Genomic DNA, 72,089 nt, shown 5'->3' with positions numbered 1-72,089 from the left:
TCCAGCTATTGGTAACAAGAATCCATGCAGATTTCATTTGGATGCATCAGGTAAAGGCAAACTCACTATTTCTCAAAGTGATCTGTTCAATTTTTAAATATTTCTAGTTACTAGGAAGGTTTTTTCTTACACAAAATTTGACTCTCTGAAATTTCCACCCTGGTTGTTCTATCTAAGGATAAGAAGTCAAATGCTTCTTGTACATAAGTAGTCTTCAGATACTTGAAGAAAATGATCATATCTCACCTTCTCTTCACTAGGCCACACAATTCTAGGTCTTTCAACTCATTCTCTTAAGGCCTTTCTCCAGAGTCCTCAACATTTTGGTCTCTCTGTTGTGGCTATGCTTTAGCTTGTTAATGTTTTTTCTAAAATCTGTTTTCCAGAAATTAACATGATACTACAGATGTGTTCTGCCTCAAAATGCAGTAGAATACTCACCTTTCATGTTCTTAACATTAGGCTTCTTAATGTAGCCTAATTTCCCAATCATTATGTTATTCCAAAAATCAGAACTAGAACCAAGGGTGAAAAAAGATACTGGTTCACTGATATTGAGAAATAGTAACTAGGGTTGCCAAAAATAGAATATATTCTGCTTCATTTAGTCTCCATTAGTTAGAATGTTTAAGTAAAAATTGGATGGTCATGAATCTACAATGTTATGGAACAAATTATTGCTTTGAGTAGCATTAGACTAGACACTTCTGAGGTCTCTCTCATCTTGAAACATCAATAATTCTATACAAACCTTTATTATTTCATCTTATCCAGTAAGATGGAAAGAAAGGTTTAATAGATAAGTTCTGTGCTGGAAAACACAAAACAAAGACTAAAAATGATCATTGTTCTTAGGTAATGTTATAATATTTTTTATTACCATCCTTTCTACTTTGCTGCTCTGATAATTAAGCTAGAGAATTCACAACACATCACAATTTCATCTCAAAAAATCTATTGATTAATGGGTAATTCTGGCTGGAGTGTAGGGAATGGGACTAGGTGAAGGTATGTGTTAAGATTAGGGACATTAGAGAATATATGGAGTCTAGGGCTAATCATACAGTGTGATTCCCCTTTAATTGTTTTTAAATACCTAAAGTTAGATTAATATGAACATCAGGAATGGAATTATTAGTGAGAATAAGTCACAAAAGGGGAACCTGAGTGTTACATTGGAAAGAATAATTTTATAATATTCTTTTGTCTTGGTATTGGTGAGGGAAATTCATGGGACATGAATGTATGTGGGTGGATATACATACATATATAAATACACAGGTATATGTATATGTGTGTATGTGCATGCTCTTTTAGTATCAGCTCCCTCGTTCCACTTACTTCTCTTTTATCTTGAGATTCCTTTTGATCCCTTCTTGATTCCTTATTTCTCACACTACAACAATGAAGAACTCTCTAGGATCCAAGATGCAGGACAACCATCCCATTTTGAAAACTAATGGTGTGAATTGCGCCTGAAAAGAACCTCTGAAATTGTTCATGAAATGTAAAAAAGAAAAAAAAGAGAGAGAAAGAGAGGTTGTTATATCTAAATCCAGGGCACAATTTAGTTGCCAATGAAATCAGATATTACTTGGATTTTGCTGGCTATTATAGCATATTGCAAACAAATATTATTGCTGGCCATTAAAGCTCAAATGATTTTTATTTATCATTCTTCCATCTTTCTCACTTCCTCTAAATAATGGTGATTCAATTAATTTTCATATTTATTTTCCTTGTTTCTAGAGTGAATATCACAGTCATCTCTTGGATGTAGTATGTATTTCCAACTTCCTTTGTTCCCATCTTGTGATTAAATTGGCATGCACTTCTTTCCATTCTATTATCACCAGCATAGTTAATTTAGCTGTTGTTTACTTGCTTCACCATATCATTAATAATAATGACAAATTAAAACCAACCTAACTCCTACCCCTAAAGCATCTCACAGAGTAATCTAACAGTTCAATGGATTGCTATTTATTATTTGACTTTTAATTCTATCCCATTGGTCATTCATCAATCCATGAAAAAACACTAAAAAAATTCTAAGCCAGTGTGAATTCATTGCATCCAATTATTTAGTATCAATCTATGTATGTTAGACCTTTTGTCCATTGTTAAGGAAACTGCAACAACTGAACAATGAGAGAATTTCAGCTGGAGCCATTTGCATTTTATTCATCAAAAATGCATCATTCTCTTGGAGTTAAACAAATTTCCCTCTTACGCTTTTCAAATTACTTTTCCTAGCAGTTGACATTAAATATTCCAAATCTGATTGTCAGGATGAGTCTCTATTTCTTCAACTTGAAGGTCAGTGCCCCATTAGTCTTCTCTTTTCCCTCTTTTCAATCTTCTCTTACTTGAAGGTATTTCAGACAGGACGATGAGTGGCCTGATGAATGCATTAATCATAGATTCTGAAGGCACTCAATCACCCATCTGCAGAGTATGCCGGAGAACCATTACCTGTAATTTATCAATATCTTTATTCACAAAGTCTTAATTATTTATCAACTGTCTATTGCTTGGGTGGAGAGGAAGGCTGGTTTTCAAAAGATAATATTTTTTTAAAACTACCCAATGGATTACCTGCTTTAACATTATCATTCACTTTTTCCTCTCTATAAATCAAATTGCTTGTCTGCCTCCAAGAATATTTTCCTCTCCATTGAAGTAAATTCATCCTCTTTCTATCAATTTGTTTGGCTTAATTATCATTCCATTTGACATTTAGTCATCTCTTAGTTTTATGAAAACATAATTAACTCTTGAGTTGTCTCCTTTAATTCCAGTCCTCTGCTTACCATATCCAATTTAAGAAGGCCGTAACTCACAGTCCAATTGCAAAAGATTGTACTCCTTGTCAGAGAGAGATGGCCAGAAATGAAAATTGTGTATCCTTGAGGGATAATCTGTCTGCTCTGTAGTTACACTAAAATGGAAAGAATTGTGAATACAGCATATCTATTGATTATTAAACAGTGTTACAAATTATCATGAGAGATTGCGAAATTGCCATTCTTTGAAATTTGTATTAAAAAAAAAGCCAAAATCATCTAAAGTAGTTAGGAGAAACTAGTGCCAGAAAGGACCAGGAAGTCAATCAGGTAATGTTCAGTTAAAAAGCTCTCTTTTTCTTTCTCCTTTGCAAATTTTCCCTGGTTCTATGGTTCTACAGTTAGTAAGAGAAACTGTAATTAGTTTACATCTTTCTTGTTGACTGAAATGTAGCTTTGCATATTGCTATTGCAAATAATATTTCACAGAATGATAGAATATCAGCACTGTGAGGGAACCAAGGGACTATCTAGTCCAACTCATGCCTGAAACAGAATTCCCTATGATTCTGACTTTGCTGAGAACCTCCAACTGAGGGGAATCCACCACTTCCCAAAGCAGCCCCCTTCCAATTTTGGACAGATTTGATGCGTAGGAAGTTTTTCTTTGCATTAAATTTAACTTTGTTTCTTTGCAATTCCAACCCATTGCTATTCCATCCTCTGAGGCCACACAACAGGTACAATTCCTTTGTCAAATGATATTTCTTCCAGCACTTGAAGAAAGCTAGTATTTTCCCTAAGCTAAAATATTCCAAGGTCCTTCGATCCATCTCCATACATACACAAGGAGGGGAAAACTTTGTAGAAGGAAAATCAACCTGCTAAATATGAGAGGTAAAATTAAATATCAGTTAGGCATATCCCTCATGGAATAAATGAATGAATGAATGAATGAATAAAAGTAGATAATATTACATATGTATATGTATGTATGTATGTGTGCATATATGTGTGTATGTATATAAGTATGTATATGTGTGTATGTATGTATAAATAGCCAGATTTCCCAGATCATTTGAGGTTTATTACTTCAAGTATAAAAATATTTTATAATCCAATCAATCGATATTAATTAACCACCTATCATGTTCCAGGCACTGTACTACATTCTGGGGATACAAAAAGAGGCAAAAGACAGTATCTACCCTCAAGGACTTTATAACCAAATGGGGAGGGTCAAACATACATACTTGCATACCTGCATGCATGCATACATATACTTATATACATGTGCATACATAGATGCATATATATATATATATATATATATATATATATATATATACATAGATATATAGATACATACACATACATAGATAAATACATATATAGGCACTTGCATAGATACTTAGACACACAGATATACATATGTTCTACATATATACATATACATACATAGATACACACATAAATAAATACATATATCTGTGTGTATCTATGTATGTATATAGATAGATTTATATCTATCTCTATATCCACATCTATTTCTCTTTCTCTCTCTCTCTTTCTCTCCAGGTGGTTAGTTGTTGTCCTTCTGTCTCAAAGTAGACCAAAATGATGTCATCACTATGTTACAGTCAAGCTACAATGAATCTGACTGTAGCTGATCAGGCCAATACAAGCTCTGAATGCTCTACTACAGGTCAGGCACAAATAGGCCATGTGAACGTTTGGAGTGGGTTCTCCAAACTGATGCATCTCACGTTTCTTTTGAACTATTTCAATTCTTCTTTGTTCATTAAGTATAGCCCCTATTCTTATGAGAGCACTCTATGCTGGGTGGTCCTGTGCCAGTGTCTCCCATATCACACAATCTATTCCAAAGTTCTTAAAAGAGACCTTGAGAATGTCCTTGTATCACTTCTTCTGACCACCATGTAAGTACTTGCCTTATGTGAGTTCTCCATAAAATAGTCTTTCAGTGAAGTGTATACTTGGTATCTAAACAATATGGCCACCCCATGGTAGTTGCACTCTCCCCCACATAAATTTATTTTTAGTTTTCAACATTCACTTCCACAAGCTTTTGAGTTCCAAATTTTAACCCCATCTCACCCCTCCCCCCACCCCAAGATGGCATGCATTCTGAATATCCCTCCCCCTAGTCTGTCCTCTCTTCTATCTCTTCCCCCCCCTTCTCTTATCCCCTTCCCCTTCTATTTTCCTGTAGGGCAGGATAGACTTCTGTACCCCATTTCCTGTATTTCTTACTTCCCAGTAGCATATAAAAACATTTTTAAAAAACATATGTTTTTAAAACTTTAGGTTTCAGATTTTCTTTCTTCCTCTCTCCCCACCCACCCTCATTGAAAAGGCAAGCAACTCAGTATGGGTTGTATATGTGCAGTTATGCAAAACACTTCCATAGTAGACATGTTGTGAAAAGCTAACTCTATTTCCCTTAATCCTATCCTGCCCTCCCATTTATTCTATTCTTTCTTTTGACCCTGTCCCTCCTCAGAAGTATTTACTTCTGATTACCCCCTTTCCCAATCTGCCGTCCTCTCTATGATACCCCTGCTCTCTTGTCCCCTTCTCCCCCTATTTTCCTGTAGGGAAGACAGATTTCCTTACCCAACAGAATGTGTATATTATTCCCTCCTTAAAGCAAATCCTCTGAGAATAAGATTCACTCATTCCTTTTTACCTTCCCTCATTTCCCCTCCACTGTAAGAGCCTTTTATTTCTGTTTTTTTTTTGTGAGAGATTTTACTCCATTCCACCTCTCCCTTTCTTCTTCTCCGAATATAATCCTCCTTTGTTGCTTAATTTTATTCTCCAGATAAGACCCCTTAATCTTCAACTCACCCTGTGCCCTCTATCTATCTATCTATCTATCTATCTATCTATCTATCTATCTATCTATACATACATATAAATTTTTTCCTCCAAATACCCTAATACTGACAAAGGTCTCATGAATTATAAATATCATCTTTCCATGCAGGAATGTAAACAGTTCAATCTTAATAAGTCTCTTATGATTTCTCTTTCCTGTTTACCTCTTCGTGTTCCACTTGAGTTCTGTATTTGAAAGGCAAATATTTTATTCAGCTCTGGTCTTTTCATCAGGAATGCTTGAAAGTCCTCTGTTTCACTGAATGACCATTTTTTCCCCTGAAGGATTATACTCAGTTTTGCTGGGTATGTAAATTCTTGGTTGTAATCCTATCTCCTTTGCCCTCTGGAATATTATATTCCATGCCTTGCGGTCCTTTAATGTAGAAGCTGCTAAATCTTGTGCTATCTTGATTTTGTTTCTACAGTACTTGAATTGTTTCTTTCTGGCAGCTTGTAATATTTTCTCCTTGACCTGGGAACTCTGGAATTTGGCTACAATATTCTTAGGAGTTTTCCTTTGGGGATCTCTTTCAGGAGGAGATCGGTGGATTCTTTTAATTTCTATTTTGTTCTCTGGTTCTAATATATCAGGGCAGTTTTCTTTGATAATTTCTTGAAAGAGGATGTCTAGGCTCTTTTTTTGATCATGGCTTTCAGATAGTCCAATAATTTTTAAATTCTCTCTCCTGGATCTATTTTCCAGGTCAGTTGTTTTTCCAATGAGATATTTCACATTGTTTTATAATTTTTCATTCTTTTGGATTTGTTTTACAGTGTTTTGATTTCTCATAAAGTCACTATCTTCCAATTGCTCTATTCTAATTTTTAAGGAAGTATTTTCTTCAGTAGTCTTTTGGACTTCCTTTTCCATTTGGCCAATTTTTCTTTTTAGGGCATTCTTCTCCTCATTGGCTTTTTGGACCCTCTTTTGCCATTTGGGTTAGGCTATTTTTTAAGGTGTTATTTTCTTCAGTATTTTTGGGGGTCTCCTTTAGCAAACTGTTGACTTGTTTTACATGATTTTCTTGCATCACTCTCATTTCTCTTCCCAGTTTTTCCTCTACTTCCCTTACTTGCTTCTCAAAATCCCTTTTGAGCTCTTCCACGGTAGAGTTTGGCACTTTAGTTCAATAAAGGACGTCAGTGTCTAGTATCTTATCATGCCAGATGAACTTCAGGATCTTCCTAAGACAATTCAAATGGAAGTGATTCAGTTTCCTGGCATGGTAGTGGTATACTGTCCAGGTTTCATAAATATAAAACAATGAGGTCAGCACAATGGCTCTATAGACCTTCAGTTAGGTAGTCAGTCTAATACTTCTCTCCCACACTTCCCTTTGGAGAGACCCAAACACAGAACTAGCTCTGGCAGTGTTTGTATCAACCTTATTATCAATGTGTACATTTCTAGAAAGTATACTGCCAAGGTAAATTAACCTATCCACATCATTCAAAACTTCTCCATATGCTGTAATCAATGGTTGACACACAAAAATGTATATACAGGATATATACTAAATAATTAACAGAGGGGAGGCACTAGAATTAAGAGGGGTTGGGAAAGATTTCCTGTAAAAGATGGGATTTTAGTTGAGACCTAAAGGAAGACAGGGAAGTCAGAAGATAGAATTGAGAAAAGTAAGAATTCCTAGCATGGAGGACAGCCAGAGAAAATGCCTAGAGCTGAGAGATGTAGTGTTTTTATCTTGGAATAGCTAGAAGGCCTGTGTGAGTAGATCAGAGACTACATAATAGGGAATAAGGTATGTGAAGATTGGGAAGACAAGAGTTGTCTTGGTTATGAAGGGCTTTGAAATTTGAACAAAGAATTTTGCATTTGATACTGGAGTTGATAGTGAGTCCCTGAAGTTTATTGAGTAAAGGTGTGATGTGGTCAGACCTAGGTTTTAAGAAAATCACATTGGTGGCTGGCTGGAAGATGGATTAGTGTGGAGAGACTTGAGGCAAGCAGACCCACCAACAATCTATTGCAATAATCTAGGTGTCATGTAATGAGGACCTGCACCAGAGTGATGACAGTCAGAGGAGAGGGAATACCTATGAGATATTGCAGAAGGGAAATTGACAGATCTTGGCAAATGATTGGGTATGGTGAGGGAGAATGAGTAAGGAGTTGAGGATAACTTCTGTGTCATGAGCCTATGAGACTGGGAGGATGGTGTTGCCTTCTGTACCAATAAGGAATGTAGAAACTGGTGAGGTTAAAAGGGAAAGATAAAATGTTCTGTTTTAAATATGTTTTGTTTAAAATATGTATTGGGCACTTTGATATGTCTGAAAGGCAGTTGGAGATGGAAGATTGGAAGTTAGCAGAGAGTTAGGGGGTAAGATGGGTAGATTGGATTACAGTAATTGTTAATGTTTGTTTTTTTTTTCCAAAAAAAATTTATATAATTACTTTTTCTTGAGAGTTCAAGTCATTAGGAGGAATGGTGGGGTTGCAAAAATACTTCCATTTTAAATATATAGCTCATATGGCCATCATAAAATGTACTAGTGCTAAGACAGCCCAGATTCTGCTTTGCCATTTGCCTTAATTTTCTCACTGTTTTCCTGACTCCTCTGCCTTATCATCCCCATTCTGCCCTATCTTCTTCCCACATGATGCACAAATCCATAGCTTCTTTGACACTTCTGTCAAATTTTCCTTGTGTTACTTTCCCCCAAAACTAAACTGCATTGAGTCATTGATCCCAACTTGCCTTGGGCCTTTGTACTACCCCCAAAATGTCTCTCTGCTTGGAATTCCACACAGCCTACATATTGGAATCAAAACAGATGCTACCTAAATCATTGGTCCAAAGCTACATTCTTATCCTAATTACTGAAGACTCTACCAGATACCTTGCTTGACTCTACAATCCATTTCAAAGTCAGGGGTAGAACCAAAATTCATAAACAGTACACACTGAATATGGATAATTATGATTTTGATTATGATGCTGTACTTGGGTCTTCTGGGGATGATAAGAGTGCATTGCTATTACTGGCCAAGTGGTTTCCCATCAGCGAAAGGACTTTTCATTTGGTATGTTGTAGATAATACAACGTGTACCCTCATTTGATCAAGACGAAAAGATGCTGTGCAAGTTAAAAAGAGAAAGACACAGCTTTTTTCTAGTTCTAATTTCCTTGGAATTTTCAGATGGAATCATGTAACTCAGAGACTTCTAGTGAGGAATGAGGGATGGCATGGCTCTACTTCATCTTGGCATTATATGGATATATAATATGGATAGTTTAACTTTCCCTTGATGAATTATATAAAATATTACAGATGACAATTACTATATTTTGTGGTAATAAAAGGGCACCCTGCCTACTAAGAACTATAGGTCTCTTTGTCCCAAAACCAAATTTCCCCAAACGACTGTACTTGTTGACATCGTAGATCATTTTTAATAGATATTTTCTCTTCTCTTGCTCTCAGACTTTTAGATAGCACTTCTGGTGCCGACAATGTACTTGATTTTTTTAATACCTGCTTCCACATTTAATTTGTTACTATTAACCTGCTGTGAGTATGGGAAATGGATAGTTCAAAGAGTTAGAATAAGAACAAAAATAATAATTCTTAGAACTAAGATGTTTGTCCTTGTTAGAATTGATAGAAACTTCTAAGTAAGAAATGAAGTAGTTCTCTGAATAAGTTGTACAAGTTTGTGTGTATTTTGGTGGGATTAATTTGAATGTTCAGAGATCTTTTGTGTTTATTTCTGAAGTGGAGGTTGAATTGACCTATGGGGTCATCCAAGGGGACATATTCCCTAAGCCTCCCAGGAAAATTCCAGGGATTCCAGGGACATTATGATTCTGTAGTCGGGTCTTCTGGGGATAAAAGTGCATTGCTATTACTGCCCATGTGGTTTCTTAGCAGTGAAAAGACTTTTTATTTTGATATGTTGCGAATAACACAGTATGGGCATTTAGTTGATCAAAAGAAAAGGATGTTGTAACAATTAAAAAGAGAAAGACATGGCTTTTCTAATTCTAATTTCCTTGGAATTTTCAGGTGGGAGCATGTAACTCAGAGACTTCTAGTGGGGAATAAGGGATGGCCTGGCTCTACTTCATCCTGGTGTTGTATGGATTGCTCTCATGTTACAGGTATAGTATAGAGATTCTATAAGGTGAGATGTGCTGGGGACCATCATTGCTGGTCCTGCTTTTTTGTTTCCTTTCATCAAAAGGTGACTGAGTATCGATCTCAAGATGGATGTGACCAGGCTTGAAACAATTCTGAATTCGAGAGAACTGAGCTCATTAAAGATAGATAATTGTTAACTGAGGCAGCTATTTTTGTTCATGCATCTGTTCTTTCATTGGAGAAGGCAAAAACTGACGAAATAACATAAAGCCCTTAACTTGGCTTTCTAGAAAATAACTGAGGGAGACAGTATAGAACTTATGTGAAATATAAAATATCTTATCATCAGGCCTGTAAACTACTTTGTGTTCTGATGAGGTTCAAATTTCACCCTTCCAGGAGCTTTTAATAATAGTTACAGGATACTGAATCTTATTTTAAGTTGTTCTGTCAATATGTTTTGTAATTCCTTTAGAGGAAGCATCTCTTTTATGGTTATGACTGAAATGCCTGTCCTATATCTGAATTCACATTCTACATTGAGGACATTTCTAATTCCCTCTTTGGGGAGAGCTAGATGTGAACTGAACAGCTAATCCTTAAGCAATATGTCCCTGGAGTATTAGGGTTGGGGCTTTATGAGCTGATGAATATGAGAAAAGGGAGCATTGTCTTCCCGCCCCTATGCATATGATCATGGATCTCTAATCAAAGGCCTGGGCCTCCCAAGACTGAACCCAGTCAAACTGTATGCTGAGGTTAAGAGCAGATGGGCTTTGGAATGAGAGGGAGTACGTGCACTGCACTCACAAACCTGTAGATGCAGGATCATAGATTTAGAGCTGAAAAGGACATTACATATCATCTAGTCAACCTGTTCCCTCCTATTTTTACAGCTGAGAATAGTAAAGCATAGAGATCTATGATCAGAGGGATAGTAAGTAGCAGTACTGGGATTCAAATTAGAGTATTAGAATCCTAGATTCTTTTCACTGTATTTTGCAGCCTCTTTATCAATTAGTCAAACAAAAAGCATTTTTTAGTTGCCAACTATTATGTATCGATCATTTTGTTAGGAGCTAGGAGTAAAAACCAAACAAAAAGAAAGTATTTCCTGTTCTAAAGGAGCTTACATTCTACAGGAAGAAGAGAAGAGAGGAATAACATGTATACATGTAAGTATATACAAATATATACAAAATAAATTCAAGGTTATTTCAGAGAGAGGGAAGACCCTAGCAGCTGGAGGTAAGGAGTGGGAGACCATAAAAGGATTTGTGTAGGGGCAGTGCTTTGATGGAAGTTATTGATTCTAATAAATGAAGGAGAGGAAACCATACTTTATAGGTTTAAGGAACAATGTGAATAAATTCTTTTGTGTGGCTTCAAAATAGTATGTGCTCAAAAACTTTAATTAAACTGAATTTCCTTGAAACATGATAGATGAATTCATATTAACTTGAGTAGTAAGTCAAAAACGAACCAGATCCATTCCACCTAGGTCCAGAGCGGCCAGAAACCAGGAACATGAGTTCATGAAATTCATGAATGTTGATGATTTAACTGATGAATTCATTCAATTTAAGGTGGTGATGATGATCCAGCTAAGAAGAAAGGGCCACGAAGTCTAGGACAAAAACTTCGCCCCCTGCTCATACCTTCATTTAAGCTCCATTTTGCTTATTTGTTCCCCTTTACATTACCCCCTTTTTAGCTTCCTTTTATGTGTCAACTTCTTCCATAAAGAATTCAAGCTCATTGAAGGCGGGAATTCTCTTTTTTATTGGTATCTATATCCCAGCGCTTATAACAGAGGCAGGTATAGAGTTAGTACTTAATATATGCTTGTTATCTGCATGTCTGTCTCAGAAAATGTTTGTGTGAGATTGGTCCTGGACAACATATGATAAAACATAGTTTTCACCTCTTGATAGAGAAAGAATGGATACTGCAGATATGGAAGGGTAAGGAAGACCCATTAATGGGGTCAAAGAAATTTTTCAGACACAAATAGGATCCTCAAAGCCTGATGATTTTTGCAAATGATATGCAGAACTGGTGACAGGGAAGGAAGATATGACTTTTGGGAATAGCCTGTCCCAATTTATAAAAATATAAATTTGCAGATGCCTTTTTCTTCCTCTTTTGTTCTAATGTTAAATATATATATATATATATATATATATATATATATATATATATGTATATATATATACACATATATATATACATATATATATATATATATATATATATATATCTGTAGCCTTAGGTATTCTAAAACTAAAACCAATTACCTAATATAATAATTTACACAGTTAGCTGGGAAAGATTTGAGAGGGAACAAAAACAAGGAATATCCTAATCACTGACAGGGCAGATTCATCAATCAATTTGGATATGAGAGGAACCAGTACCTTCATTATTCCTTCTAGGAAAAAATAAATAAACTAGAAACAAAAACAGGCTCTTGTGAATGCTCTTTAGATGTCATTAGGCATCTTTAGACTTCATTTATGTTTATTTACTTTTCTAGCTATGGAAATCAAATTGATACTTCACCCAGCTAAGGCCTTCTTTCTGCTCTTTTTTACATATAGACAGTAAAATTATTGCCAAGTAAGGGGGGGGGGGGATGGAGCCAAGATGGCGGAGTAAAAGCAGTGACTTGCTTAAGCTCTCCCCCAAACCCCTCCCAATACCTGTAAAAAGTGGCTCTAAACAAATTCTAAAGCAGCAGAACCCACAAAAAGACAGAGTGAAACAAATTTCCAGCCCAAGGCAGCCTGGATGGTTGATCAGAAAGGTATATTGTACCAGGCTGGGAGAGAAGCACAGTTTGGCATGAGCACACAGGTCACAGCAAACCTGGAGCAAACCTCAGAGGGCTGAATCATGGGCATCTGTGGTGGTTTCCAGACTTCTCACCACACAAATGCCAAAGACAAATTAGAAGGTCAGTGGGAAAAGTCTGCGCCTGCAGTGAGAGAGAGAAGTGGAGTGCTCTCAGTTCCAGTTCCCAAGCTTGGCCCCGGGGTGGTGGCAGCCTCCTGAACTTCCAGCCCGCAGACTGAAGGGAAATCCAGTGGCTGATCAGAGTGGGATTGCAGGGATCTCTCTGCTGGTGCAGGATTCTCTAGCTTTGCCTGTGCTTGGATCTGGATCACCGTTCTGGGTGGCAGTCCTGGGGTTAAGACGAGTGCTGGTGTGCTGGAGCTTGTAGTGGCTCTGGAGAGAAAATCCTCACAGTTCCAAGACCGAAAAGAGTGCTTGTGGTCACTCATAGACAAGAGCACAGGCCAGGAAAGGAGTTAACAACTCACCCTTGATCATAGCACCTTGGAAGAACTGAAAATTTACAGGTCCGTACAAGTGTCTCTGAAACCAGCTACACAAAACCCATGAAGCTTGGGACAGTATATTCTCCACACTGGAAGCAGACCCCTACCTTAACAAAGAGTTTATAACTCAAGTAATTGGCCAGGATCATGAGCAAGCAGCACAAAAAGACTCAAACTGTATTATCTTACTTTGGTGACAAAGCAGATCAAAACATATAACCAGAAGGAGACAATGGAGCCAAAGCTCCTACATCCAACACCTCCAAGAAAGATGTGAATTGGTCCCAGGCCGTGGAAGAGTTCCAAAAGGATTTTGATAAGTAAGAGAAGTAGAGGAAAAACTAAGAGAAAAAACTGAAGAAAATAATACCTTAAAAAAACACCCCAACCAAAATGGCAAAAGAGATCCAAAAAGCGAAAGAGGAGAAGAACTCATTAAAAAGCAAAATTGTCCAAATGGAAAAGGAAGTCCAAAAGCTTACTGAAGAAAATACTCCCTTAAAAATCAGAATGGAGAAATTGGAAGCTAGTGACAATTTGAGAAATCAAGGCACTGTAACACTAATCCAAAAGAATGAAAAAATAGAAGAAAGTGTGAAATATCTCATTGGAAACACAACTGACCTGGAAAATAGATCCAGGAGAGCAAACTTAAAAATTAGTGGATTATCTAAAACCAGTGGTCAAAAAAGGAGCCTAGACATTGTCTCTCAAGAAATTATCAAGGAAAACTGCCCTGATATTTTAGAATGAGGGGGCAAAATTGAAATGGAAAGAATCCACCTATCACCTACTGAAAGAGATCCCCAAAGGAAAATTCATAGAAATATTGTAGCCAAATTCCAGAATTCCCAGGTCAAGGAGAAAATATTGCAAGCAGCCAGAAAGAAACAATTCAAGTATTGTGGAAACACAATCATGATAACACAAGATTTAGCAGCTTCTACTTTAAGGGTCTGGAGGGCATGGAATATGATATTCTGGAGGGCAAAGGAGATAGGATTACAACCAAGAATCACCCACCCAGCAAAACTGAGTATAATACTTGAGGGTAAAAAATGGCCATCCAGTGAAATAGAGGACTTTCAAGCATTCCTGAGGAAAAGACCGGAGCTGAATATAAAATTTGACTTTCAAATACAAGACTCAAGTGAAAAATGGAAGCGGTAACCAGGAAAGAGAAATCATAAGAGACTTATTAATGTCGAACTGTTTACATTCCTTCAGGGAAAGATGATATTTGTAACTCATGAGTCCTTTGTCAATATTATGTAGTGCCAAGGAAAGAATTATATGTATATGATAGATAGATAGATAGATAGATAGATAGATAGATAGATAGATAGATAGATGGCACAGGGTAAGTTGGAGATGAAGGAGTGATATCTGGAAAATAAAATTAAGGGGTGAGAGAGGATTATGTTGGGAGAAGGAGAAAGGGAGAATTAGAATGGGACAAATTATCTCACATGAAACAGACAAGGCTTTTACAGTGGAGGGGAAACAGGGGAAGGTGAAAGGGAATGAGTGAATCTTATTCTCATAGGATTTGGCTTAAGGAGGGAATAACATACACGATGGGATATGGAAATTTATCTTACCCTACAGGAAAATAAGGGGGGAAGGGGACAAGAGAGCAGGGTGTTGATAGAGAGGATGGCAGATTGGGGGAGGTGATAATCAAAAGCGAACACTTCTGAGGAGGGACAGGGTCAAAAGAGAGAATAGAATAATGAATGGGAGGTAGGATAGGATGAAGGGAAATATACTTGGTTTTTCACAACATTACTACTGTGGAAGTGTTTTGCATGACTACAAATCTATAATCTGTCTCGAGATGCTTTCCTTTTCAATGAGGGTGGGTGGGGAGAGAGGAAGGGAGAGAATTCGGAACCCAAAGTTTTAAAAACATATGTTAAAAATTAAAAAAAAAATAAAATAAAAAAGAAATAAAAAGAAATATTGCCAAGTAAGGAACTTAGATTCATGCAATAGAGGAAGCCTGTTAGGACTTATAATATGTGAGGGGAAAAAAAAGGATGGTAAATGCTAGTCAATGTTAGAATAAACCATATTTGTAACTGAACATATCAAAAGCCATTAATAATGATTTTTTGGACAAAGCACCACTGAATAAAAATTCATAAATGTTCACATTCATATTACACATTATGATTTTCAAAGCATAGTTATACATAATTTTATTTGTTTCTCACAGCCATCCTGTGAGATGAGGATTTTGTTTTATTTTGTCCATACCAGTTATTTCACTAGTGTTAAAAAAAATGCCAGTGAGGAAATTCCCTCAAACAATTTGGTTCTTCAACTTGTAGGCTGAGAGTGTTAACATTGAGACATTGAACACACAAATGATTTGCCTGGTGTTACAGAGAAAGAAAGCTTAGAGGAAAGACTTTGAAAAAAGGTTTTCTTTCTGAATTAGACCATCTTTGAATACGTAATCTTTAAACTACTACTATCTTCATTTTACTGATGAGGAAACTGATAAGAGCCCTACCCATGATCACCCAGGATCAGAGATATGACACTCTCTGTCTCTCTCTGTCTCTCTCTGTCTCTCTGTCTCTCTCTGTCTCTCTGTCTCTCTCTCTCTCTCTCTCTCTCTCTCTCTCTCTCTCTCTCTCTCTCTCTCTCTTTTCCCCCCTCAGGACTTCTTTCTAATTTCTAGTACATTATTGCTAGTTCCTAAATTTTCCCATAAGCTAGGTAGCAGAGTAGATAAAAGGCTAGACCTGGACTCAAGAACCCCTGAGTTCAAATCTGACAAGTCATTTAACTCCCATCTACCTCAGTTTCCTCAGAGGTTAAAGCAGGATAAATGCTAGCTGTTAGTTCTACGAGCTTCACATATAATTTTATTTGTGGCTCATCCATTGGCCTGAATCAGGTCTATCTCCTCACTCACCCATAAGGTGGTAAAATTCTTTCTTGCTGATAAGATCTTGCTCATGCCTCAGTCTCTCTGTGAAAATTATCTTCACTCTTCTCTTTCTCTGGTCCCACAGTCAATAATGGTCATTTCACTCAAACCTGCCATATTTTGATTTTAATTCAACTCTGTAATATACTTACCACATAAATGTATATAGCCACCATTATAAAGAAAGAAAACATTTGATATATATTTCAGGAGACAAACAATCTAGGCTTACAATCAAGAATAACTTACCCAGAAAAATTGAGTATAAGTTTTCAAGGGGAAAATTACCTTTAATGAAATAAAAGGTTTTCAAGCATTCCTGACGGAAAACAAACAGATGAAATAGAAATAATGTTGACATAAAAACACATGACCACAAGGAAATATGAAAAGGTAAACATGAATAAGAAATCATAAGGTAATAAACACAGTTAAATTGTTTACACTCTCATAAGGGGAGATAATGTAGGTAATCCCTCAGAACTTTATCATAACCAGGGGTCTGAGAGAGTGTCCAATTAGACAGAGAATTTGGTTCTCTTAGGTTTGGATGACATAAACAAAATAATGGAAGTATGGGAAAGAAGAATGCACTAGAAAATAGAGTAAAGGAGAAGAACCAGGCAAATTATCTCATATAAATACTGTATTCTAGGAGTTTATATGATAAGGGGAGTATGATAAGGGTGGGATGTTGGCTTAATGAAAGGATGGAAGATCACAGATACACATACTTATGGGTACAGAAATATATCTTAACCAACAGGGAAAGAGGAGTAAAGAGATTAAATGAAAGGATTGGGGGGGAGGATAAGAGGGTAGGTACATGAAGAGAAACAATAGTCAGAAGCAAAATATAGTATAAAGAAGAAAATGAGAGAAAAAGAGGTGGAAAAGCATATAAGAATAGGATGGAGGGAAATACATGGAAATTATAACTATGAATGGGAGTGGGATGAGCTCACCAACAAAACATAAGAGAATAACAGAATGGTTTCAAACCCAGAATACAATAATATGTTGTTTACAAGAAACACACTTGAAACAGAAAGTTACATGTTTTGTAGGACTAGGACGGAATCTCTTTTGCTTCGCTTAGAGTTAAAAAGATAAAAATAATAAAACAGCAAATGTGGTAATTGTCATCTCAGACCAAGCAAAAGCAAAAATCAACCAATTAAAAGAGACTTTCAGGAAAACTAAATTTTGGTAAAGGGGTACAATAAGAAATGCAGTAGTATCAACATTAAACATATGCACCAAAAGGCTTATGATCTGATTTCTTGAAGGAAAAATTAAATGAGCTACAGGAGTATATAGACTATAAAAATGTCATAGCAGGGGACATCAATTTATGCCTCTTAGGCCTATGTAAATCCAACTATAAAATAAATGAGAATGTTAAGGATATTAATAGAATTTTCATTATTAAATGGAAATGAAACAGAGAATATATACTTTTCAGCTATCCATGATATATTAACAATAAGTGAACCATTTATTAAGGCATTAAAAAAAATCACAAACAAGTGTAGAAAGGCAGTTAGGCATCACAGTGGAAAGAATGCCAGTCCTGAAATCAAAAAGACCCGAATTTAAATCTGGCCTCAGATTTACTTGCTGTATGACTTTGGCCAAGTCACTTAACCTAATTACCTCCAAAAAATGTTGAAAAATAGAAATATTAAATGAAGTTTTTATCAGCAGAACTCACATAAAATTACATTCAATAAAGAAAATTTGAAGCAAGGATTGTAAATTAAATAGAAACTGAGCAGCTTAATCCTAAAGAATAGATAGATCAAAAAAACAGAAATAATAAATAATTCAATTAATGAAGATGATAATGAGACAACATATTAAAATTTGTGGGATGTGGCCAACGTTGTACTTAAGGGAAATTATTTTATCTCTAAATGCTGAAATCAATAATTATTATACATACTAATAAAAAACTAGAAAATAGCAAATTAAAAAAACACTTAAAAATGAAAGAATACATGAAACAAAAGACTATGTATTAAAAATAAAATAGATAAGCAATTAGTTAATTTGATTTTAAAAAGAAAGAAGATAACAAAATTATTAATGTTAAAATGAAAAAAAAAGAATTCAATGAAGAAAAACTTTAAAAATAAACCAATTGTTAGGATCTATTTCAACTAATTATGTACAAATAAAATTAATCATCTAAATGAAATGTATATTTACAAAAAAATCACGCAGCACAAGAAAGAGAATATTTAAATACAAATCTTAGAAAAATAAATTAAACAATCCATAAATTAATTCCCCAATGAGGAAAAATTATAACCACATAATTTTAAAAAAGAATTATTACAGAGAACTAATTCTAATATTACATGAACTATTTGAAAACAAATTGGTAAAGAAAGAATTCTAATAAATTCCTTCTATAATGCAAATGTCCTTGATACCTAAACAAGAGTCAAATGAGAAGAAGAAAATAATAGACTAATTCCTCTAAAAGAATTTGACGTAAAAGTGAGAAATAAAATGTTGGAAAAAACTAGTAAGGAGATCATGGCAATATGTTACAAATATCATTCACTGTTCATCAAGCCTGAATTTATGCCAAGAATTCAGGGTTAGTTCAATATTAGGTAAATCATAAAATTATAATGGATTACAGTAAGAAAAACAACATAAATATATTTCAATAAATGTAGAAAAGAAACTTTTCACAAAAACAAAAATAAAAAAAAACATCTTTGCTGTTGAAAACAGGAATAAATGGAGCTTACCTTAAAATAAGTAGTATCTATAGCAAAGATACAGCTTTATTTGTAATGGGGAAACATTAGAACCCTTTCCAAAAATGTCAGGAGTGAAGGAAAGATGTCCATTACTATTCAGCATTATACTTGAAATAGCAATAAGACAAGAAAAAAATATTAAAGAAACAAAGAAATGAAAAATATGTAGTAGCACAAAACTTTTTTTCAGCTAGGGTTACTGGATCATAATACAAAACTGTAACTGACTAACAATAGTTCCTGTAACTCTGGATGCGATGTATAGGGAGTGGAACTTGGTTATGGTACAGTGCGAAGTAAGATTAGAAGAAAAATTCAGCTGGAAAAGATGTTCAGTCACATAGTCCAAGACCAATATGTTACCAATGAGGACACTAAGGACCAATAGGTTAAGTGATTTGCCCAAGTGTCTGTGCTAGGATCTGAACATAAATATTATGAATCCATTTTTCCATTGTATCACATTGGATGATCTTTGTCTTTGGCAAATGCCTGCCATCTCTTTTGGTTGCTTCTAGCCCACTCCCTGTGTTCTGATCCCTCCACTCTGGTATATATCCATTGTCACATTAAATCCTTAATATATTTGTTAGATGATAAGAACATAAGTTGTCAACCTTACCACAGATATTTTAATGTGATTATTGGATTTGAGAATGTTGAAAATCCTTCTCAAGACCCAAAGGGATGATAAAATTTTGAAGTCTCAGGCACTGAAGCAAGTCAATAGAAGATATACGGGGGAGAAAGGGCTTTCTACCCTATATGCCTTACATCTCTCCTTGGAGGAAAAAAATTCTACTTCATCTATGTGTAAGTCCAATTATTCTCTGCAGTACTAATACAATGTGTAGGAAGTTCTGATATTAAAAAAAAAAAGGAATCATAGTAACACTACTCTTTCCACATTTAAATATGTGTTGCTTGAGTCACTTGAAAGGACAAAGAGTGGGGTGGAGCCAAGATGGTAGAGTGATAGCAGTGACTTGCTTTAGCTCTCCCTCGCACCCCTCCAAATGCCTGTAAAAAATGACTCTAAACAAATTCTAAAGCGGCAGAACCCACAAAAAGACAGAGTGAAACAAATTTCCAGCTCAAGACAGCCTGGATGGTTGATCAGAAAGGAATATTGCACCAAGAGGAGAAAGGAGCGTGGTTCATCCTGGGCGGGCAGTCAAAACAGGCCTCAGGGAACCTTGAGCAGGCCTCAGAGGAGTGAATCTCAGGCAACTGTGGCAGTTTGCAGATTTCTTAACCCACCAACACCAAAGAAAACTTAGAAGGTCAGTGGGAAGGGTCTGTTTCTGTGGTGGTGGAAGAGAAGCTCCGTCCCAGCCCCAGTCACTGAGCATGGCCCTAGGGTGGCTGCTGCCTTCTGAGCTTCCAGTCCACAGACTGACTAGGAATCAGGTGGCTGATTAGAGGGGGATTGCAGGGATCTCTTTTCCAGTGCTGAGGCAGGAATCCCTTGCTTTGCCTATGCTTGGATCTGGATCACAGTTCTGGGTGGTGATCCTGGGGTGAGGAGGAGCGCTGGCATGGTAGAGCTTGTGGTAGTAGTAGAGGGAAAATCCTCCTCACAGTTCCAAGGCAGAAAAGAATGCGTGTGGTCACTCATAGACCAGAGCACAGGCCAGGAAAGGAGTAAACTCCTGGCTCCTTATCACACCACCTTGGAAAAACTGAAAATTTACAAGTCCCTAGAAGTATGTCTGAAACAGCTGCACAAAACCCCCAAAATCTGGGACAATACATTCTCCACCCTGGAAGTAGAGCCCTACCTTAAAAAAGAGTTTAAAACTCAAGTAATTGGCTGGGATCATGACCAAGCCTCACAAAAAAAGTCAGACCATAGAATCTTTCTTTGGTAAAAAGAAGATCAAAACATACAACCAGAAGAAGACAACAAAGTCAAAGCTTCTACATCCAAAGCCTCCAAGAAAAATATGAATCAGTTCCAGGCATGGAAGAGCTCAAAAAAGATTCTGAGAAACAAGTAAGAGAAGTAGAGGAAAAACTGGGAAGAGAAATGAGAGTGACATGAGAAAATCATGAAAAACAAGTCAACAGCTTGCTAAAGGAGACCCAAAAAAATACTGAAGAAAATAACACTTTAAAAAAAGTAGCCTAACTTTTTAGTGGGTGAAAAAAAAATTCGTTATAGAAATCTTAACATACCTTTTCTATTTTTAATTTATTGATCATTCTTCTTCCAGTTTCATGCCCCAAATCCTTCAGGATAATTTTTCTTGGCCAGGTCTCTGACCATGTTTTTGTTTTTGTTTTTTGTTTTTTGCAAACTTGTTTACTTCTTCTAATACTCTTGTAGTTTTGTGAGAGAATGTTGCTCACGATCTTTCAAAAGATGGTGGGAAATTGTATTATAAACCAGTACATTCCTTGGCTTTGCTACCTCTGAGACCAATTGTTTGCTAGCTGAAATGGTTTTAGATTCCTTTTGACTCCTTATTTTGATGATTTGTTTTAATTACTTTTGTACAAAAAAGTATCTTAAAATAAATATTCTTTGTTAATGTCTTTTCTATGAACTACTTTGCACTTTTCTGTCAACAGATTATTTAAATGGGTGAGATTTTTTTCACCCCAACTCTGCACCATTTCTTCTTCATATTTGTGTTTTTTCTCATTTGTTATTGATAGTAATTTTTGTGCAAAATAATTAGCAAGAATGCATCCAGATTATTGATTAAGAAATGATTTTTCATTTTGGTAACTAGCTATTTTATATGTACATAGGAATTGATAGAAAATATATACTATATAATCATATTCAAAATTGATTTTTCAAAATATAATCATTTCTCTTCTTTCTTTCCTTTCTTCTTTCCTTCTTTCCTTCTTTCTTTCACTCTCTGTATTATTTGGAACTAACCGTGTTCAGGACTTCACGATAATCATTCAATAAATATATTATCACTCCCTTCAGGAAGGAAGTATTCATAATATGTAGAAGTGAGACTTCTCTGTGATTTAAAATATTTTAACCTCTCTAATTTGTTGATCCTGAGCAATATTTTCCAAAATATGTATGTATAAATATGTTGATCTCCCTATATATGCATGTGTATGTGTATACATACACACATATATAGGTATATCTCTCTTATATACACACACACACACACACAGATATATATATATACACACACATATATATATATATATATATATATATATATAACATATATATACACACATATATGTTACCTATCTAAAGATAGATATGAAGCTATCGATATAGAGATGATATATCTTCCAATATGCTAAAGTTTATGCTTTATTGTCATATTCCTCCAGAATCCAGAGTCTCTTCAATATCATAGTGATGCACTTCAATAAGACTTTGAAGAGGTAACATCATCAACATCATCAAAAACAAGAGTTACATTTGCAGTAGTGATAAAATTATGACCATGAGTATGAGTATGTCTTTATATGACATATAGCCTATATATTTCTATATCTACATATCTGTACTTACCTATCTATTGATTGACCTATCTATTGAACTATTTAGCTATTCATATATTTGAAGGGGGAAAAGAATAAGCTTTTATACAGCACTTAATATGTGTTAGGCATTCTGGTAAGCAATTTTTATTAATATATCATTTTATCATTACAGTTTGATGTAGGCTGTGTTATTATACCCATTTTACAGTTGAGGAAACTGAGACAGGCACAGATTAAGTACACTTGCCAAGGGTTACACAGCTACTAAGTGTCTGATGCTGGATTTGAACTTCTGTCTTCTTGAATGCTAGTGTTCTATCCACTGTGGCCTCATTTCCACATGGTCTTCCCCCATGAGCATCTTTGCATTAAAGTATTTAATTTATGGGTTATTAAATTATAATTTGACAATTGGAATGTTATTATTTTTAAAAGATTTTCTTTATCTCCTAAACCTCTTCAACAGATGTTGGGATAATAAACTGCAATTATTCTCATGGAAATCATTTTGCAAATGATTATCATCGATATTGGAATATGAGATTAACAAGTATCACATGCAATGGTGCTTCCCTTTTGCCTTTGGATAAATGATAAAACCAACTCCAAAAATTTCTTTGTGTCTCTGAGGAGGATCTAAAATCATCCTTCAATTGAGCTTCAATTTCCTTTTGTTTTCTGGATCATTTATAGTGGCAAGGCCAATATTGATATGATTCATTTCATCCAGCATTATGCCTACTCTTTGGTTATTTGCCAGGCACTTCATATTTTAGAGTACTGAAAGTCAAGTTAATATTTTAGAAAGTCTAAGAATTGTGTTTCTTAGCCCATTCTACCATGTTGTCTGCCACTTGTCTGCCATCACTACAAAAGTGGAATTATAGAAATGGTCTATGATCGAATTACTGTTTTATTTTGTTACATGAATTGTAATCAATAAATAATTAAACAACTGGAAGCCAATTTATTGTCAATTAGCCAGATTTGTCCTCAGAAAGCAGGTGTATTCTGTTGTCAGACCCATACTCAAAGCTTTGCCAGGCAGAAACTGCCAAAGTTTCTTCTTCATTAGCATAGTCTTCCAGAACACAGGGCCTCCCGGATATCACAATCAGGCAAGATTTTGAAGAGGTATCATCATCAACACCAACAACAGCAACAATCATATTTGCAATACTGATACAATTGTAGCCATATTTCTTCTTGATCTGGAACAAAAAGTCATTCTTGGATCTGGACTATGGTTAGGGCCACAATGCATAGAAGAGTAAAAATCAAAATCAGATCTTAAATGAACTATGTTCCAGTTGCCATCCTGATCAGAGTTATTGTGCGTAAGGTGAATTCATAATAGTGGAACTCCACTCCTAGTGGGATCATTAACCAGTGTATGACTGTAATAGCTATAAAGTGCAGGTGGTAACCCTTGCTTATACGTAATATGTTTGGGGACACTGCATCTTAAAGTGGATTTCTGCAAGGTGAAATCCTTACTGTGAATGCACTATTGACTTTCTCTGTTCAGACATCATTAGAATCTATTGAATGAGTAGGAAAGGACAGGAGAAAGTGAAATTGTTTTTTCTTTCTTTCTTTAAATGATAGGGTAGAGAAAAACAGGACCCGTTTTAAAGAATGATTGCCATTACTTTGGTCCAGGACCAAAAGTTACAACACCTGCCCTCCTTCAACTTCTATTATGAAAAATTAAAACACAGCACTATGTGAAGCATAAGAAATCAAAAGATTCAAAGACATTCCGTGTCACTGCAGCAAAAGTCAAATGCAGACCTAGGAAAATATTTGATCATAAGCCGTAAAGATCTGTTCTGAGCCATGAATTATATTTAGAGGAGAATGGTAAACACACTTTAACTTTAGGTTTTATATCTTTAGCAGGCTCATTTTCTCAGGTGTTAATATGGAGAGATGTAAATAGCCCAGGCACCACTTTTTGAAACACAAGTCATAAAATTAATGATCTCTACCAAACACTCCCCCATTCCTCATAGAGATAAACAAATCAGACATAAAAACAGGCAGGTTGTGTTTCCCTCTGCTGGTAGAGGAGGGGGTCAATGGGCAGTGGATGGTAATTTTTGACTCAAAGGAGAATTTTATTAGGAGGTGAAGCTGAGAGTAAACAAACAGTGCCTCAAATTATATTGGTCTAAAAGTGACAGGTGTTCATTAGTGCACCTGAAAAGTAACAGCCAAGACAATCAAACCCATGGCTTCCTTGCAAGGCAGCTATATGAAGAGGTTTAATTTGAACACCATCCCACTGCCAAGATAAAAAGGAAGCCAAGTATACAAAGATATGGGACTGTTGAGCAATCATCTCAGAAGTGACAGATCAGAGAGGCAGAGGCCTTTACCTAGATCTGTACATTTTCTTTCTTTAACTAGGCTGACACATACCAGGGGTACTGACTTAAAGAGCCAAACAAGATATGCCACAGAATTCTCCCTAGAGAGTGAAAGAGAAAACAGTCAAAAAGCATAGTACTTTGCAAAGAAGGATCTTTATATTTTGGGAATCGTAATTTTCTTTCCTCTCCTTTTCTTTTTCTTGGAAAGCTAACACAATAAGTTAAATAGAATAAAGGAAAAATATGCTAGGCAAAGACTTAGAAGACCCTAATTCTATTCCCAACTCTGACTTTAGGAAAATCACATTACTTTTCTAGGCTTTAGTTTCCTCATCAGTAAAACAAAAGGAGCAAAACTAGATGATACCTAATGTCACTTTTTTATGCTGACAAATCATTTGGATGTCACACTAAGGAGTTTGACGTCATCTTCCTGGCAAGGGTAGATGATTAACTATTTTTGAAAAGTGAAAGCAGTAATAGGGAAAATTAAATAATGATGGTATGACTGTATTGGAGAGGGCATTAGCAGAAGGCAATAGAATCAGGAATGAGGTGATAAGAGCATGAATGAAGTAAAAGAACATAGAAAGGAAGGGATATATACAAGAATTTCAACCCCAGTTGAAATCTCAGAAAACCCTATCTTCACTAACATGCAGAGGTTGAAGATACTTTTTTCTTATTCCCTTTTGTTTTTTTTAAAAAGCTCAGTCATGAAGATATGCCCACAAACAAAGAGAAAAAAATCATAACTTTAATGATAGGGAAAGATTTTTAAAAGACTTAAATACCAAAGCTTTCAAGAGAAATGCCTCAATAAATGGGCTGAGAACAAGCAGATAAATCAATAGCATATATTCTCAAACTATAAATATAAGAACTAAAACTACCAAAAATCATAAAGCTGTCTTATCAAATATTAGATGAAAAAAGATAGTGACCTATAGTTATTGAAATATAAAATCATGTTAATTCCTAAGAGATTATGGATCAACAATAAGAAATTTCAGAAAGATAAGAAGAGAAATGAAATCAATAAACAAATAAATCAAGAGTAAATATAAGCTAACCAGGACTTTGACCTTTCAATGTATAATTAAAAACTAAACTTGAGAATTATACAAAAATTGAATACATGCTAGTCTCTCTAAAGTAATTAATCATAGATGAAATATTCTAGTATGTGAATACCAAACACAGAACATGAGAAAAAGTTTCCAATACATCTGAATGTTGACAGACACAGACTTGACATAAAATACACACACACACTCACACACTGATCATGAGTATTGTTTTCTAAATGTTTTTATCTTTTCTCCCTTTTGAGTAAATACTTTGTCCCAAGGATTAGTAGTATTGTTTGTTTGTTTGGTTTTTTGCTGTCCTCATTTTCCATTTTTTAAAATCAATTTATTTTGAATTATCAACAATCACTTCCATAGGTTTTTAAGTTTTAAATTTTTTCTCCCTCCCTCCCCACCTCCCTCCCCTTGCTTGTTTGTTTTTTAGACCACTTTGATACAACAATTTTACCACAGGCTTTCTTTCGTTTTCCACCTTTGCTCCTATTTGCTGACTCTTTTTTGAGTTTAGGAGTTTTACTTAAATGATTTCTTCTTTCTTTAATTTAAGGAGTTATCTCTTTTTGAGGTCTTGCCTTCAGTATTGACTAGATCTTCTCCCCTCTGCCTTTGCTAAAGGGTCTTATAAGTTTTGAAGGTTCTGGAGGATGTTGGCTCTCCCATATTCCTTTAGCGTTTTAGCCAAATCCTCAAACCAGCTGATGTCAGCATCTGTACCATGAGTCAAGGACAGATGGACACATTCACCATACTAAAGGGGAACATTTTTTAAAGCACCGTCACCTGTTTACAGGTGAAACAGGTATAGTGAAACAGGAACAGGTATTCTCTTAAGCTTGAGCCTACTTTCATCTAGAATCATTTTCTCAACCTCAAATATACCTGATTCCTGGTTGCTTCTCACCCCGGAAAAGCTGCTCACTCCTGTAATCTTCTTCTCTAATTTCTGAGTTATTCCTGCTACTTGTTTTGCAGAAGGGTCCAGAACAGCCATGCTCATTTCTTATTCTTCTCTGGTTCCACTATTCATGCTCCAAATTTCTCAACATTCCTCCCAATAGCCTTCTTACACTGCCAGATGTCTTGTCTGGTGGCTTTCTCACTATGGACAACCCCTCCACCCTTGTAGTCCTCTTCTCTGTTGAATTCCTCTTAGAACCTCTGTTTTGAAGTTCCTAGGCCAACCATGGTCACTTCTTCAGACTTCTCTACCATATATTTATGCAAGTACCTCATTCCTTATGTGTTCATAGGCAAAACTTCTCTGTAAGTATTTAGTGAATTAATCTTGGGAATAATGATGTAGATTAGAGATATAAATGTGCAAATACATTTATGTGTGTGGGCTTGAGTAATAATACATTCCAAATTTACTTTATGACATTATTGCTTTATTGTGTATAAACCATATTTCATGGCACACTGTATTTCTCCTGTCCACCTATCTAATTATTTTTAATACATAATTGTGTCTGGTACTATTTACTGAATTGTAAGAAGGGGGACAGGCAATGAAGGGCCACAAAGAAGAGAGTGCCAGGTCTAAGGTCAGGAAGACTCATCTTCCTTAATTCAAATCTGACCTTTAATAGCTGTGACCCTGGGAAACTAATTTAACCCTATTTGCCTCAGTTTCCCAGCTGTAAAATGAGCTGGAGAAGGAAATGGCAAACCATTCTAGTACCTTTGTTAAGAAAGCCCCAAATGGGGTCATAAGGAATTGGAAAAAAAAAAACTGAAACAACTGAATGACATCTGCAGAGCTCTTTTGGGTCAGGGACCATACCTTTTAATCTTTAAATCTCTCTCAGAGGTCAAGGCAATGCTTTGTGAATAGGTACTTAATAAATTCCCACAGTTGTTGAATATTGAAAAGCATGTTCTGACCACACTGAAATGCCCAATAGAAAGCAAAATAATAATAATGATGATGATGATGATGATGATGATGATGATGATGATGATAAACGTATTCATTCATTGTGCTACCATGAAGGAAAAAAGGAACAGAAACAACAACATACCTGCATGGGAGAAAAGACATCTATCATGTTCCCAAAAACATCAAAATTGTTCAAGCACACAAGCCTAAGAGAAGTTATAGTATTTCTATATTTATTACCACTGATCCCACACAAGGAAAACAAGTGACAGACCATCAGCAGACTTTGTATTCTGGTCAATTGTTACTGTGTAAGACACATGTCATAATTATTTAATAGACCAGAGGTATTCTCAGCCATCCTTTCCACTTATAAAGATCATCAAAGAAAAATTGTGTGGAGCATGTTTAATTAATTAATATAGAAGAGTTCTTAAGATTACGTTAATTTGCTCTAGAAAGTGGACTGGTAAAGATTCGCCCATCTTAGCCTTATTAGAATTTTTTGACCAAGGTATCAAAATAAAGGGATGACATTAAGAATGCGTAATCAGTCTCCTCATCTGTCTCAAACCGATTTAATTATATTCTGCTTGCCACAGATTTCCATTGTGCTTTCAGTTGGATAAGGTACAGTGTTCAAATGGCTGTTGTCTTTCACTCCAGAGGAGGGAATGTTTAAACTTGGAAATTTTGTACACAGTACACATAATTCATTCAATGTCCTGATGTCTTTCAAGGATAATAGGAAATGAAATTTTTACTTAGTAATATGATATAATACTATGCCACTGTTTTAGTTTCACAGGCATTGATCCTACTTAGACATTTCTGCTCCATGTTTTAAAAGGGAAATATCTTTTTAGGCATGAAAGTGAATAAATTTTCATGTACTTACAATTCTATACTGAGAGTAGTAGAATAAAAGATAGAAGCCTGGACTTAGAGCCAGGAAACGTGGGTTCAAATCCTAACTTATAACTTTAATGTTTATGTAACTTGGACAAAATATTTAATCTCTCAAGGCCTTATTTTCTTAGTACGTTAAAAGAGAATAATAACAGTTATATTACATCCCTCATAGGATTGTTGTGAGGAAAAGGTTTTGAAATATTTAAAATACTATACCTATGTAAATTACTTTTTAAAATCAAATAATGGATCTCTGTCTTATTTCTACTGCTAGGCGTTTGTCTGTACAGTATAGCAATGCTTTTAGATCATCTGCCTTGATCAATTATCACATCGTTCATTGTTCCACTGGAACCTTATGACATGAAGCACAATTAAAGAAGCCCACTACTTTTTGGCCTAGACCCCTTATGATGAATTGATAGGAGGACAGAGACAAAAGTTCCACAGAATGAGTTATAATCGCAATGACTAGAAGGAATATCTTCTTCAATTACAGCACAAATTCATTAGAATTTCTAAGTGTTTACCTAAGGTCCTACACTGTTACATAGGTTACAGCTATTTGTTACACTAGGCATAATGTTATAATTCAAGTCAGGAAGGCCTGAGTTCAAATATGGCATCAGAGACTTACTAGTTTTGTGAACCAGGTCAATTCACTTAACCTTATTTTACCTCAGTTTACTCATCTATGATATGGGAATAATAGTAGCATCTACCTCCCAGGGCTGTTGTGAGGATGAGATGATATAATATTTATGAAGTACTTTGCAAATCTTAGAAGGACATATAAATATTATTATGATGATTATGATCATCATGTTTATTATATTTATCTAACCACATCTTGAATTCTTCTATTAGTGGGGAGTTCACTACTTCCCTAAGCAAATTATTTCATTGTTAACCATTAGTAATGGTTTAGAATACTAAGTTCTTAACTAATTGTTAGAATTTCTTATTTTAATCCAATTCAGCAAAAATTTCACTACCTGATATGTATAAAGCATTAGTTTAGGCAATGAATAGAGATGTACTGAGCTGAAATTTCTTTGCAACTCCCACTTCATACTATTTCTGCCCAATGGAGCAACATAGAACAAATATATTCCCTCTTCCATATGAGAAATATTTCATTGACATTGTCAGGTTTAACCTTAGTTTTTTGTTCAATCTCAACATTCCCTACTTCTTTCAAATACTCAAGTGACATAGTTTCAAACTCATCTGTCATATAAGTCACCCTCCCCTGGACTACCTTTTAAAATATACTGCCAGAATATTTTCAGACTTTTTAAATGTATCAATAAGGCATGCTGATTCATTTTCTTCTTAAAAAATCCTATTTGTTACTTGGAATATTTGTCAGGAAAGGGGAGGGGAAAGGAAATTAGGGATATCTATTCTGATGTAAGAAACAGAAGGCATCAAAAAAAGACATTAAAAATAAAATAAAAATATTGACCAGAAATGAATGTTATATGCAAAATGTGGTCAGACAAATTCAAACAAAAATGAGATTATTTCTAATTTTATGCCTGGATTCGTCCAAAGAAATTATATAGTCTAATTCTTTCATTTTACAGATAAAAATATTGAGGGAAGGAAAAAAATATATACCTTGCTTATATATTTAATGACAGAGTAAAGATAACAAGTGAATCCTACTAATTTTTAGGCCAAGGATCCTTTCTTTCTGTGGCTTTCACTTTCCTATAAAGCTATGTATTATACTTCAATTAATGCAGTCAATGATTTCATTAGATTTTGGTTCATATGAATTAAGTTTGCAAACTAAAACTATTTCCATCAGCTCCACCTTCGAATTACTAATCAACCTCTAAAGCTCAAATAAAATGTTACCCTACTGGAAATTTTTCTTGATCTCTACAGTTGGACATTACATAATGTATTGAAACTCTTTCCTTCATTTTCCATGAATTATTTTTAATGGTAGATATTTGAATGTGCATCTTTCATACCTTACATATTTTAAACATAAGTAACGTAAGGGAGCTTGACTTATATAGATTTTGTCTCTTCTCTAACACCAAGTATAGTGATCTGCATATAGTAGGTAATTCAGATACACACGCACACACACACACACACACACACAGAATTGAACTGAAATATCCAGGTTTTTTTACCCACAAAACTTTACAAAAGCAAAAGAACACAGAGCTAGAGTAGAAAAGACCTTAGACTCCAATCGAGTCAATCTCCTACATTTTATAGATGAGAAAACTAGTTCTCAGGTAAATTAAGTAATTTCCCCAGTGTCACACATATCCTAAAGCAACAGAAATGGGATTTAGATCTGACTCCAGAGTCATTGATTTTTCATTTCACTACATTGCAATCAAAATTCCCCCTAAAGATTATTATATAGTATGTATTTCATGTTTGCAAAACTTTTAAACTACTTGTGGGCAGAGAAATGGCTATCCCATAATATGTACCTAGTAGTAGATCACTTAGTGATTTATACATCCAGAATCACATTGGACACTAGGAGCCTTGCACAATAAAAAACAAAACAAAACAAAACAAAAACCCTTCAAAATATGTCATTTGTCATGACTGTAAATACATTGGTCAGCAAGTTTTCACTAAGCACATACCCTGAGTTCTTGGATAGGCACTATGGGAAATGAAATAGAGGAAGAAAACATGACCCTTGCCCATGAGGACCTAAGGTAAACACAGAATTTATTCTATGTATAATACTATCCAATGTTATTTTTCCATGAAAGTATATATTTCTGTAACCAGATCAACTGCTACTGAGGTCTTTTCCTCTTATCCCCATTTTACAATTCATATAATGTAGTTATAATATTCAAACTTGCTGATCATTTCAGAACTGACTGTGGAATAAAAGTAAAAACTCCAGTAAAACAAAGCCCTATTAAGTCCAAATGGATTTAACAGCCAAAATGAGACAGAAAGAAGGTAATTTAGACAACTGTAGACAACATTTCTATAAAGAAAATTCTGAAGAGCTTTGGTATAATATCCACAAACATATTGTTATTATTTGGGTACATAGATTGCTTCCTAACCAGCTTTGAACATTGAATGTTGATAAAAACAAATGCAAGAGTTCTTTGAGTTTTAACCCATGGGACATAAACACAAACAGCCTGATTTATCCACAGGCTTCAAATTTTTCTCTCCTAGCCAACAGAAAGTGGCACAGATTTCAGGGAAAACAAAACAAAACAAAACAAAACAAAACAAAACAAAACTATTCTAACACCCATAACCATAGATAGGCAAACACACACACACACAAACAGACACACAGAAATGAGAAATTACTTTTCTTCAGTTATCTTTCTGTTATTTTTTTCCCTTCAGTTACTCATATACTGCCCAACAATTCATGCTTAACTTATGTTGCCATCTCTTCCCTGAGGTCTTCTGTGATAGCTTCATCCTCCATGAATACCTCTCTTCTCTGTATTCCTATTTAAAAAAAATGTTGCTGTCTTTTTGCTTGTTTTGAATGGACCATTTGTGTGTGTGGTATTCCCTGTACTTATGCAAATTGACAAATCATCTGTGACTTATTGTCTTACATGGTGTGGGTGATGTGGGTCACCAAGAAGTTTCAAGATTTGTCTTGGGTCCTGTAGGTAGTATCTGACAGAGATATGGACTCAAACCCATTTTCTGAATTTATAAAGTTGGGCCTCATATGGATGTGTCCATTTTTTCCCTATGGGCATCATACATATAATGATACATTTCTAGTTCAAATTTTTACTTATTACTCTGTAATTGTTTTACATATTTTGCTTTTGTTTCCTCAGAAGAATTGTAAAATTGCAAAGGTATAGTTTGACTTCCATATAGCTGCAAGTAAAAAGCTGAGTATATGAATTAAATGAATCAGTCAGTAAACATTTATTAAGCTCCTGCTAGTTACTAAGCACTGGGGATACTGCCAACATATTTTCAGACTTTTTAAACGTATCATTCAGGCATGTTGATTTATTTTCTTCTTAAAAATACTATTTGTTACATGAAATATTTCTAAGGAGGAAAGGAAATTGGGGATAACTATTCTTATGTAAGAAACAGAAGACATCAATAAAAAAACTTATTAAAAATAAAATTAAAATACTGCTTAGAAATGAATATTACATGGAAAATATGGCCTGACAAACTCAAATGAAAAAATGAGATTATTTCTCATTTTATGTCTGGATTGGTCCAAAGAAAATACTAGCAAGGAAATTACAAAAATATATCACAAAGATCATAGAATTTGACCAGGTGGGATTTTTACCAGGAATGTATGGTTAGTTCAACATCAGGAAAATTATGAGCATAATTGACCATATAAATTTTAAAAAACCCAACAAAAATCATATTATTGTATCAATGTATACAATAAAAGCACTTAACAAAATATAACATCCATTCCTATTAAAAACATTAGAAAACATAGAAATCAATGGAATCTTTTTTTTAAGGTAACTGGGGCTAAGTGGCTTGGCCAGGGTCACACAGCTAGTAAATGTCAAGCATTTGTCTGAGGCCAGATTTGAACTCAGGTACTCCTGACTTCAGGGCCAGTGCTTTATCCACTGTGCCACCTACCTGCCTCAAATGGAACCTTTCTTGAAATTATAAGTACTATCTATCTAAAACCAAGAACAAGCATTATCTGTAACAGGAATGAACTTGAAGCCTCTCCAAAAAGGTCAGGAGTGAAGCAAGGATGTCCATTATTACCACTGTTGTTCAATATTATACTAGAAATGCTAGCTATTGCAATGACAAGAAAAAAGAAACTATAGGAATGAGAAAATGAACCTATTACTCTTTGTAGGTATTATAATGGTATGCTTAGAGAACTCTAGAGAAATAGCTAAAAAAGTAGTTGAAACAATCAACAACTTCAGCAAAGTTGTAAAATATAAAATAAACCCACATAAATCACTAGCATTTCTATATACTATCAACAAAGCTCAGAATCAGAGATAGAATCATATTTAAAATAATGACAGAAAATATAAAATACTTGGGAGTCTACCTGTCAAGAAAAACCAAGGGATTATATAAACACAATTACAAAACACCTTTTACAGAAATAAAGACAGATGTAAACAATTAGATAAATATTAATTTCTCATGGGTGGGCCAAACCGCAGTAATAAAAATAACAAACCTACCTAAGTTAATTTACTTATTTGGTGCCATACCAATCAAATTACCAAATGATTAATTTATAGAACTAGAACAAATAATAAGAAAATTCATCTGGAAGAATAAAAAGTCAAGGATATCAAGCAAATCAATGAAAAAAAGTGAAGGAAGACAGCCTAACATTTCTAGATATTAAACTATGAACTTTAAGCTATATTATACAATGGTATTCATCAAAATAGTCTGGTAATGGCTAAGAAATAGAGTGGTGGAATAGATTAGGTACACCATATATTGTAGAAAATGATCATACCTATGTAAGCTTTGATAAACCCAAAGATCCAAGATTTGAAGGTAAGAACTCACTACTTGACAAAAATTGCTGGGAAACCTGGAAGATAGTTTGACAGAAAGGAGGTATCAACCAACCTTTCACACTGTATAACAAAATAAGGTCAAAATGGATAAATGATTTAGACATAAACATTGGTATCATAAGTAAATTAAGGGAGCATGGAAAAATGTACCCATCAGATCTATGGATAAGGAAAAAGTTTAGGACCAACCAAGAGATAGAAAGCATCACAGGATGCAAAATGCATAATTTTTATCACACAATATTAAAAGCCTTTGTAGAAATAAAATCATGTAGCCAAACACAAAAGGAAAGAACAGCAACAACAAAAATAAAGAGCTTAGGAAAAATTATATATCAAGTTTCTGAGATAAATACCTCATTTTTCAAATAACAGTTTTTCATAATTTTCTTAATTTCAATTTTATTAATCTCTCCTTTGGTTTTAAGAATTTCTAATTTGGTATTGTAATTGAGGATTTTCAATTTATTCATTTTCTAGCTTTTTTAGGTGCATTCCCAATTCATTGATCTCATCTTTTTCTATTTTATTCATGTAAGCATTTAGAGATATAAAACTTCCCCTAAGGACCATTTTCTCTGCATTTCCTAAGTTTTGGTATGTTGTATCATTATTGTCATTCTCTTTGATGAAGCTATTGGTTATTTCTATGACTTGTTGTTTGACTTCAACTGTGTTTCTTGTAAAGAAAATATTATAAGATTATGGTTGTTAATCTGCTATCCATTTCTGTTTTATGGGAGAGTTCATCCCATTCACATTCACAGTTGTGAGTATTATCTGTGTCTTTCTCTCCCTTATCCCTCCCCCCTTTATGTTTTTTTCTTTCCTTTCTCCCTTTCCCTCCTGGGTAGAGTTTTGCTTTTGATCACTGCCTCTTCAGTCTGTCCTCCCTTCTATTAGCTCCCTTCCTTTTCTTCCCCTTTACTCTTTCTACTTCTTCCCTCCCTTCTATTCACCCTCATCTTTTTCTTTTCCCTTTCCCTCCTACTTTCTATGGGGTAAGTAGATTTCTATACCTGACTGATTATGTTATTCCCTCTTTGAATGAAATCTGATGAGAGAAAGATTCAAACAATGCTCATCTCCTTCTTTTCTTTCCCTCTACTGTATTTGATTTTTGTGCTTTTTTATGTGATGTAATTTATCCTTCTCTGCCTACTCCTTTCCTCTTCTCCCAGTACAATCCCTTTTCACCATTACTTATTTTTTTTTACCATCACATCAAAGTCATCTTATACTCACACCCTCTAAGTATATCCCCTTTTAAATATGGTAATATCATTTCAATTCTCAAGAGTTACAAGTGTCATCTTCCTTTGTGGAGATGTAAACAGTTTGCCTTTATTAACAACATGATTTCTTTTTTAATGTCCATTTACCTTTTTATGCCTCTCTTGAGTCTTGTACTTGAAAGTCAAAATTTGCTGTTGAACTCTGGTATTTTCATCAGGAAGATTTAATTGAATGTCCATCTCCTCCCTGGAAAGATTATGCTCAGTTTCACTGGGTAGTTGACCCTTGGTTATAATCCAAGCTCCTTTGCCTTATAAAATATTGTATTCCATCCTCTCTGATCTTTTAATGTGGGAGCTGCATAGTCCTGCATAATCTTGACTGTAGTTTTGTGATATTTAACTTGTTTCTTTCTAGTTGCTTACAGTATTTTCTCTTCGATCTGGTAATTTTGGAATTTGGCTACAATATTCCTTGTTTTTTTTTTTTTTAGCAATTTGGTATCTATTTCAGGAGGTGATCTGTGGATTCTTTCAATGACTAATTTGCCTTCTGATTCTAGGATGTCAGGGCAGTTTTATTTTATGATTTCCTGAAAGATGTTGTCCAGGCCCTTTTTTTCTTCATGGTTTTCATGTAGACCTACTTTTAAATTGTCTCTCTTCAATCTATTTTCTAGGTCAATTGTTTTATCAATGAGGTATTTTATGTTTTCTTCTATTTTTCATTCTTTTGTTTCTGTTTGACTGATTCTTGCTCTCTCTTACAGTCATTAACTTCCACTTACCTATTCTAATATTTAATGAGTTGTTTTCTTCTCTTAGATTTTGTATCTCCTTCTCCAGTTGGCACATTTTACTTTGTAAGAAGTTTTTCTTTTCAGTGAGTTTTTATGCCTCCTTTTCCAATTGGCCAATTCTACTTTTTAAGAACTTGTTTTCTACAGTTAATTTTTGTCCTTTCTTTTCCAAGCTATTGGCTCTCTCTAACATACCTCTTATTTCTTTTCCCAATTTTTCTTCTACCACTCGTATTTTACTTTTAAAATCCTTCTTGAGTTCTTCCAATAAAGCTCTTTGGGCTTGAGACCTGTTCATATTCCCCTTTCAGGTTTCAGATGTGGGAATAATGACAATGTTGTCCTCTTCTGCATTTATGCCTCGATTTTCTTTTTCCCCAAAATAAGAATGCATGTTCATTTCCAGTTTCTGCTTTTGCTTTATAATATTTGACTATTTTCTGACTTAAACAAACAAACAAAAAAAGTTGAGTTCTCATACTGGAGAAAAGGGGGCACTTACTCAAACTTCTTTTCTTGCTCACCCAGGCCTTACAAGGGATGTATCACTGCTGGCAGATGTCTGTCAGCCTGGAGCTTTGCCTTTTGGAGCTGTGCTCCCAGAGTTGTGTTGAGGCATTGGGTGATTTTGCATTTGGAGAATGCCATTGCATGTGGTGGTTTTCCAAGCTGGTGACTACTGGTTCCCCTGCTTGTATTGAGGCTCTCTGGGGGTCCTGGCTTTGGCACTTGCCTGCTCCACCAACCTGGGTTGAAGGATCTCCCCCCCTTCTATGGTGAGATGGGGCTTGCCACTGACTTGCTTGGATGCCTCCAGTCCTGTACTGCTTCCCCTCCACCGGAGCAAGAGGAGCCTTTCCCATTAATTCCCCAAGCTTCTTGGGCTAAAAGACTGCTATGCCCTATTTTTTGCTGGCTCAGCAATTTTCCTGAGTCAGTATTTTCTGGGCTTTCAGAGGTGAACCAGGGATGATGAAAAAGTCTTATTTCTTATTCTTCCATCTTGGCTCCCTCATTTCTCAAATACATAGGACACTGAGGCAAACTTATAAATATATAATCCATTAATCATTTCATAAATGTTCAAAGGAGATGAACAGAAGAAAAAAATCAAAGTTATTAATAGTCACATGAAAAATACTCTAAATCACTCTTTATTAAATAAATGCAAATTAAAACATTTAGGAGACATCACCTCATACCTTTCAGATTGGCTGTAATGACAGAAAAGAAAAAAAATAAGAAACACTGGAGGTAATATAGAGAAATTGGAACACTAATGCTCTGTTGGTGGAGTTGTGAACTAGTTCAACTATTTTGAAGAACGATCTTGAACTATGAAGAAAGGGCTTTAAAACTATGCATACCCTTTGACCTAGAAATACTACTACTAGGTCAGTATTTTTCTCAAAGAGATCAAATAAAAGGGAAAAAGACCAATTTGTTCCAAACTTTTCATAGTAGCTCATTTTGTGGTGGCCAAAAATTAAGAATTGATAGGATGTCCATCAATTGGGGAATAGTTAAACAAGTTGTGGTGTTTGAATGTAATGAACTACTCTTGTGCTATAAGAAATAATGAGCAGAATGGTTTTAAAAAAACCTGGGAAGACTTTTATGAACTCATGTGAAGTGAAATGAGAAGAATGAGAACATTGTCTAGAGTAACAACAATATTGTAAGGATGATCAAGTGTGAAAGATTTAACTACTTTGATCAAGAAAATGACCCAAGATAATTCCAAATGACCCATCACGAAAAATGCTACCCACATCCAGAGAGAGAACTGATGAACTCTCAGCATAGAGTGAAAATACTTTTTTTACACTATTTTTACTTTTTAAGTTTTGAATTTAAAAATCAAAATAAGAAGCAATCTTGTTTCTTGCTGATAAATAATTCTTACTGATAAATACTGGAAACATTCAACAATCATATCTGCCAAGTGAGTCATAAAGCTCCTATGAATTTTTATAGTGTGACCTCTGACATAGGTCAAGGTCACATAGGTCACCTATTTTGTTTGTCTTCTTTTGCAACCTGGGTAATATGAAAATATATTATGCATGACTTTATATCTATAATCAGTATCAAATTACTAGCCTTCTCAGGAAGGTGGGATGGGTGAGAGAAAGTGAGGTAATTTAGAAACAAAAAAAATTAGAATGATTATTAAAAGTTTTACATGCAATTGGGAAATAATGACACAAATATAATATATTTTTATCTGAGACTATCTAATACTTTAATGATATTTAGGTATACTGTGTTTGTGACTCTGGATGTAATAGTAAAGTGGACATGTTTTAAAAGAAAATGAGTTTTCTCACATGAGTTGTTCTTGAAAAAATCATTTTAAAAGGTTTAAGAACACTGCTCACTGAAAACCTCAACCAGAATCTCAGAGTACCAAGAGTGAAGGAAGCTACCCATCTCTTGACAGAGAGGTGATAGATTCAAGATGCAAAAAGAAAAATATATTTTTGGATGCTGCCAAAGTGGGAATTGGTTTGCTTGCCTATTTGCTGCATGCATACTTTTTACATGAGTTTTGTTTTTATTTTGTTTTTTTTTTTCAATTGGATAAGGAGGTAGGAGGGAGTCTCAGCTCTTTCACTCCCCAAAGAGAAGAGAACAGACAGAAATCCAGGAGGAATCAGGGATAAGAAAGCTTACTTTAAAAAAGTTACATGTTAAATATTTTACCTGTTAAAAAAGAAAGAGCAAACAGTACATAATATAGAATTGTAGTTTTGTGTGTAATCCTCTCCTGTTATATAATGTATCTGTAAATGCTAATTTTATTAGGTACTTTTTAAGTTTTGAATTTAAAAATCAAAATAAGAAGCAATCTTTTTTCTTGCTGATAAATAATTCTTACTGATAAATAATTCTCTTTTCCAAAAAAATACTAGAAACAGTTCAACAATCATATCTGCAAAGTGAGTCATAAAGCTCCTATGAATTTTTATAGTGTGACCTCTGACATAGGTCAAGGTCATGTAGGTCACACGTCACCTATTATAGAAAGACAGAATTTGATACATTAGAAATACTTAATTTTATCCATTAGATTTCTTTCTCTATATATAATTTATTATGTTCTTTACAAAATTTTACAGTTGGAAGGTACCTCAATGACTATCTAACCTAAAGTACACGTGAAAGGAATCCCTATGAGATCATATTTGATTAAAAGTTGGTCTATCACTACTGGAAAACTACTACTAAGGACTCTTCTCTTTTTTTCCTTTTTTAAAATTTTATAATTTTGTAAGAATTTGGACACAAGCTTATTATATTGTTCTTTTCATAATAAATGATGTTGAGACAAAATATATATGGTACTTTTAATTTTCACATTAAGATATTTAAGCTCAAGTTTACACACTTTCAATGCAGCAGGCATTAAATACTGCTAGATAGACTGACAGAGACAGACAGATAGATAGTAGATAGATAGATAGATAGATAGATAGATAGATAGATAGATAGATAGACAGACAGATACGGGTTAATGTTTGACAATCATATCCAACAAAAAATAAAGCAGTCAAAAAAGACTTTTTAAAATTCAGTCTCCATTATTATCACTTAAGTCTAGACTTGCAATAAAGCATTCGAGCCCTAAATTGTAGAATTTCCAAAGGTGTAAATGTTCACAACAAAATTTTAACAAATAACTCTAGAGCAGGCTTTGTCATACCCCTGACTGAGCGCCTTTCCAAGACTGCTCAGACAGCAACAGTCTATGAGCACAGAACTAAAATTCTTGACCTAAAACTGGGAGATGAAAGCGTCAGAACCAAAAACTTCTCTGGGTGCTAGTGATCTTAAGGATATTAGAGGGAGGGGTAATGAAGGTGATAGAGTAAACAGTGAAGGTGTGAGTGGTGTGAGGGAAGAGGAAGAAAGAGGCAGAACAGGCCTCAACTTTGTGAGTCATAGTGTAGATATAAACCTCAATGTTATAGGCTACAAAACTATATGTTCTCTTGCAACACTTTCACAGACATCATTGGCTCTGCCTTTTGCAAGGTGGCCTGCTTTAGTTACGATGGCAATCAGATTTTCACTCCTGACAGGTGGGACGGAAAGGCAATTCCCTGTAGCCTCGACTTATCCTCTGCCCCATTGCTCCCAGACTTCTCCAGCACCCATCACACAAATAGCTTCTAATTTGAACTCACTTGAATATTCTTAAATTATGAAATATTTTGTGCTTAATTCACTGTGTGTTAAGCCAAATTTGCTGAGTGGATCTTGTTTTTGTTGAATTTTATTTGAATTATGTTATCATTGAAAAAAAGTAGATGTATTTTTACAGAAGGTGTACTTGAAAATATATAATTTTGGCCATTTCATTGTGAGTCTGACAGTTTGCCCTTTGGATGAAGGATTTTAACCTTGCTTACATGGACAATAAAGGAACTTTTAAGGATTGTGAGCAGAATAATGTACTGACAAGATCAGGACTATGTGCAAAGAACATTAATGCCAGCTAGGTGAATATAGGACAGGAAACCACTTAAGGGATGATTTCTGTATTATTGGATGCTTGTAAAGCCTACAGTAGTATCAGTGCAGCACAGCATAGTGGATGGAGAGCTGGCCTCAAAACAAAATGTATCTGGCTTCAAAACTTGTTTCCAAAATATAAAGACTATGTGGGCTTGAGCAAGAGATTTAACTTCTCAGTTCCCTATGTTAATGAAATTCCAAGTCTGGATTATTATTATTATTTTACTTTGGAAAAGATTTATTAGCCTTTACAATTTAGTTTTGCTAAACCACTGATACTTGTTACAGTTAATTCAAAATTTTCATTGTAACAGGATTTCCCCATACATCAGAATCCAGAAGCTACATAATGCTTTTCCTCAAACTGTGATTTCATGCTTTTCTTCCTGATCCCCAAAACATTGAAATAATTTTCAAAATATCTATTAGCCAATTAAAGCAGTCATATGCTATAAATCTTCACAACATTAAAAAAGCCACATTTGAGATTCTTGGACAAACACTAGCATCATATAAGAAAAAAAAGGCAGTTTTAAAACCTACTGAGTACTACATGAACAAATCACAACAAACACACTAATGTCAAATCCCTTTGGAAACAAAGTGGGGGAAAAAATTGACCATCACTCTCAGACATTGCATTATAAAACCTGCCATGCAAAAGTGCCTTGAATTTAATGCATATATCACAGGATTTAAACTTCGTTCAAGCAACTCATTTATTGATTGAAGTGAACTAAAAATTAGGTCACACTTGTAGTATTTCACTACAAACATCACCAGACAAGTTCAGGTGACTGAAAATGGGGCCTCAGTCATACTGTATCTTTGGATTTTTGTTAAGTAGTTAAAAAAAAGTCTTTAATATGAGCTTCCTCAAAAAGCTTTAAGAGCATGCTGTTAAACCTGGTAAAGAAATTCATCAGGAATAGATCTATTACACTTATAGCTCTATGGGTGTCTAGAAGTTATACAAAGCAATCGAATAATCAGACAAGAACATTTAACCAAAGGGAGACCAAAATGCAGACAGACAGCTTGATAACAGATATTTGTTGGATGGATTAAAAAAATGCACGATGAATGTAGTTCATAAAATCGAGTGCACTTAGTAACGTACACAAATTTTTGTTACATAAAAGACTGAAAGTTGCAATTTGTGCATGCTTACCATAAACAATTTTACCTGGGAAAGCTAAAGACTGTTTTCTTATAAACGTTCATTACCATGATACAAAACAAATATGTACAACCTGCAAGGTCCCTAAAATAGCAGTTAAACTTTATTTAAGAAAGATGACACTATCTAATCAAAAACACAAAACATAGACCTTCCCAGAGATTATGACAGATGTTTCCAATTTGTTTAACCAGCTATCCAGTTTAACGAAAGTATCCCTTCTTGTGACATCATGCACTAATATGACACTTTGTGCACCTCTGTTAACAGCTAGGTGTCAATTTTCTGAAGCATTCATGACCCATAGTATCCTATATTGCAAGGTTCGCTTTATTTCCATCAATCAACATGGTCTTCATCTTTAAGTCTACAGCAATTATTGCTGCAAGCTTTGGATCAAAGGTATCATTTGTGAATCTCAGTCGAAGGCTGGATTTGCCCACCCCATTCTCCTCAATGATTAGAATCTTCAGGGTGATCAGCACATCTTCATCCATCCTGACCCCTGGTTGCAGCTCCTAAGCCAGCTGGCCACCTCACTACAGTGCTCTCACTTTCCTTCTCAGGTCTGTATTGAAAAAAAAAAAAGAAATATAATAGTGGGAATAGAAAGGAGTTAATTAATCATGGAGTTATTGTATAAGTAAAATGAAAAGATATGATAATTGTTTTGATGTAGGAGGAGAGGAATAGAAAAGAATCAAAGATTATATTGAGATTTTGAGCACATGTATTTTAATGAGTAGTATTACCACTGACATAAATATGGTATTTAGAAGGAATTGTATAGGAAGAAAAGTTTTGAGGAGAAAATGAATTATAAACAAGAATGTATGTGTGTGCACATGTGCTTGTGTGTCTATGAAACTAGCAAGGTGATAGTTTCAAATACACTAAATAAAATTCATAAGAAGTATCTGTTTGCATAGAGGACTTCATTTTTATCTGTTCATTAAAACTTAAGGACTTCTACTAGGCAATGCTTTGTTGGACTGTTTCCAGTTACCATATATACTTGAAAGCAATAAAAGCAGTTTCTTTAAAAATCATCTATAATTCAGGCTTTTCACTAATTCAGTTTGGCCTTCCTCTCAATTGCTTCTAATTAATGTGCTTTCACTGCAGTGCTAAGGGAGTGAAGAGTATATTTTCTCATGCCTTTCCTCCTTCTTCATTTCTTCTGTCCTTTTTTTTTCCTATACTCTAAAATTGATCTCAAATTCTTTTCTGGTTCTAAGAACTGATGGAACATGATGCCATAGACTCTTATTGTCAAGGCTGTTTCTAGACATTTAACAAATTGAATAGTGATGGATTAGTAGATTGTCAAGAATCAGTATTTGATGTTACTGATACATTCACAAGATCATGCATTTAGAGCTGTAAGGGACCTTAGAGGGTACCTAATCCAGCTATCTAATTTTATAGATGAGGAAATTAAAACCAAGAGAGACATAAAACTGGGTCTTATTTCAGCTTTATGTCCCTAGCACTAAACACAGTATCTAAAATTCACCCACATCCACACACAATCATAGGTATACAGACAGTTCTTTTTATGTAAATTCACATTATATAAATCAGTTTGAATTCTGAATGAAATCCGCATTCCAAAAAAATGTATGTTAACTTTATAGTACTTGGCTTTCTCTCTCTGCTCCTGCTCCTTAGCTAGGTACTCCATAGCCTCTCACTCCACCCTAATTCATCCTCTCCCCTTATCCCCCCCACAAAAAAAAGCAAACTAAAAAAACTAAGTGAAAGAAGAGAAGAGATGCATGCATGTACAAATGCTCACACACAGAGTGTCCCAACAGTCTTGGTACAGTTTTAAGCTTTAATAACTAATCTCTATGGCTGATCTCAAATTATCTCCTACTTCTAAAAATGGATGGTGCTTGATTGCCAGGGACTCTTTCTTCCATGATTTCTTCTAAACATATTAAATGAACCAGAGAGTCATGGATTAGTAAGTCAAGGACCAATACTTGATACTACTGGTTTAATCACAAGAGCAAACAGTTAGAGCTCTAAGGGATATTTGGGGCAAATTAGTCCAACCCCCTAATTTTACGAATAAAAAAAAGCATAAGGATAAGAGAAGGGATGAAAATGACTTGTTCAACTGACAAGTAATAAAATGTCTGAAATGGATTTTGAATCTAGCTCTTTCTAACTAGAATTATTTTCTACTATACTATACTGTGTCTCATTCATAGAATTTCCTCTGCCATCTCCCAATACTTCCCTATTCTTTATTTCTCCCAACCTGGTCAAAAGACAGAAAATCTGAAATGCTGTTCCTTTGTTTTGACTTTCAAGTATATTTTCCATACATGCAAATTAGACTCCTTGCACTGTGTAGGTGGTGCCTCAGTATACAGAATGATGATCTGTTAAACACAATGTAAATTCCTTGTGTAAGGAAAATACTCTTTTCTCTTGGAAAAATGAGAAGCTTTACTTGAAGGGATCATTGCAAAGTAAATTTAAAAATTCCATAATAATCAAAATGAATTAGATATGCTATTTAAAATGGGAATTGGGAAGTTTATCTCCATCTACAATGTTATTTTTTAACACTTTTCTAATTATACTTGCATATGTGACAGAATAAACCTTACTTCCTGCCCAGATCTCAAACACACTATTCTTCAAGAATGTCTTGTCCTTTTTACTAAACTCCAATAATCTTGAAGACAAGGACTGGATCATATTTGAACTTGTTATCCCTAGCACCAAGTACCAAGCACAGACCCTAGAATGTAGAATGTAATATTTTATATATATATATATATATATATATATATATATATATATATATATATATATGTATATATATATACATATATATATATATATGTGTGTGTGCGTGTGTGTGTGTGTGTGTGTGTCTTGTGTCTGTGTCTGTGTGTGGACATACATATATGTATGCATGCATATACACATATATTTGCATACATGCATGCATATATACACATGTGAGTGTATATATAAACGTGTGTGTGTGTGTGTGTGTGTGTGTGTGTGTGAGCAATGAATTCTATGGGGCTCCTAATAGGTTAAATAACTTATGTAGTAACACATACCCAGTTTGGATCAGAGGCAGGACTTGAATACAGTTATTCCGAGCTCAGAAATCAATTCCTTATCTACTACTCCATGCTTCCTCTTGTCTCTTATTTGTCTCCTTATAACTGTCTTTGAATGGAGAGTGGGGCAATGAACTCCAAACATCCATTTTAGGAAAGAACCCACTTCAGATATCTCCTTATTTCTCACCTGGCTTGAGGAGGTTATCTCATAGGAGCTCAAGGATCCTTCCATTCTTTATCTCTATAAAAGAAAAGGAAATAAGTTGTCCTGTGACAATCACAAGCAGTTCTCTTTCTTAGTCATTGCCAGCAAGATTATTGGTAGAGTCCTCCTTAATAGGATGACACTTCACCTGAAAAGTGGTCATCTACCTGACAGCCAGTGTAGCTTCAAAAAGGGTCAAGGAATGGTTGACATTTTTTTTCTGCCTGACAACTTCAGGAGAAATGCCAGGAGCAGAACAGAGGTTTGTATACAATGTTCATTGATTTCACAAAGGCCTTTAATACTGTCAGTCATGAGGGCTTGTGGAAGATCATATAAAATTTAGTAGCCAGGATAAGTCCATTGGTATTATAACCAGTTCCATGATGGCAAGCTTGCATGGATTCTGGATAATGGATAATGTCCTCATGCTTTCCTAATCACTAATGGAGTAAAAGAAATCTACGTGCTTGCTCCCATGCCTTTTAGCATGATGATTTCAGCAATGTTGTCAAACGCCTTCAACAGTGGAATGGCAGCTCTGAGGAGCTGGGTTCTCTGCAGCATCAGCTACTTCTTCAGGCAGAGTTTTCCAGTTGTAGCAAAGTTGAGGAAATGCCCTTTCTCAGATTTGGTGGGACCCTGGCACAAAACAGTGGAAATGGGTTTTGGAGTAACCTTATGTGCAGTTCCTATAGCACAGAAGACACTGATGAGGAGGGAAGTTTCCATGGTGACTGACAACACCTCCACCTTTATCTCACAAATCACATAGGCATTGATTGAAGTACACTAGGGTAGTTTACACATTAGTATCTCCATTCTAACAACACTCAAGTTTACTTGGGAAAATAAATTCTCAAGAGGAAGATGCAGTGTGGCAGGTGATCATAGGAGCCAGGGTTGAGATGTTTTCAAAACAAGAAGAATATTTAAATCTAGAAATGACTTGGATGACCACTGTGCATCTGCATTGGATGGCAGCAGAAGCAGCCTACCAGTCAGGTGCTGATCAGGCTTCAGTCATGGCTCAAAATCATGGTCAGCTGGTGAAGACTCAAATTCAGGAAGTACGCCAGCTCTCCCAGACAGCTGAGATCAAGTTGGCTGAGACTGAGACTGAAGAGCTATGCCTCAAACACCTAGAGAAGCTGGAAGAAGGGGGCTCACCCCAGTGCTCAAGGTCTGGAAGATCTCTGCTGGCCGACCATGAAAAAGAGGCCTACTTACAGGAGGATTGAGGAGGCCTCCCCCAACTGTAGGCACTAACACTGTGAATATGGCTACCTTTATTGCCTTGGAAAACACAGTTAGAAAGGAGTGGAAGCTGGGGTGGGGGCTAGCTCAGAGTAATACTGTTCCTGAGTTAGGCAGCAGGTTCCAAGTGCTGTGAGACCCAGAGATCCCATACACCTCACCCACTACTTGGGTGGTGAAATGAGTCTTGTTCACGGTCATCTAGCTACATACATGGTTTAAACATTCAAGTCATGAAAGCTGACCTCAGCAGCCCTCTCAGGCTCCTCTAGCTGCCCTTACCTGTAGAGAAGTTCAGGCTCCCTTAGCCACTTGGGGGCAAGGGACACAGCCCTCTTACCAGTAATTTAAGTAGTAAGTTAGCCTCCCTTTTCAAATGTGAGGTTTTCCAATGTAAGTTATTTAAGCATTGGTTCCCTCTTGTAGGATGTGAATTTAAGAGGGGCAGAGTCCTGTTGTAGTTTTTTTTAATTCATGCCCTCTTTGACCTGTCTTACCTTTAGTCTAAGTGTGGCTAAGATAAGTGTGTGGCCCAGCCCTGCAAGGAGGTCTGGCTGCACAATTGGGGAAGGTACTTCATGAACCCTGTTTGTACTTGGCGTGAAACAGGAGTCACTCATATGAAACTCTCAAGAAAAATTGCCTTCAACAAGGGCAAAAAAGAGCATCAAGTTCAGCTACCACACTGGTAGTAAATTATTTAACTTGAAGAGGTTACAAACCAAGACTAAAGTGGAGAGAGACAGTTGGTGTATGACTTTTTGTTCACATGTTTATGCACTCAATGCATCTTCTGAACCTGAGATGAAGCAGAGTTGAATCAATTCTCACCTGTGTTAATTTTGTCTTGACAACCAACACCAAGAAAACAGAGTCTCTCCATCAGCCAGCATTGCACCATCTATACATGGAAACATGGGTAATGAAAAATGGAGAAATTTTTAATTATGTGGAAAAGTTCACTTACCATGGCATTATACTTACCATGGATGTACACACAGATGATGAGTTTGACACATGTATTGCCAGAACTAGTTTAGTGTTTGGGAAGCTCTGAAGGAAAATATGGAAGAGAAGTGGTATTAGGCTTTCTACCAAAATTAAGATCTCCAGAGCCATTGTGCTGACCTCATTGTTGTATGCCTGTGATACCTGAATAATTTACCAGTGTCATGCCAGGAAACTGAATCACTTCCATTTGAATTGTCTTAGAGAGATTCTGAAGATCCCCTGGAAAGACAGGGTATTGGACACTGAATTCCTTTCTTGAGGTAAAGTTCCAGGATTCAGACTCTATTGCAGAGAGCTCAACTTCAATGGGGTGGCCATGTTTTTCTAATGCCAAACCTATCTTTGCACAAAAAAGTATTTTACAGAAAATTCACACAAGACAGACACTCATATGGAGGTTAGAAGAAGCAATACAAGTACACTCTCAATGTCTCTCTGAAGAAGTTTGGAATCAATTAGGATACATGGGAGCCACTGACACAGGATCACCCAATGTGGCATGCCTGCATCAAAGAAGGTGCTAGTAGCTTCAAAGACTTGTGAGATACACAAATTTAGAGACATCTCCACTCCAAATGTTCAGATGAATTTTTTGTGTCCAACCTGTGATAGAGTCTCCTGAGTTCATACTGGTTTGATCAGCCACAGTTGGACAGGCTGTACCCTGACCCCAATGTAGTGATATTATTTTGGTCCTCTTTAATCAAGATTGACAACAACTAATTACCAGGCTGCATTACTTTGAGACTATTGTGACTGACATTGACTTCCCCTCCCCCACAGTTTTCAGCTTCCTTTTGTGTTTTATCTTTCCCCAGTAGAATGGTAGCCCCATGAAGGGAGGCACTTTTTTTTTCATTTGTGTATCCTCTGGACTTAGCACATCACCTGGCATATATTAGACACTTAATAAATGTTTAATGACCATTATTTACTGAGTAATTCATAGTAAATAAATGTTTGGATAACTGGGTTAATTTGGATATCGTCTCCCTTTCTATTTGTCCTTCACAACATCATGATTCAGCTGAAGATTTACCTCTTCCAAGAACACTTCCCTATAATTCTACTCTCATAGTGATCTTCTCCTAATGATAAATTCTAAACATACTGAAAAATCACCTTTATCAAACATGTTGCCCTCATTTAAAATGTTAGTAGTTATTTATTTAGTGCTTTAAATAAGTAATCTCATCGCATCATTGAAATAACACTCTGAGTTGGGTATTCTAATAATCTCCATCTTTGCAAAGGACACTGTTTTATTACTATACATAATAATTATTCTTTAAAAATGTGATACGATTCTTCTGTGAATCCATCAGAATCAATATTTTTTCCCCTTTTGTTAATTTCTTTACAACTAAATCTATTTCCTTTCCCAATATAGGTTATTTAAAATCTCTATTAATCTTGTTGGTTTGAACAGTTTATATTTTTGAAAATGTTACTCTAGTTCTTTTATGTGCTTAGTTTTATTAGGAAGTAACTATGTCTAACAGGTTCTGATTATTTCTTTACTTCTGGTTTCGTTGTGTTTTCACATTGCTCATTTGCTATTTTGTTGGTTTAATATACTGCTATCTTCTTTTTAACCAGATTGGCTAAAAGTGTATCAATTTTATTAGTTTTTTTCAAAGAATCAACTTCAAATTTTATCAGTTGTAAAGTTTATTCCCAGTTTATTTTTTTCTCTTCTAGTTGTCAATATCTCTTCTTTGTCGTTATTTTAGGTTTGTTTATTTGTTAGCATTCTAAATTCAAAATGCATAATCAATTGCTCAATCTTATATTTTTGTATTTTGCTAAATTGTCTTGCCAAGGTCACATGGTTTCTATATAGCTGAATAGTGATTTGAACTCAGATCTTCCTGACTCTCATTTCCAAACTCTATCCATTACCCTGTATCACTACTTATGAGATACTTAGGGATTTTTAAGGGATTTCATTTATAAACTGTTGTCTATCTAGAGAAATAGTAAATTCCTTAAAGTAAATGACTACATATTTTTTTCTTGATGGTACCAATAGAGTGAACACTTTTAATAAGAAGTGATTGTTAAATATATGTAGTATGGGACAACCTTCTAATAAAATACATGGGAGATATTAAATTTGTACCCTTTTATAGATGACAGAACTAGATGAAAAAAGATATTTATTCCCATTTCTCCTTGATAGTTATTTCTGTTTGAATGGTAACATCCAACATTATCCTTTCCATTTTCATCTCTGGCTCACTATCTCTTCCTTTTTAATTTTTTTTATTTTAAATTTAAATTTTTTAATTAATTTATTTTGAATTACCAACAATCATTTCCATAAGCTTCTTAGCTTGAAATTTTTTTTCACTTTCCCTCCCCACCTCCCTCCCCAAGATAATGCACAATCTGATACAGGCTATGTATATGCATTCCTATCAAACCTATTTTCATATTAGTGATGTTGTAAATAAGAATTATAGCCAATAGGAGGGACTACCAGAAAGAGGAAACAAAACACAACAGAAGAAGAAAAAATAGCAAATGGTATGCATTGATCTACATTCAAACTCCATAGTTCTTTCTTCTTTGTGGATAGCATTTTCCATCATGAGGCCTTTGGAGATATCTTAGATCCTTGTATTACTGAGAAGGGTTAAGTCTATCAATATTAGTCATCACACAACATGGCTGTTACTGTGTACAATGTTCTCTTGGTTCTGCTCACTTCACTCAGCATCATACCACACAAATCTTTCCAGGTTTTTCTGAAGTCAGCCTATTCATCATTTTTTATAGCAAAATAGTATTCCATTACATTCATATACAACAACTTGTTCAGCCATTCCCCAATTGATGGGCATCTTCTAAATTTCCAAATATTTACCACCACAAAAAGAGCTGCTATAAATATTTTTGTACATGTGGGTCCTTTTCCCATTTCTATGATCTCTTTGGGATGGAGGCCTAGAAGTACTATTGCTTGGTGAAAGAGTATGCACATTTTTTACAGCCCTTTGGGTATAGTTCCAAATTGCTCTCCCAAATGGTTGGATCATTTCACAACTCCACCAACAATGCATTTGTGTTTCAATTTTCCCACATCTATTCCTACATTTATCATTTTCCTATTCTCTCATGTTGGCTAATCTGATAGTGATTTAGAGATTTTTTCATATGACTATAGATAGCTATAATTTCTTCATCTGAAGACTGCCATTCATATCCTCTGTCCATTTATGAATTGGGAATGACTTGTTTTCTCATAAGTTTGACTGAATTCTCTATATATTTTAGAAATGAGGCCCTTATCACAGAGACTGATTGTAAAAATTCATTCCCAGTTTTATACCTTCCTTCTAATCTAGGTTGCATTGGCTTTGTGCAAAAACTTTACAATTTAACATAATCAAAGTAATCCATTTTGCTTTTCATAATTTCTCCATCTCCTCTTTGGTCATGAATTCTTCTGTTCTCCATAAATCTGATAGGTAAACTATTCTTTGCTTTGCTTACAGTATCAGCCTTTATATTTAAATCATGAACCCACTTTGACTTTATTTTGGCATATGGCGTGAGATTTTAATTTATGCATAGTTTCTGCCATACTTTTTTTCTAATTTTTCCAGAAGTTTTTGTCAAAGGTTGAGTTGTTATCACAGAAGATGGGTTCTTTTTGTTTATCAAATAATAGATTACTATAGTCATTGATGACTGTTTCTTCTATACTTAACCTATTCCACTGTTCCACCAAAGCCAGTACCAAGCAGTTTTGATGATTGCTGCTTTATGCTACAATTTAAGATCTGGAATGGCTAGGCCACCTTCCTCTGCATTTCCTTTTATTAGTTCCCTTGATATTCTGTTCCTTTTGCTCTTCCAAATGAATCTTGTTATTATTTTTTTAATTCCATAAAATATTTTTGGTAGTTTGATTGGTATGGCACTGAATAAGTAAATTCGCTTAGGAAGAATTTTCATTTTTATTATATTAGCTTGGCCTACCCATCAACAAGTGCTGTTTTTTCCAATTATTTATATCTGACTTTATTTGTGTGAAAAGTGTTTTGTTAATGTGTTCATATAGTTCTCGGTTTTGTTTCTGTCGGTAGACTCCTAAGCATTTTTAATGTCTACAGTAACTATAAATGTAATTCCTCTTTATATCTCTTGCTGTTGGGCTTTGTTGGTAATATGTGCAGATGCCAATTATTTATGGGGGTTTATTTTATAGCCTGCAACTTTGCTAAAGTTGTTTATTATTTCAAGTAGTTTTTTACTTCATTCTCTAAGTATATCATCAACTCATCTGCAAAGAATGATGGGTGTGTTTCCTCTTTGCCTATTCTAATACCTTCAATCCCTTTTTCTTCTCTTATTGCTAAAGCTAATGTGTCTAGTGCGATACTGAACAACAGTGGTGATAATAGACATCCTACTTTCACCCCTGATCTTACTGTAAATGCTTCTAGCTTGTCCCCATTACATATGATGCTTGATGAAGATTTTAGGTAGATGCTATTTATTATTTTAAGGAAGACTCCATTTATTCTTATGCTTCCTAGTGTTTTTAATAGGAATGGGTATTGTATTTTGTCGAAAGCTTTTTCTGTATCTATTGAGATGTGGTTTCTGTTAGTTTTGTTGTTGATATGATCAATTATGCTGATAGTTTTCCTAATATTGACACACCCCTGAATTCCTGGTATAAATCCCACCTGGTCATAGTATATTATTCTTATGATAAGTTGCTGTAATCTATTTCCTAATATTTTATTTAATTTTTTTTCATCTATATTCATTAGGGAAATTGGTGTATAATTTTCTTTCTCTGTTTTGAGTCTTCCTGATTTAGGTATCAGAACCATATTTGTATCATAAAAAGAATTTGGTAAGACTTCTCCTTCACCTATTTCCCCAAATAGTCTACATAGTATTGGAATTAATTATTCTTTAAATGTTTGATAGAATTTGCTTGTAAATTCATCTGTTCCTGGAAATTTTTTCCTAAGGAGTTCATCAATGGCTTGTTCAGTTTCTTTTTCTGACATAGGGTCATTTAAGCATTTTGCTTCATCTTCTGTTAATCTGGGCAATTTATATTTTTGTAAATATTTATCCATTTTACTAACTTTGTCAAATTTGTTGACATACAGTTGGGCAAAATAGTTCCTAATTATTGTTTTAATTTCTACTTCCTTGGTGGTAACTTCGCCCTTTTCATTCTTGATACTAGTAATTTGGCTTTCTTCTTTCTTTTTTTAAATTAAATTAACCAAAGCTTTATCTATTTTATTGTTTTTTTTTCATAAAACCAGCTCTTAGTTTTGTTTATTCATTCAATAGTTTTCTTAATTTCAATTTTTTTAATTTTTCTTCTGTTTTCAATATTTCTAATTTAGTGTTAAATTGAGGATTTTTAATTTGTTCTTTTCCTAGTTTTTTTAGTTGTATGCCCAGTTCATTGATGTCTTCTTTTTCTATTTTATTCATGTAAGCATTTAGAGATATATAATTTCCCCTAAGAAGTGCTTTCGCTGTGTCCCATAAGTTTTGGTATGTTGTCTCATTATTGTCATTCTCTTGAATGAAGTTATTGATTGTTTCTATGATTTGTTGTTTGATCTAATCATTTTTTAGGATTAGATTATTTAGTTTCCAATTATGTTTTAGTCTATCTTTGCATGGTCCTCCTGATTTTTATGGCATCATGATCTGAAAATATGCATTTAATATTTCTGCCTTTCTGCATTGGATTGTGAGGTTTTTATGCCCTAATTCATGATCAATTTTTGTGTATACGGCAAGAAAAAAAAGGTATATATCTTCCTAACCCCATTCAATTTTCTCCAGAGGTCTATCATACCTAACTTTTCTAATATTCTATTCACCTCCTTAACTTCTTTCTTATTTATTTTGTGGTTAAATTTATCTAGTTCAGAAAGGGGGAGGTTGAAGTCCCCCTCTACTATAGTTTTACTATCTATTTCTTCCTGTGACTCTCTGAACTTCTCCTCTAAGAATCTGTATGCTATACCATTTGATGCACATATGTTCAGTAATGATATTACTTCATTGTCTATGGTGCATTTTAGGAGGATGTATTTTCCTTCCTTATCTGTTTTGATAAGATATATTTTTGCTTTTGCTTTGTCTGAGATCAGGATTGCTGCCCTTCCTTTTTTTTTTTAACTTTAGCTGAAGCATAATATATTCTGCTCTGGGCTTTTACCTTTACCCTGTGTTGCTCTTTTTTGAATGTGTTTCCTGCAAACAACATATTGTAGGATTATGTTTTTTTAATTCATTCTGCTATCCACTTCCATTTTATAGGAGAGTTCATTCTATTCACATTCACAGTTATGATTACTATCTGTGTCTTGCTCTCCATCCTTTACTCTCATTGTTTATGCTTTTCTGTCTCCTTTCTCCTTTTCCCTTCTCACTAGTGTTTTGCTCTTGACCACCACCTCCCTCAGTCCCTCCTTCCTTCTATTATCCCCTTCCTTTTTCTTTCCCTTTACCCTTACTACTTCCCTCTCTTCTAACTCACCTCCATTTTCTTTCCCCATTTCCATCCTACTGTCTCTAGGGCTAGTTAGATTTCTATACCTAAGTGATTATGTTATTTCCTTATTGAGTCAAATCAGATTAGAGTAAGGTTCAAACAATGCTCATCTCCCTCTGTTCTTTCTCTCTACTGTAATAGGATTTTGTGCCTTTTCTTGTAATATAATTTGCCCCTGTCTGACTCCTTCTTTCCTTTTCTCTCAGTACATTTATCTTAGATCTTAGATCCACTTACTTGGATCCATTTAACCCACTTGATTAGATATTTTTTTTTATCATTTCATCAGTCAACTTATGTGCACCCCCTTCATGTATACCCCTTGATCATGATGTAATAACAATACAGTTCTCAAGAGTTAAATCTTCCCTTGTAGGGGAAGTAAACAGTTTGCCCTTATTAACAACATGATGTATTTTTCTGTCCCATTTATCTTTTTACGTCTCTCTTGAGTCTTGCATTTGAAGATCAAATTTTCTGTTGAGCTCTGGCCTTGTTATTAGGATGGTTTGGAAGTCCTCTATTTTGTTGAATATCCATCTCCTCCCCTGAAAGATCATGCTAATTTTTGCTCAGTAGTTGATTCTTGGTTGTAATCCAAGCTTCTTTGCTTTATCGAATATTATATTCCATGCCCTACAGTTTTTTAATGTAGAAGCCACAAGGTCCTGTGTAATCCTGACTGTGGTTTCGTGATATTTAAATTGTTTCTTTTTGGCTGCTTGCAGTATTTTCTCTTTGACCTGGTAATTTTGGAATTTGGCTACTATATTCCTTGGTGTTTTCAACTTGTGATCTCTTTCAGGAGGTGATTAGTGGATTCTTTCTATGGCTAATTTTACCCTCTGGTTCTGAGACCTCAGGGCAGTTTTCCTTTATTATTTCCTGAAAGATACTGTCCAGACTCTTTTTTTATTCTGATTTTCAGGTAGACCGCTAATTTTAAGTTGTCTGTCTTGAATCAAATTTTTAGGTCAGTTGTTTTACCAATGAGGTATTTTGTATTTTCATCTTTCTTTTAAAATTTTTTTCTTTGTGTTTGACTGATTCTTGCTCTTTCATAGAGTCATTAGCTTACATTTGCCCAATTCTAATTTTTAACAAATTGTTTTCCTCTATTGGATTTTGTGCCTTCTTCTTCATTTTGCCAATTGTATTTTTTAGGGATTTGTTTTCTTCAGTGTACTTTTTTTTCCAGTTGGCCAATTTTATTTTTTTAAGGACTTGTTTTCTACAGTTAATTTTTGTCTTTTTTTCCCCAAGATATTGACTCTCTCTTGCATACCTCTCATTTTTCTTCTACCTCTCTTATTTGACTTTTAAAATCCTTCTTGGCCTCTTCTAAGAAAGTTTTTTGGACTTCAGACCAGTTCATATTCCCTTTTGAGGTTCCAGATGTAGGTTTGTTAACAATGTTGTCCTCTTCAGAATTTCTGCCTTTATTTTCACTGTTCTCATAATATGAATCTATCGTACATTTCTTTTTGCTCATGTTGTTTGCTTATGTATGGGCTTTTAAAGAGATTTAGCTCTCCTGCCAGGGAGCAGAGGGCCCTGACCCAAGCTTCTTGTGTTGGGAGCCCAGGGCCTGGCCACTGACTTTTTGTGCTGGGGCCTCCAATGTTGGCAGTTGGAGGCTGTAGGGGTTCTGGCAGTTTTCCTGGTGTTGGGCTGGAATTAGCAACATTGGAACTCCAGGGGTAGGATTGGGTAGTCTGGCCCCTGGGGTTTGCTTGCTTTCCCTTTCCTTTTGCTTTCTTCAGCTTCTTTCAGATGGATGTTGCAGAATGTTTATCCTCCTGGGGCCCCTTGGAGCACTTCACAGAGTTTTGCTGGGGCACTGGGAGACTACTGTAGAATACTGAGGCACCTAGTGGTTTTCTGAGCTGGTTTCCATTAGTTCCTCCTTCCCTCACTGAGGCTCTCAGCTGTGCAGGTGTTGGTGTTTGGCTGTTCCACCCCCTGGGTTTCAGGGTGTCCTCCTGATATACTGAGGTGGGGCTTTCAGCCAGCTTGCTGAGATGCCTCCCATTCTGCACTGCCTTCCTTACCCCAGGGAAGGCCTTTCCCATTAATTCTTCAAGCTACCTGTGCTACTGGATTCCTGCACCCCATTTTTATTCTAGTTCAGCTGTTCAAAGATTTTTCATGGGGTGACATTTTCTAGGGTTACAGAGTTTGGTAAAGGAGAGTAAAAATGACTTACTTTTTACTCCACCATCTTGGCTCCAGGAAGCAGAACTCCTTTCTTTTTTTTCTAAGTAAAAAAAAAAGACACAAGTGGATTTTCTTTTTTTTTTATAATATTCTTTATTTTTAGTTTTCAACATTTACTTCCACAAGATTTTGAGTTCCAAATTCACACCCCATCTCACCTCTCCTCCCTCCCCAAGATGGCATGAATTGTGAACACCCCTTCCCCTAATCTTCTCTCTCTTCTATCTCTCCCCCTGTTCTCTTGTCCCCTTCCCCTTCCATTTTCCTGTAGGGCAGGGAAGATTTCTGTACCCCATTTCCTGTATTTCTTATTTCCCAGTAGCATGTGAAAACATTTTTTTAACATGTGTTTTTAAAACTTTGGGTTACAAATTTTCTCCTTTCCTCCCTTCCAACCCACCCTCACTGAAAAGGCAAGCATCTCAGTATAGGTTATACATGTGCAGTTATGCAAAACACTTCCATAATAGATATGTTGTGAAAAACTAACTCTATTTCCCTTAGTCCTATCCTGCTCCCCCCATTTACTCTATTCTTTCTTTTGACTCTATCTCTCTCAGAAGTATTTGCTTCTGATTACCCCCTTTCCCAATCTGCCCTCCTCTCTATCATCCCCCTACTCTCTTGACCCCTTCTCCTTACATTTTCCTGTAGGGTAAGACAGATTTCCATGCCCAATTGAGTGTGTGTGTTTTTCCCTCCTTAAACCAAATCCTAAGAGAATGAGATTCACTTATTCCCTCTCACCTTCCCCTGTTTACTCTCCAATATAAGAGCCTTTTCTTTTTTTTTGTGAGATTATTTAACCAATTCTACCTCTCCCTTTCTTCTTCTTCTAGTATAATCCTCTCTCATCCCTTAATTTTATTCTTCAGGTATGACCCCTTAATCTTCAACTGGCCCTGTGCCATCTGTCTACCTCTCTATCTGCACACGCACACACACACACACACACACACACACACACACACACACACATGCATATAATTTTTTCCATCCAACTACTCTAATGCTGACAAAGGTCTCATGAGTTATAAATATCACCTTTCCATGCAGGAATATAAATAGTTCAATGTTAATAAGTCTCTTATGATTTCTCTTTCCTGTTTACCTCTTCATGTTCCACTTGAGTCTTGTATTTCAAAGTCAAATTTTCTATTCAGCTCTATTCTTTTAATCAAGAATGACTGAAAGTCTTCTATTTCACTGGATGGCCATTTTTTCCCCTGAAGGATTATACTCAGTTTTGCTGGGTAGGTGATTCTTGGTTGTAATTCTATCTCCTTTGCCCTCCACAATATTATATTCCATGCCCTGCAGTCCTTTAATGTAGAAGCTGCTAAATCTTGTGTTACCCTGATTGCGTTTCCACACTACTTGAATTGCTTCCTTCTGGCAGCTTGTAATAGTTTCTCCTTGACCTGGGAACTCTGGAATTTGGCTACAATATTCCTAGGAGTTTTCCTTTGGGGATCTCTTTCAGGAGGAGATCTGTGGGTTCTTTCAATTTCTATTTAGTCCTCTGGTTCTAAAATATCAGGGTAGTTTTCCTTAAGGGATAATTTCTTGAAAGATGATGTCTAAGGTCTTTTTTTAATCATGGCTTTCAGATAGTCCAATAATTTTTAAATTCTCTCTCCTGGATTATTTTCCAGGTCAGTTGTTTTTCCAATGAGATATTTCACATTATTTTCTAATTTTTCATTCTTTTGGATTTGTTTTACAGTGTCTTGATTTCTCATAAAGTCACTAGCTTCCAATTGCTCTGTTCTAATTTTTAAGGAAGTATTTTCTTCAGTAATCTTTTGGACTTCCTTTTCCATTTGGCCAATTTTTCTTTTTAGGGCATTTTTCTCCTCATTGGCTTTTTGGACCTCTTTTGCCATTTGGGTCAGGCTGTTTTTTAAGGTGTTATTTTCTTCAGTATTTTTTTGGGTCTCCTTTAACAAGCTGTTGACTTGTTTTTCATGATTTTCTTGTATCACTCTCATTTCTCTTCCCAGTTTTTCCTCTACTTCCCTTACTTGCTTCTCAAAATCCCTTTTGAGCTCTTCCAAGGCCTGGGACTGATTCATATTTTTCTTGGAGGCTTTGGATGTAGGAGCTTTGACTTTGTTGTCTTCTTCTGGTTGTATGTTTTGATCTTCTTTGTCCCTAAGTAAGATAACATAGTCTGACTCTTTTTGCGAGGTTTGCTCATTATCCCAGTCAACTGAGTTTTAAACTATTTGTTAATGTAAGAGTCTGCTTCCAATGCAGAGAATATACTGTCCCAAGCTTTGGGGATTTGTATAGCTGTTTTCAGAGATACTTCTAGGGAGCTGTAAATTTTTTAATTCTTCCAAGGTGGCATGATAAGGGGTGAGGTGTTTACTCTTTTCCTGGCCTGTGCTCTGGTCTGTGATTGACCACAAGCAGACTTTTCTGTCTTAGAACTGTGAGGAGAATTTTCTCTCCCCAGCCACTACAAGCTCCACCACTCCAGTGTTCCTCCTCATCCCAGCATTGCCACCCAGAACTGTGACCCAGATCTAAGCAAGGGCAAAGAAGAGATTCCTGCCTCAGCACTGGAAAAGAGATCCCTGAAATCCTCCTCTGATTAGCCAAGCATTTTCCCCTCAGTGTGTGGACTGGAAGCTCAGGAAGCAGCTGCCACCGCGGGATCATACTCTCAGGAACTAAGGCTGAGACCTCTCTTCTCTCTCACCACAGAAACAGACTTTTCCCACTGACCTAAGTAGTCTTTGGTGTTTGTGGGTTGAGAGGTCTGTAAACCACCACAGCTGCCCATGATTCAATCCTCTGAAGCTTGCTCCAGGTTTGCTGAGGCCTGTGTACCTACACCAAAGTGCACTCCTCTACCTACCTGGCGCAATATACCTTTCTGATCCACCATCCAGGTTGTCTTGGGCTGGAAATTTACTTCACTCTGTATTTTTGTGGGTTCTCTGCTTTAGAACTTGTTTAGAGACATTTTTTACAGGTATTTGGAGGGGTTTGGGGGAGAGCTCAAGCAAGTCAGTGCTTTCACTACACCATCTTGGCTCTGCTCCACCCCCCCCAAGTGGATTTTCTAATTTCTATATTCCATGACTTCCTTGAATTGGAAAAAGTTCACTGAGAAGCTAAGATTTATGCCAAGGAAGAAAAGGGACACAAAAACAAGCGAAAATGAAAAATCAATTTCTAGAAGAAGCTTTCTCTTCAAAGAGTGGATTGTAATTAAGGAATTCTAGCCAAAGACTCACTCACCATTGGGAATCAGTAGAAATACTCTACCCATGCTAATAGCTTATTGTTTGACTTTGGCTATGAATAAATCTTTAATAGTCACTGCACCTCAGTTTCCTTGGTTGTAGTGTTATAATACTCACCTTATATGATTCGCAGTCTTGTTTGGGGAATAAAATGAGAGAATACACGTCAGATACTTTGAATCAAAATGAGAGGGCTATATAAAAGTGAATATTGTTATTACATATTTAATTTCAAATAGATAGATTTCCTCTTTTGTACAATTAATTCAAACTAGACTCAATCACACACCACTTTTATATAGTTTCAAAAACATTTATTATATTTAATCACCTACTGTGATTCAATTCCTCTTCATTTGAAAGCCAATAGCTAAAATTCAAAAATAGGGAAACAGTGTATTACATTCTGGGTCACTTGAGGTAGAGAAATGGAGTACTGTTTGGGAACTGTGTGCTTTAGCAAAAGCAAATGATTTTTTTAAAATAGAGGATATCAATTCTTTTTTCTCCTCTCTCCAACTGATTCCTCTCACTATTCACACAGCAGATATTTCAAAGATTTACCTTTCTCTTAAAGACCCCAATTAAATAATTCTCCCCTCCCCAATTTAAGCACTATATGGACTAGGTTGAGAGTCAGAAACCGGAGTTCTAATTGCTGGTTCTATCAGCTGTAACCCAGATGGCTGGGGCAGGTTATTTATCTGGGTCTTATCTTTAAAATGAAGAGTCTGTAATAATAATAGCTAATATTTGTTGTTGTTGAGTTCTTTCAGTCATGTCCAATTCTTTATGACCCTATTTGGGGTTTTCTTGGCAAAAATACTGAAGTGTTTTGCCATTTCCTTCTCCAGCTCATCTTTAAATATGAGGAAACTGAGACAACTGGTGTTAAGTGACTTGCCCAGAGTCACATGGCTAGTAAGTGTCTGAGGCAGGATTTGAACTCAGAAAGCTAAGTCTTTCTGACTCCAGGCTCAGAGCTCTATCTACTTTATCAACTAGTTGTCCAGCTTACATTATATGGATTTATGTCATGTCATGTTATGTCATATGTTATGTTATGTTATGTTATGTTATGTTACGTGATATATGATATATAGTGACAGCAGTCTTCATGATGGTAAAATGATGGGAAGGACAAGAAAAGAAGAGGAAGTTTAGGTCAAGGTTGACTGTGGATTGGGAAGTGAGAAGAAAATTGATATGACATGTTATATTAGAGGAATATAGAGGGATATCTAATTCAAAAAGAGAGAGGTACCAGAGCAATATATCATCAGTAGGCTTCTTCTGTACTGGAGTTCATTGCTGGTTCCACTTATCCTGCTCCACAAACCATGAGTCAGCTTAATTGAGAAAATACTGGACATTGCTTTCATCCACAAGCTAGTTGTGGAACAGAAAAACATCAACTATGGAAACTTCTGTCTTACAATTATATTGGATCCATGCCCCTGTCTTTTCCCTGAAGTTGATACATTTCCTGAGTCCTAATTGAGTGAGTACCTTAGGCATAATGTTGTTGTTTCTTTATAGAATTGGACAAACATGTTTAACTGTATACAGTGTTTTACTCTTGTCATGTAATCAATAGAACAATAAGCAACACATAATTATAGTAAAACAAGCACAATAAAATATTGAACACTCATGTGATCTTAAAACCTCCCACATATATCTCTGCAGTTCAAACATATTACATAAATGTGTCTGAATCCCTGAATTCTAGGAAAAAACATTTTAAAATTGTTTAATTACTCTTAATATCCCACCTGTAAGCTGGCAAGGAAATGTAGAAAATATAGCAAAGTCCCCACTCTGAATTCATCATTCCTCTAGCAGGGCCAGTCTTTAGAGGAAGATGAAGAAATTTTAGACTTGGGTCCATTTACAATATGAGATTTATATCTATGTGAGTTGAAAGACAGAGAATCCTGCAATTCTTATTGCTGACTCTGTGGTCACTACAGAGGCCTCCAAATTCTTTGTGACATACTCAGATCATCCATTTGGGAGCAGCATGAATTGGCCTAATAAGCAGAAGTCTGCCTATGCCATGCTACTATGATGTTTCTCTTACCTCAACTGAAGTACTCCTTTTCTGCTGCAATGTGCTATCATTTCCTCCCTTTCCAAAGAACAACTAAACATCATTGCCCTTTCCTTTTTCCCAATACCATAATTATAATGGGTAGGAAAGTGATGGTGGCATGAGGTTGTTAACAAGTGCTAAGTACTCTAAGAAGTCACAAAAGAACCTTTAAAAACATTACAACCTGGGACAGCTAAATGGGGCAGTGAGGCAGCTAGGTGGTGCAGTGGATAGAGCACTGGCCCTAGCTTCAGGAGGACCTGAGTTCAAATCCGGACTCAGACACATAACACTTACTAGCTGTGTGACCCTGGGCAAGTCACTTAACCCCAATGCCTACCAAAAACAAGCAAACATAAAACATTGCAGCCTGATACATATAACCTTTATCCTTATATTCCTTTTAATAAATGTTAAATACACTTTGACCCAGTAATACCTCTTTTAGGGCTGTATACCAAGGAGATCATAAAAATGAGAAAGAGACCCACACATACAAAACATTTATAGCTTCTCTTTTTCTGGTGGCTAAGAATTGGAAATTAAGGGGATGCCTATCAATTGGGAAATGGCTGAACAAGTTATGATATATAAATGTAATAAAATATTATTGTGGTATGAGAAATGATAGCAGGCAGATTTCAGAAAAACCTGAAAGGACTTATATGAACTGCTGCTGAGTGAAGTGAGCAGAACCAGGAGAATGTTGTACACAGTAAAAACCATGGTGTATAATGACTGACTTGATAGACTTAGCTCTTGTCAGCAATGCAAGGATCTAAGACAACTCCAAAAGACTCATGAGGGAAAATGCTATCCACATCCAGAGAAAGAACTATGGATGCAGGTCAAAGTATACTATTTACTCTCTCTCTCTCTCTCTCTCTCTCTCTCTCTCTCTCTCTCTCTCTCTTGTTCTGGTTCTTCTTTCTTGCGGTTCCTCTCATTCCTTCTAGCTCATATTTACAACATGACTAATGTGAAAATATATTTTAAAATAATGTATATGTAGAGACTATATCAGATTCATGCCATCTTCGGGAGGAAGGAGAGCAGAGTGGCAGAGAAAATTTAAAACTCAAAAGCTTATGTAAATGAATGTTGAAAACTAAAATAAATAAATAAATTTTAAAATAAAGAAAATGTTAAGTCATGTGACCAAAAACTTTCTATGTGCAGAAGAGAGTAATTGCTGTGGCAGAAGGCATGAACATCTAATAATGGCTTATGTACAGCATGGTGAAGAAATGAAGAGCCTCTTAATAAAATATTCTATTTAAGTTAATTTATATTTCCACTTTACTCTTAATAATCTATTGATCTTTATTCATTCAACAAATGTGTAAAAGAGTATGAATTGTGGTCAGTACTGCTATCCCATAAAACACCATAAATCTTGAAGACAACGACTTCAATGTACATGATTTGGATTTTATTTCTGCTTTGGATCCTATGATTTATTCTTAACACCTCTACTTTTCCTTCCCCTATTTCTGATGCTACCTTTTACCTGGAATTGTGTAATAGGAACAGTCACTTGATGTGAAAATTTAGCCAGAACCCATGGGATAGATGCTCCAATTTTTGGAATACTGTTTTTAACCTATTTTAACCCTTTGATTAATCTTTTCTGCCAAATTCTTTAATATCTTTGTCACATTTCCTTCAACTTCAGCTTCTTTTACAGGCCTACAAAAGAGACTTCTGGTACTCAATACACCTCCTACTTATGATATACCATCACTTGTGAGATAAGAACTCACCAAACTTCTCCTAAGAAATTAATAATCCTTATTCAACCATTCCACATGGAATGAGGAAAGTGTTATATGATGTTACATAATGTTTTATATATTTTTAGCTTTAGCTTCTTAAGTCAAAACAGTGACAGGCAAGTGAGCAGAAGGACTAAAATGCACTGTAGGTCCAGTTATTGATGAGTTTCTGAAACCTCAGATTAAATCTCTATCACATTCTTGCTCTTGAAAACTCTCTATATATGTATATACATTTGCATATATACACACACAAACACATATGCATATGCAGTATACATATGTGCACACACACACACACACATATATATAACATATTATCATTAAAAATAGTTCATTGTCCCTATTAAAATGAGAAGCCTCCCTTACATATTTTACAAAATTATTTGAGTCATTATTGAGAGTGTTCCAGGTGGGGTTTTAAACTACTAACTCTTTGAAACACCCTGTATTTATGCCATAGTTCGTTCTTCACCTCAAATCTAGTAAAACCCCATCTAAAAACCACATTTCTTTACAGATATATTTTAATAATTTTCTTACAAGAACAAAATGATTTTCCTACATTTTAAGGCATCAAATTGTTCATTTTTAAAATTTTATTTCAAAGTCAATATCTCAGTTTTCATCAGTTGATTTAAGTCTTTCTTGATGCAAAGGTATTTTTCTGTACTTTTCATTACCAAACTATTTCATATGAAAGGATAATAACAGACATAATAATACTTAAAGAATAGTACCATGAAGGTGTGGAAAAAAGTTTGAAAAGCACAAGCTCTTTTTGTTGTTTAAAAACCACAACAGCAACAACAACCTAGATCCTAAGAAGTTCACAATAAATTGGAGAATAATTAAAGAAATTGTCTTATATGAATGCAATGGAATGCTGTTATACTTTAATAACATTATAAAAATGAATAATTCTGAGACTTGAAATTCTGTTAAACCAAATGATATGCCATGATTCTAGAAGACTGCCAATAACATTCCCTGTCTCATGTGAAAAAGTAACAGACAATTATTCAAAAGGTGAAATGTATTTTTATATATGACCAAAATAAGGATTTATTTTGCTTGAATATGTTTTTGTAATATAGGGGTTTTGTAATACTTTCTTTTTTTCTTTCCTTTTGCTTGGGTTGTGTAAATGAGAGGGAAAAAAAACAATTCTTAAGACTTTTTGCTTCATTTTTCAAAATGTTTTCCTACCTTTTTTTTGAGGCAATTGGAGATTAAATGACTTGCCCAAGGTCATATGGCTCATAAGTATCTGAGACTTCATTTGACCTCATGTCCTTCTGATGTAGGGCTGGTAAACTAGCCACTGTGCTACCTAGTTGCCCCTTCAATTTTCTTTAAAAAAATATTTTTTATGTAACCGCTGTCCAAAGGCCACTGGTATGAGACTCCTTTCACATTGGTAGAGATGAAGGTCCTGTACTGTGTGAGGGCACAGAGAGTTGGTAAGAGCAGGAGAACTCCAGTCTTCTTCAGTCCTCTTCAGGCCTCTGAACTTCAAGACACTGCATGTATTTCTGGCTTCCAGTTTCAGGAAGAAAATGAAATAAACCAACCCCACTTCAGGTTGCTAAAGAAAAAGGATCTGGAAGAACATGAGAGGAACTGGCATTATCCATCATATTCCCAACTCAGATGGCTAAAATAGAGATTTCTGGAAGTTTTCTCCTTGGGTTAGATCTAGAACTCTCTTGGTTGGGCATAGTTACCTCTCTCACAATGAAAGAACTCCTTCAGTCAATATTTTCTAATATTTGTTATCACACACACGTTCGCGCATACATACATACACACACACACACACACACACATCTCATTTCTATTTTGCTCTATTTTGGATAAATGTGTTTCACTGCTATTCACTAAATGTACTCAAGCCTTTGATATAAAGCTTGGGGTCCCCTTTCTACCCAATAATGAGAAGAGTAATGAGAAGCTACATTGAACCAAATCATACCCCTGGACTAGCAATATTTAAGGGAGCAGATAGATATGATTGTAGGCTGGTACTTCCTGTCTCTGAGGAGAACAGTGACCTCTGATCCCAACTTGCTGCTTCCTGTACTGGTAGGAATTTAAATTTCCCTGGAAAAGGGTACAGGGAGAAAGGGTTAATGGTGTCTATTCTACCTTCCTTTGAGTCACACAGAGACAATCCTCACTCAACAAGTAACTTATACACAAGTCCTCTCTCTCATTAGTTATAAAGTATGACTTACTGAATATGAGAGGAAGCCAGGATATTATATACATATACACATACATATATACATATATATATACACACACATACACACACACACACACATATATATATATATCATATATAAAAATCTATATATGATTTATGATTTTAAAAAAAGGGATCAATAAAATCTAAATTAAAAATAAATTACCAATCTATCAAATATATTTCTAAGTTGTATTCTTTCTTTGAAAGAAGTAGCAAAGATAATATTGATAAGTTTATCAACAAGTATTTCATAAATTTAAAATAGGATGAAACTTTTTGTTTGTTTGGAGAACAGGGAAGAGTGGACTTACTATTTGAGCCTAATAGATTTTTCCAGTTATATAGGCTTTTCTGACCAAGAAACTATTTTCTGAATCTAAGTCAGATACTTCTGTTGACATTTCCCAAATCCTCCTGATTAAATAAGCTTTTGTAATTGTGTTCAGTATTAAAGAAGGTAAACAAGGGTCTTTACTTCAATAGTATTTAATAGCAAAAAACACACACATACAAATTAACCTCAGAAATTACACTAGTTAATATAAATGTTTTTAGGGGAACAAAAACAAAAACAAAATACCTTGACTGGGGGAGAAGTCTCCTATTTTTAATTGGTTACAGCAAACAGTGTTCAAAAAAATGTTTCCTGCTTGTCTTTGTTAACTTATTCCAACAACTACAACAAACTTTTTAAACTTTACTTTCTGAATTCATCTTTCAAGTACAGCCATCATACGTACTTGTCTAGTCCCCTGGAAAGAATTACAACTGTTTCTTTGGTTACATTCTGTCAAGCCTATTACTGAAGCAGACGGCATTTAACTCTAATCCAAACCTCCATGACCTTCTGGGAGGAGGAAATATGTTTCTTAAGTTTTCCAGAAGACTTAATAAGGGCTAATCAATCCGAGTTGCCTTCTCTTTTGTCCTCTGTGATCCGTTGCTGAAATGGATGAACTATTATTGTCCTCATCCACCTTCTCTTCCATAATTTTTGTTTTAGACATCTGATCAACTATAATGGTATATGAAGTAACTGGAGACTCCACTTAGTGTTCATTGATGAATGCAACCACAATGTTCTGTCATATTGCAATTTGATGATTACTTGTGCAAGTAATTGATTACCTATATACATTTTGTTACTACCCCACTAAATTCTACTTTATTCATCAGGGTTCTTTACCTTAGGTCAAATATTTTTTTTAACTTTGTTTGCTTTTGTTGTTTGTTTTTGTTTTCTCTCCTCTATTGGAAATTATCAAGGAAATTAATTTGCTTCACTTTGTACCTTCTACTGTACTAGCTGTACAAAACCTTTAATAATTCCAGTCACATAATCTCAGGGAATTATATCTTCAAGTAGAAAACAAGTTTAAAACAAAGTCTCCCAAATCTCTCCATTTTCTCATACATTTCTCCAAATCAGTACTTTACTATTGGCACATCAACCCTATGACATGTCCCAGCCAAGACTCAAAGGCTTCTTCTCATACAATATGATGGTGCTCTCCTGGCATGAAAATCAACTTCAATTTTTATGGTGAATCCCTTGCAAATGTATTAATTTACTAACAGCATTTTCCCTGCATCAAGCCCAACTACTATTAGTATCAAATTACTGGTCACTAAGGAAGATGAGGATATTTGTCACTGGCTGCTACTGAGGATATAGCTACCAATAGCAGGCCCTTTAAAATATCCTTAGTTCATTCTACTCTCTTCATGAGAACATTAAATTCACTCATTTATTCAGTGAGCATATTATTTCATACTGTTCAGTAGTGTTAGCTTTGCTATCTTATATCCAAATACTCATCTCTTTGGGGAGCTAAAAATGCATTGCATTGTGTATGGTATAAGGAATTATGTTTCCACAGATGTATAGGAAGTGGTCCTAACAATAAAATTCAGAAGTTGCCACAGAGGTAGACAAAGCTAGCTTGAAACCAGTAGTCTAATTGGAAGTAAAGAAAGTAGGACAAAGGTTGCAAGCTACTTGAAACTACATTGAGATATGAATACTAGCTTCTCCTCCCTTAAGGATGAGCCATCTGCCATTTTCAAACATGTGATGTATATAATGAGAGGGAAAACATATCAAGAAGGCAATGTGAAGTAAGTGTGCTGGGAAGTTGTACACCCTGGAGTACCTGACCAATGGGAAAACAAGGGAGGGATCTTGAGATTCGGGATGGGAATATAACTGCCTGCCTTTGCTTCTGTACAGTGTGTCTGCCTGTAGCAGCACTTCTTGAAAGAACATATGACAAATGAGCTTGCCTCATCTACCTCAGGAGTCTTTGTCTTTCCTATAGAAGTTATTTCTAACAATTGTCAGGTAACTTATAAAGTGAAATACCCATAACACTCCTTCCAGTGTACTCATTCCCCTTTCCACTTCATAAAATCAAATTTTGTCAACAGTCTCATCATCACCATCAAGGTTATAATCAAATCCAGTTGTTCTCATTGGGAGAGTATCTAATCTACCACCGAGTAACAGTTTTTTAAAGACTGATTAATAATATTGGCCATCCATCTTGGCATACTCATGTATACCAATTTAGATCACCATACAATTATTCATGGTTACTTCAGCACAATTACATTTTACATGGGAAAAAAATGATACAATGACTCTTTGAATCACCTTCTAGACATGCTACAAAAAATGTATATTTCATGCAAGTGCTATTCAGAGTGTTTCAGTGGACTGCGAGCTTGCTATGGGTATGACACGGTAACTAAGAAAGTTAATAGGACCGTAAGCTCCATTGAAAGAAGCATAGCATGCAAGACTGAGGAGGTGATGGTATCATTGTATTCACCTTTGGTTGGACCATATTGGAAATATTAGCTTTAATTCTTTGTGCTACATTTTAAATAGTATATTAATAAGATATAGTGCTCAGAGAATGGTTACTAGGAGAGTGAACGACATCAAAATCATGATGTATGAAGATATTTTGATTGAACTAGAAATGTTAATCATGGAGAAGAGAACCCTTAGAGGTTGATATATGGCTCTTTAAATATATAAGGACTGTCATGTGACAAAAGGATAAGACTTGGTAAAAAAGAAATAATTAGAATCATGTAATAGAAATTGGAAAGAAGAAAATTTACGTTTGATAATAAAGAAAAAATTGCTAATAATTAAAGCTTTCCAAGATTGGAGCAGGTTGCCTCAGGAATTAATAGATTGTCTCTCATTTCAGGTCATCAAAGATAACTATAGATATCCATTTATTAGTTTTGTTATAGAGTGAATAGTTGTTCAAATTAGGGTTAGACTTGTTCTGACATCTTTTCCTGTTCTTAGTTTCTGTAATTCACATACATTTTCCTTTTTCGTACTTTGACTTCCTAATTTCCCAACAATAGTGTTTCAAATCCATATTCTATAGGTTCTGTCTGCCCTGGCAGCATGTTCTAATCAGTTCTTCTCAATGTAAAAATTCTTTAGCCATTAATCATGACTTTCCCACAACCATCCTCTACTCCCTCTTTGCCTTTACTGATTAATGATTCACTTTTCTGAGACTTGTCTACCAGAGTCATCCTCCACAAGTCTCTACTTCTCCATCTTTATTTTTTTATTACTTAAAAGAACTCTCATTGCATTATTTATAAATCACTTTAAAAAACAATTTTAACAAATGTTTTATTTTAAATAAGCACTTGAGGGGATAGCAAAATTGTTTTTTATTCTATTTCACAGATAAGGCAGCACAAATAGAGAAAGATTAAGTAACTTTCCCATGAGTTTCACAGCTAGAATGTAACAGAACCAGAATTATACCTCAAACTTCTTGACTATAAGTTCAATGTCCATGATCTCAGTTCCTGCTGACACACCTTCAACACAAGAAGGTAATGGAACTTGAGTTTGATTTTAAAGGTTAGCCTAGAAGAGATCATAGTATTTGGGAAGCATAAAGTAAAGGCATTAAACATGAATAAAGGCACAGAGGCAGTAATGAGTACAAGGTTGAAGGCTGGATGACAACTTGTCAGTGATATTGTAGCAAGAATTTTGGGTCATGTTTAGGTTCAGTACATTGGCCTTTGAATTCCCTTTGAGTTCTGATATTGTATACTTCTGTATAGTTTTAATTCTGCATTATTTTTCTTCATCATTTATTATAAAGATGAGTTTGATAAGAGTACTATACTAGTGACTTGAGATATACACCTATAGAAGAAGATATACTTGAGCCTTCATTCATTCTTTCATTCATTGAGTTATTCTTTTTTTTGCCTTTAAGTGCCCAATGTGTGCATTAGACTTTACCAGTTACTAGGATAACAAATTTAAATAACATATGGTCCCTGGCAATATGGTCTTTATAGACTACTAGGAGAATTGAAACACAAACAGATAACTACAATAATGCACAATACTGCATGATAACTGCCTTAGAAAGGTGCAAAAACAGAGTTTTATGTATGTGAATAACCATCAAAACAAGTAACAAATCAAGAAAATGTGAATGTTGAATTGATTGGGTATTATTTAAATATTTCTGTTGCTCTCCCTACCACCAAACAAGCGCGAAGAAAATAAAAAGACTAATAAAGCAGTACTGAAATTAACATCAAGGAAACAATTAGAAAGAATACCAACTTAGCAAAAGTATTTATGCATGGGGAGGGGACAAGCCAGACAAAAGGAATAACAATGATTCTAGTTTTTATTATTTTTATAAATAGCCAAGCCAAATTCTCAAGAGTATTATTCTTATTTCTCTCTGCATTTCGTCTAGCAGTCTTTCACTGTTATATTTGGATGGACTAGTGCTGCAGGTTATGAAAGGGGTTTTCTGACCTTCAGTGCCAAACAACAAATGTGCCCTGGAATCTTTTCAGAAGGAAAATCACTGCTCTCTACATATAATATTAATATTCATTGCCATGTTTTCAGAGCATCCAAAGTCTACCATTCAGAGTCTGTTCAAAGGCAATTAAAATTAGGCCAGCAGCCACAGTGAACCAAGGAAAGGCAGGGAAGTAACAAACAGAGAGTGAGGAAATTCCTTTACTCAGGCAGCCAGAATTTGTTTGTCTTTGTTCTGCAGCCACACTGAGTTTCATTTGCTCCATTTAACATTCACCCAGTTCCACTGTCTTCCTCTAAGGCACTGCAGGAAAAGCAGAGCCATTGCATTGGGAAAACACATCCCTTTGGAATATGCTGCCCTGAGGCATTGATATTACTGCAAGTTCCCCAGCTGAAAATCATCATGTGGATTTGCACAATGGGTTAAAATGAGCCCATGTGACTGTATTTTTTCCCCTAACAGACTTACTGCTAAAACCACCCATGGAGAATCTTTCTAGGTCTTAGAGATTTTATACAATAATAGCATGGAATGAAGGTGTTCCTAGGGCCCTGAACAGGACCAGTTCTATATGAAGGGAAAGTAGAAAGTCATCTACATGGTATGATTTGAATGATGTCTTGAAGGCATTTCTTTTTCCTAGATAAGGGAATGAGGAGCTGAACTAGGGGTTCCAGGAACCAATTTATATGGTGGTGGCCTAAAACTGATGACCAGAAGCAGGTTCAGGCAGTTATATTCAGTGCCACTCACTGTTGCAGGAAGAACAAAGACTAAGGACTCTATCAGGAAAAAGGCATTGGAATGAGAACTACCCTTGAGCAGCACCATGGAGAGATCCCAGTGAACTTGATATTCTTAAAAAAAACACAAAAGGATTTCAGTAAATGTCCTGTTATACTTAGCTCTCTATGGCTTTGCCATCTTCTGTCTCTCACTAACCTGTGACCTTGGACAAATTGCTTAACCTCTATGGGCCTCAGTTTTCTCATCTACTCATATATAAAACAAGGGATTTGGATTAGGTAGCGTTTCAGATTCTTTCTAGCTTTGAATCTATGATTTTATGTACCTGCAAACCATAAAGTAGATAATAATACTTTTTTTTGAAGGTCCAAGGCTTGTTAGAACATATCCAGATCCTTGAGTGAAAAAGCCATGTCTTGCACAGTCCAGGGAAGAATTCCAAGTGATTTGTCCTCTCAGGGGAAAGTTGAATTCTAACACAAGCACACATGACAGAGACAGTTACTGACCATGTTTGATGATATGGCTCTTTTCTGCATAGATTCAGGATTGGTTTTATTTGTTTGCTCCCAAGAAGTTAGTGAAAACTGATTCCTGGAGAATCTCTGGTTCCTCTTCCTCATTTCCCCCTTTTTATTAGGCTCTCTTTGGATCAGAGGCAGAGTACTATCAGTGACTACCTTGGTGGTCCTCAGTGTTTGAAATTCCTGAAATTAGAGATTCTTTTGTTGTCATAATTATTGCTGCCATTGTGGTTTTCATTGCTGTTGTTATTTAAGATATTATCCTTTAGGAACCCATTTCTGTGAGGGGTAATACATTGGGAACTATTTTATTTAATAGTTTTTGAATAGTGGGATAGCATTTTTTTAGTGAAGCTTACAAGGAATTTTGATGATTGATAGAATACAGGGATGATTT

The 72,089-nt window shown here is 35.3% G+C and overlaps 1 pseudogene; it reads left to right on the top strand.

Annotated features, from left to right (window-relative positions):
• The first annotated feature begins 45,696 nt into the window (after positions 1-45,696).
• LOC110192103 (diablo IAP-binding mitochondrial protein pseudogene) lies at positions 45,697-46,405 on the top strand (annotated as a pseudogene).
• Positions 46,406-72,089: the final 25,684 nt, after the last annotated feature.

This window comes from Phascolarctos cinereus, unplaced genomic scaffold (genome assembly GCF_003287225.1).
Source record: "Phascolarctos cinereus isolate Bilbo 61053 unplaced genomic scaffold, phaCin_HiC Scaffold_726;HRSCAF=1367, whole genome shotgun sequence".
NCBI lineage: Eukaryota > Metazoa > Chordata > Mammalia > Diprotodontia > Phascolarctidae > Phascolarctos > Phascolarctos cinereus.
Note: the sequence above shows the minus strand (reverse complement) of the source record. Positions and strands in the feature narration are given on the sequence as shown.